Source organism: Panthera tigris, chromosome D1 (assembly GCF_018350195.1).
Source record: "Panthera tigris isolate Pti1 chromosome D1, P.tigris_Pti1_mat1.1, whole genome shotgun sequence".
Lineage (NCBI taxonomy): Eukaryota > Metazoa > Chordata > Mammalia > Carnivora > Felidae > Panthera > Panthera tigris.
Window position 1 is genome coordinate 20,768,973 of NC_056669.1, and position 62,793 is coordinate 20,831,765.

Consider the following 62,793-nt stretch of genomic DNA (forward strand, 5'->3'; position numbering starts at 1 on the left):
CCTCTATTAATTTTATTGGTTCCTCGTTTTTGCTATTTCTTTCCTTTTGAATTAATTTGTTCTTCTTTTGCCAGATTATTAAGGTGCAAGCTTAGATCATTTATATGAGACTTCACTTCTTTTTGAATCTAAGCTTTATATAAAAAATTAATTGATTAATTATTTTAATTTACATCCAAGTTCGTTAGCATATAGTGCAATAATGATTTCAGGAGTAGATTCTAGTGATTCATCCCCTATGTATGACACCCAGTGCTCATTCATCCCAACAAGTGTCTTCCTTAATGCCCCTGACCCATTTAGACCATCCCACCATCACAATCCCTCCAGCAACCCTCTGTTCTCTGTATTTAAGAGTCTCTCATGTTTTGTCCCCCTCCCTGTTTCTATATTATTTTTGCTTCCCTTCCCTTGTGTTCATCTGTTTTGTATCTTAAATTCCTCATATGAATGAAGTTATATGATATTTTTCTTTCTCTGACTGACTAATTTCATTTAGCATAATACCCTCTAGTTCCATCCGCATTGTTCAAATGGCAAGATTTCATTCTTTTTGATTGCAGGCTAGTACTCCATTGTGTGTGTGTGTGTGTGTGTGTGTGTGTGTGTATACCACACGTCTTCTTATATATATATATACCACATCTTCTTTATTCATTCATCCATTGATGGAAATTTGTGCTCTTTCCATACTTTGGCTATTGTTGATACAATGTGCTGCTATAAACATTGTGGTGCATGTGTCCCTTTGAAACAGCACACCTGTATCCCTTGGATAAATACCTAGTAATGTGATTGCTGAGTTGTAGGGTAGTTCTATTTTTAATTTTTTGAGGAATGTCCATACTGTTTTCCAGAGTGGCTGCACCAGTTTGCATTCCCACCAGCAGTGCAAAAATGATCGTACCAATCTAGGCTTTTAATGCTATATTTTTCTCTTTAAACTTTCCCTTCGTTGTGTGCTACTAATTTTGTTATATTGTGTTTTTATTTTCTTTGTCTTTTCCTTTGTCTTTTTTAAGATTTTGTTTTTAAAGTAATCTCTACACCCAACGTGGGTATTGAAATCACAACCCCGAGATCAAGAGTCACAGGCTCCCCTGACTGAGCCAGCCAGGTGCCCCTGTGTTTTTATTTTCATTCAATTCCAAATATTTTAAAATTTCCCACCTGACCCCCTCTTTGGACCATAGATCATTTAATGTCTTTGTTTTATAATTTCCAAATATTTTGGGATTTCATACATACCCCTTTTACTAGTTTAACTCTGTTTTGGTCGGAGAATATATTTTGCACCATTTTGAATATATGATCTTTCTCCTTTTTAGTATGACTATTGCTATTTTAAGTTGAGTGTATTGCTGCCTGAAAAAAAGAGACTATTTCCTTAATCTTTAATTTTTTTCACATAGGTGAAACTATGTGACTAATTCTAGCCTAACAGATGCAAATAGAATTTTTGAGTGGGTCTACTACTAAGGTTTCTTAAAAGAGAGGGAATAATCCTTTTCTCCTTTATTCCTTCTTGCATGTTTGGAGGTTAACATATAATAGCTAGAGTGCCAACAATCATTCAGGACCACAAGTTGACCTTGAGGATGGAAGTGGTTTGTAAGGGTGACAGAGCAAAAAGATAAGAGTTTTCCATTCATGTTACGCTTGAATCTTGCAAAACAGCCTTACTTTTTCTTCATTCCTTATACCTTTTAATTTTTCTTTTTTCTTACTCCATAGGCTAGGCTTTAATGGGTGATATTTAATATTTAATAGAAATGGTGATATGTTTTCTCATTTGTTATTTTGTTTGTTTGTTTATTTATTTATATTTATTTTATTTTATTAAGTAGGCTCCATGCCCAACAAGGAGCCCAATTCAGGACTTGAACTCACAACCCTGATATCAAGACCTGAGCTGAGATCAAGAGTTGGATGCTTAACCAACTGAGCCACTCAGGCACCCTTCATTTGTTATTTTAAGGGGGAATATGTATCATTATTAAAAACGATAATTTTTAAAATTTTTTTATTTTTACATTTATTTATTTTTGAGACAGAGAGAGACAGAGCATGAACGGGGGAGGGTCAGAGAGAGAGGGAGACACAGAATCCGAAACAGGCTCCAGGCTCTGAGCTGTCAGCACAGAGCCCGATGTGGGGCTCGAACTCACAGACCATGAGATCATGACCTGAGCGGAAGTTGGACGCCCAACAGACTGAGCCACCCGGCGCCCCCAAAACGATAATTTTTGAATGTGTTAGATATAGATACTGTTTATCAGATTAAGACAATTTTCCTGTAGACTTAGTTTGCAAAGAAGTTTTATAATTAATGGAGGTTGAATATTATCAGCTATATTTTGCATCTCTTACAAAGAAAAATAGTTTGTGTTGGCATGGTAAATTGTGGCTTTTGATTTTTTGATGTCAAACTATTTTTGCATTCCTGGCATACACCCAACTCTTGCACATATCTGAATCCTGTTTGCTAGTATTTTCTTGAAGATTTTTTCATCTGGATTCATGGGTGAAATTAGCCCATACTTTTTCTTTCTTATATAATCTGATGTTGGGATCTAAGTTAAAGTAGCCTTTAAAACTTTACATACTGCTTTGTTAGTCAAGTTAACAATAAATTATATTAAAAATTAGTAAGAGTTTTTACATTAAAAAGTTCTCTTGGTGAGTTATATATTTGATAAATTCACTTGTAAATTTATCTGAGCCTGGAATTTTCCTTATGTGGGGATATGAGAAAATTACATAAAAGGCACCATAATTTAAAATTTAGTTTGAGGGGCACCTGGGTGGTTCAGTCGGTTAAGCAGCCAACTTTGGCTCAGGTCATGATCTCACAGTTCATGAGTTTGAGCCCTGCATAGGGCTCTATGCTGATAGCTCGGAGCCTGGAGCCTGCTTCGAATTCTGTGTCTTCTTCTCTCTCTGGTCTTCCCCTACTCATGCTCTGTCTTTCTCTCCTTCAAAAATAAATAAATTAAAAAAAATTTAAAAAAATTTAGTTTGAAAGCTTTGATGATGGTATATGACCATAAACCACCTACCTGTTCAAATAAGATATAGAACATTTTATTTGTCCTAGAAAGTTCCTTCACATCCTTCCCAGTCATTGTATACCTCTCATTGCCTGCAATAATTTTCTGATTTCTATTAGCATAGGTCAGAATTGCCTGTTTGTGGACTTCACAAAATGTAATCATATGGTTCTTTTGCATTTGGGTGATTTTGTTCAACATAATATTTTTCAAAATTCATGCAGGTTATTGTATGTCTCAGTAGCTTCCTCCATATTAATGTTGAATAATATTCCATTGCCAAAACATACCACATCTGTCTACTCAGTATCCTGTGGATAGACATTTGGGTTATGTTTAGTGTTTAGCTATTATGAATAAATATGTTTTGCACACTTAAGTATTTTTTTTATAGACCTATGTTTTCATTTCTCTTGGTTAAATTGGATACAGTACTACATATAGTATTGTCAGCTCATAGGGTAGAGAGATATGTTTAACTTTACCAAAAAAAATGCTGAATTTCCAAAAGTGATTGTACTATTTTATACTCATGCCAGAATTTTATATTTCAGATTCTCGTTGCCAGCACTTAATGTTGCCTGCTTCAAAAAAAAAAAGTTTTAGCTAATTTAGTAGATGTAAAATGTCTCCATATGATGTGAATATGCATTTTCCTGATGCCCAATAATGCGGAGATTCTTTTCATGTTACTAGTGGTCAAAAATAAGTCTTCTCTACAGTTCCTGTTCAAGTTTATTGTACATTTAAAAAACTTTTTTATTGTTGATTTGTAGGAGTTCTTTGTATTGAAAACGAGATTGGTTTTAAAAATTGTGTTTTTATTGTTGATTTGTAGGAGTTTTCCATATAATCAAGATACATATTCTTTGTTAAATGTGTGTATTGCAAATATTTTTCTAAGTCTCTATCTTACTGATTCATTTACTTAACTTTGTATTTGGACTAGAAGGACATTTTAATGTTGATGGAATCTATTTTATAAATTGTTTTTTGAGGGTTAGCATTGATTTTTTTTTCTTTTTTTGCTTTTCTAAGAAGTTTGTTACTCCAAGGTCACAGGGTTTTTTTCCTGTGTCTTCTCCTATGAACTTTGTGGTTTTAGCTTAGTTTATGTATGGACGGATGCAACTGTGATTTTTTTATATGAATATTTGGTTGTTATAGCACCATTTCTCGGAAAAGCTTGGATTTTTGATTAAGCTTGTCATCTTTGCAAGAATATCTGTGGGTTTATCTCTCAATTTTCTGTTTTGTTCCACTGATTTTAACCTATCCTTATGCTGATCCCATGTACTCCGTATTTATAAAAAATCTGGAAATCTTGAAATCAGTTGTAAATGCCCTCAACTTTATTCTTTCTTTTTGATGATTTTGTCGGTTTTATTTAATTAATTTATTTTTTAATGGTTTTATTTATTTTTGAGAGAGAGAGAGAGAGAGAGAGAGAGAGAGAGAGAGAGAGAACATGAGCAGGGGAGGGGCAGAGAGAGAGAGAGGGAGACAGAATCTGAAGCAGGCTCCAGGCTCTGAGCTGTCAGTACAGAGCCTGATGCAGGCTCAAACTCGTAAACCAGGAGATCATGAGCTGAACTGAAATCAGAAGCTTAACTGACTGAGCCTCCCAGGTGCCCTGATTTTGTCAATAGACGTTTTAAAATTCTATTATCTGGAATATTTTCTATAAGATAGGAATTATTTGCTTACCCAAATTTGTCAAAAGTCATCTATACGGTTTTCTGCTCCTCATTTGCTGGCAGTTTTAAATGATTATTTTAATATACATAAACGCTAATTTGCCTGTTTATGTTTTCTATTTCTCTCTGTACACCTTTTGACATTTGGTATTCTTTTGGGAATTCATGTATTGAATCTCAGGTTTTAATATCTTTATTTAAAACTCATCTGGATTTTAAAATTTATTCCATGCTTATATCTGTATTTTCTACTTTTTATTCTATATTTCATTTATTTTTTTATCTTTTCTCTCTTTACTTTCTCTCTCCCACTGATAAATCTTGACAGGGGTGTACTTATGTTAGAAAGCTTTTCTCAGAACTGGGTTTTGGTTTGTGGGTTTTTGTTGTTGTTGTTGTCATTTATATATAGTCCTATTTCATTTATATCTGAAATTATCTTTATAATTTCCACTTTTTTGTTGTTGTTTATTTGTTCTATCCCTCTTTTCCTATTCTGTTGAGTTTAATGTTCAGTTGTTTTATTTTAAAGTTTATAAAAAATTGTTGATAAATGAATTTAAATGTGGAAATTATTCCACAGGCAGTAATTAGCTGTGTTATATTTTCATTGTTACTCAATTTAAAATATTTCATACTTCCCTTTGAAATATCAGTAAAAAAATTTCTTTTAAAGTTTATCTTTGAGAGACAAATTTAGACAGAACATGAGCAGGGGAGGGGCAGAGAGAGAGAGGAAGACACGGAATCCGAAGCAGGCTCCAGGCTCTGAGCTGTCAGCATAGAGCCCGACGCAGGGCTTGAACCCACAAGCCATGAGACCGTGACCTGAGCTGAAGTCAGACGCTCAACCTACTGATCCACCCAGGTGCCCTGAAATACCATTTTAAATAAAAAGATGATTTAACATTATTTACTTCAAGCCTAGGAGATTTTGTTTAGTCACCTTTTATCATTGATTTGCAGTTTGCCCCTGCATGACAAGAGAATACAGGGACAAGTTGCTATAGCTTGTATTACCTACTCAAGAAAAGGGGGCAGTGAGGGTATACTGTATGCCAGGGTCTAGCAATCCCAGACAACTTTTTCCACCAAGCTGTTTCTTGTTTTTTATCATTTCATTTCCACCTCTTAATTCATTGCTATAACCATAGCAGAATAACCTCTTTCTTGGATTTAATGGGATGAACGTTGTAAGTGTAAGTGCTAATGAGGGGAAACTAATTTCCAGGATTCATGCAGAATATGGCCTTGCCCAAATCAGTCGTATTCTCTGTGGCCTACATGGGATGAGACGTGTTTGCCTACACAAGTGAAATGATACACTGCACTTTTTATATACTCTCCTAAAGTTAGGTGATGACTCAGAATTCAGTTCTACATCAGGAGGGCATATGCATGCATTTCAGCACATGAAGAGACTATATAATTATTAATAGCAATAGAATAACTTGGTATTTTATCTACTGGTCATATATAGTGTTCTCTTATTTACCGTGTTATTTCAAGTTCCTCTTTTTTACAATAATTGATGGTTGGGGAGCCTGGGTGGCTCAGTTGGTTAAGCGTCCGACTTAAGCTCAGGTCATGATCTCATGGTCCGTGGGTTTGGGCCCCGCGTCGGGCTCTGTGCTGACAGCTCGGAGCCTGGAGCCTGCTTCAGATTCTGTGTCTCCCTCTCTCTCCGCATCTCCTCTGCTTTTGGTCTCTCTCTCTCTCTCTCTCTCTCTCAAAACTAAATAAATGAACATTAAAGAAAATAAACCAAAAAACCCAATAATTACATGGTTATATGATGGTCGTTTCTTTTCAAGGTCTGTGCTCAGAATGGCTAAAAAACCTAAAAGAAGGTAAGATTTAAAAAACTATTCATTACTATAAATTTTGTAGCCAGAAAGAACTTACACATTATTATTTTTGACATTATCATATTTTAAAAAGAGGAGCCTTATTTAGTGCCAAATGCTGAAAATCAGAAAGCATCTTGGGGCCCGAGGGTGGCTCAGTAGGTTAAGAGTCTGACTTTGGCTCAGGTCATGATCTCACGGTTCATGAGTTTGAGTCCTGTGTGGGGCTCTGTGCTGACAGCTCGGAGCCTGGAGCCTGCTTCAGATTCTGTGTCTCCCTCTCTCTGCCCCTCTCCCACTTACGCTCACTCTCTCTGTCTCTCTGATTTTCTCAAAAATAAATAAATAAATAATAAATAAATAAAACATTAAAAAAAGAAAGTGTGTTACTGAATGAATCCCTTGTTAATGTTAAAGAACATCCTTGGGATAAGCCAGCAATTCTAGATGATAAATAATTGTTTTTTATAAACAATAAACAATTGTTTTTTTATAAATAATAAAGAGTTTTTAAAGATATCAGACAAAATACACAACTCTGAAATGTACCACATGTACACACACACACACACACACACATTTTAGTATATTTCAAGAATGAAGCAAACACTCATCTGTGGTTGTACCCCCTGTTATTAATTTGTCAAGTTAACATTTCTTAAGTGGAGAAGAGGGTGCCTGCCGAGGGTGAGCTGCAGTCGAACAGACCACAAGAGGAGTTATGATAGAGTTTATTACTCACAGGTCTTGGAGGAGGCACCTGGCATACCTTGGGGGGGCTTCTCTTGGAGGCAGAATGCAGACAGAGAGGAATCACCCGGGGCATATGCCTTCATTAGAACCTGGAGGGCTTTGGGGTTCCCCGGCTAAAGCCACATTGGTCAATTGTAACCAAAAGAGTGAGTTTTGGTAAGTTACACTGGGGCCTTATTGAAGGGGCGCATAAAGGGAAGGTGCTGGTGGATGGGGAAGATGGTTGAGCACAAGGACCGTGGGGGAGGTCGTGTCAGAAAGTGACCTATGTCTGTGACTCTGCAGACTGCTATCTGGGGTGTGTGCTTACATGAGGGGACTAGTGTCAGTTTAAAGTCACAGCAGGCTGCTTGGCCAAATGGGTGCCAAGGCAGCAACACCATGGAGTAGGTTAGCTAAACTCTTGACTACCGATGACAAATAATTTGGTATGTTTTACCGCATTTTTGTGGTGTTATTGAGGTGTATGTTCATAGTTGTTGTTACTGAATACTATATTACAACTGAGTCAGGAGGAAGGAGCACGTGAGAATTACCTGGCAAGTGGAAGGATCAGTGAATTCATTAAACTCATTACATTTGACAGTGTTTCCCTGGTTGGGATGCCCTTCATCCTTAGTTGGAGGAAGTTATCTAGCTTATCCAGCAAGTGGATGTGCTTTGAATTTTCTACTGGCTCTTTTGGTCTATTCCTCCTCCTTCTCTCATGTTGAAAAAGGTAAAATGCCTTGTCATGGTTGAATATGGGAAAAGTAAGGGGCTTTACAGGTGTCCCAAAATTTGGGACAGATCTTGAGCCAAAACTAACCCAAACAACCATAAATTCAACTAATATTAGACAGTAAAAGGAAACATTCAGTTACCCGATAAGAAACAATTATCTCAAACTGACATTGACTGTCAATCCAAACTCTTAAACTATCACTAAGTTTTAAACTAGACTACTTCTCAGTCATCTTTGTACTAACTTAACTTATTAGAATCAATGTAGAAACTGCTATTATTATCCTCTCTTATAACAATATTGATCATGGGGTGCTTGGGTGGCTCAGTTGGTTAAGTGTCCAGCTCTGGTTTTGACTCAGGTCATGATCTCACCGTTTGTGGGATTGGACCCTGAATCAGTCTCTGTGCTGACAGTGGTGAGTCTGCTTGGGATTCTCTCTCTCCCTCTTTCTCTGTCCCCCCCCCCGCCTCCCCATGGATGCTCTCTCTCTCTCTCAAAATAAATAAACATTAAAGAAGTGTTGATCATGAGAATAATAATCAACATCAAAGTAAAACTGTATATTTGTGTTATTTTTCAGAGTTTATGAAGTCTTTTTATATTTGCAGCTGCAAGCCTGGCCAACCTGGGGCCAGCCCCAGGTGGGGACCAAAATTATGCTTCATTTCCCTTATGCACTCCAGTTTTTCTTTTCTGTATTAATGATACTAGAATAGGGGTATTGAGTAACATGGGAACTCATGAAAAACAGGAAAACAGCACAAAGGGACACTATATCATCTCTGCCTAACAATAATTTAAAGAAAAACAAACATGGTTAATTTAAAATATGCATTGCCCAGATATTTTGCTGATTTTTTTCTAGTCTGTCATTATCTGGGGTTTATAAATACTTCTGGTTTTAAGTGATGACAATGAGAGAGTTTAGGATTTAATATTGGCTTTAAAAAATCCTACTGTGCTCTGTTCTTTATTTTTCCTTTCTTGGATCATGACCACTAGCAACATAATGCTGGCAAGCAGAATAAAGACACCTAAAGATATTCATGTCCTAATTCCCAGAATCTGTGAATATGTTACTTTACTTGGCAGAAAGGATTTTGTAAATGTAATGCAGGAAAAGGACCTTGAGTTGGTGATATTATTCTGGATATCAGGGTGGGCCCACTCCTATCCAATGAGTCCTTAAAAGTGGAGAGCTTTGTCAGCCAAGTCATAGGGGAGATGGAAGAAGGAGAGATTTGAGACTTGAGAGATACATGTCCTGCTATTGTTGGCTTTGAAGGTAGAGGAAGGGGGGCCATGAGTCAAGGACTGAAGCATCTTCTAGAAACTGGGAACGGCCCTTGGGTGATAGCCAGCAAGCAAGAAAACAGGACCTTGGTCCCACAGCTTCAAGGAAGGGAATTCTGTCAACAAGTCAGATGGATAGGGAATGGATTTTCCCCTAGAGCCCCTGGAAAGGAATGCAGCCTGCTGAATTTGGGCTGGGGAGGCTTGTATTGAACTTGTGACCCACAGAACAGTCAGATGATAAATCTGTGTTATTTTAAGCTGCTAACTTTGTTATGGCAGCATTAGGAAGCTAATATACTAACGTCCCAAATCTTATTTTCTTTAGTGTCTGAAAATGAGGGCAGAGAAGATCCTATATGAGTGCTTCATTCCTGGTGATATTGTTCTAGTTTCTTCTGATCTTTAGACATTCGTTTGCCGCAATATCTTAGGATGGATGGTGTTCCTTTATGATATTCTGAATCCATCCTTAAGACAGCACTTTCTCTGCCTGTTTTCCCAAGATAGAGTCACGTCAATTCTTAAGGTGTCAGTCATTGTTCATGCAGCTAGAAGGTTAATGACCACTCCAGTCATAACCTATTTTGATCTTACAGATGCTTATTGTCTTATTCCTATATTTACACTGTCTTTCAGAGTACTTGTCCCATAACACCTATTCAGTGATGGTAAGAACAGAAGGCAATGTAACTCGTTGCCAATCTTTCCTCTTATAAAGAACCGAATCAGGGGAGGACATCTCACTTCGATTGGGCCAATTGCATCCTGTTTCCAAGAATTTGGATTTTGAACTGAGAGGAGTTATAATATATATTCTTATAAATTCCATGTATATCGATACATAAGTTCCTATTTAGGCACGCTATAGAAACCCTGGGATATGTTACAGCTCTTCCTTATTTTTGTATTACTATTCCTACTATATTTTTCTATAGTATTTAGCTGTCAAGATGAAGCCAATCATCTTTCATCATCTTAAATACTGAGAGGGAGCATTATTTTATATTTACCTGTGTTTGATTTCCTTAGGCTATCTTGGTTAAGCCTATAGTAAAAAGTAAAAAAAAAAGAGAAAGGAAAAGCATAAACTATTTCCTACTTTACCGATGAGTAAACTAAGGTTCAGATAGGCTAAGTTTCACGGGATAAAAAAATAATAGAGCCAGGCTTAAATTTCAGATTTTTGACATAAGTATTTGTCATTAATTTATGTTATCCTGTGCATGAATTGCCCAAAAAGGGCTCAAACATATTATTTTCTCTATGCTCGAATTGTCTGCTCTGCACCTTGACTACAATACTTTGTATCTGATGTGACATGAAACCTTTTTATATCTTCCCACAAATCTGTGATTTTATGGTCTTCAAGCATGCTTTTCTCCACATAGAGTCCAAGAGTTGAAAAAAAAGCCATTCTTAGCAAACGAACGTTCAGGTTCTCTTGTGTAATAAAGATATAATTTTGTTGATTGCTTCTCTCAAAACTTCTTTTACCTTTTCATTTCTCAGACTGTAAATGAAAGGGTTCAGAAGAGGGGTCACCATTACGGTCATGACAGCAGTCACTTTGTCAAAATCCAGCGAACGGCTCTGGCTGGGCCTCACATACATGAAGATGTTGCTCCCATAGGCAATGGAGACGACCGTGATGTGAGAAGCACAGGTGGAAAATGCCTTCTGACGTCCTTGGGCTGAGGGGATGCGCAAAATGGTGGAAATGATGTAGGTGTAAGACACAATGGTGAGTACCAACGAGGTCAGGAGGACGAGGGAAGATAAGAGGAAGTTTATCATCTCAATGAAATGAGTGTCTATGCAGGCCACCTGTAGCAGAGGGGCAATGTCACAGAAAAAATGACTGATTTCTTTATAACAGTAGGGCAGTCTGGACACCACAATAATTGGGCATAGCACTGAGAAGAAGGCTCCTACCCAGCATCCCAGAACCAGTAGGAGACAGACGTTGCTGTTCATGATGATGGTATAGCGCAGGGGGTTACAGATGGCCACGTAGCGGTCAAAGGACATCACCGCTAGGAGGATAAACTCCACTGTCCCCAAGAAAAAGAAGAAGTATATTTGAATCATGCAGCCAGCAAAAGATATGGTCTTCCTGTCCTCTAGAAGACAAGCTAATAGCTTTGGGGTAACTGAGGTAGTGTATAAAATGTCCAGAAATGACAAATTACTGAGGAAGAAGTACATTGGGGTTTGGAGGCGATTATCAGCCCATATTAGGGAAATGATGACAATATTTCCTGTGAGAGTTAACAGGTAAATAAACAAGAGGACCACAAAGAGGGAGATCTGAAGCTTCCGGATAACAGGGAAGGCAGTCAGGGTGAATTCAGTCACTGTGGTCTGATTTTGCATATCCATGGCATGCAATACTTAGTGGGCAGCACATCTCTGGAAAAAAAAAATTATAGAGATGAAAATCAGCTTAAATGAGTTTCAATTCTCAGTATCAGTGATAAATGTAAAGTAGTAAAAGCTTTGAACCAAGAGTCAAGAGTGATTTCATCCTGCCACTCACTCTAATAAATATAGAACCTTGGATAAGTTACATGACATCTTCTAACCTTGGTATTCTCATATTTGGCATTTTTGGTTGAATGGCATTTTCTCCATGGTCTCATTAAGCTCTAGCCTTTACGATGGTCATCTCTTGGACCCCGTGCTCCTTCCCTTCTCTCTTTCATTTTTCCTGATCTACCGTTTCCCTGGCTAAGTTCTGTGCTTGAGAAGAGAGAATCCTTAACTGAGAATCCCGTCAGTCCATTTGCAAAATGGTAAAAGGGAATGTTAAGGAAAGTTGAGTTACTTTTCTCCAAGTCATTTCAACCCTTCAGGTATCATCTACATAAAGGAGCAGAAACTACGAAACTGACCAAGAACATCAAATGAAAGAGAACCTGTTTTGGTCTCTCCTCACATTTGTGATTGGTATCGCATGAGTCTTAAGGTGATCTCTGGTTGTCCCTGAGTTGTTCTGATGTGATAATAATTGATCTCCATAAGGCTGCCTTGCTTTCTTTGTTTTTATTCTTATACTGATATGAAGGTTTTGATGTCTACACTGTTAAAGAACAAGTAAGTGCATATATATGGTTCATCATTTGCATAACCTATTTCAGACATTTGAAAAACCTCTACTGGGAAAATGATCAGTGTGTTTCTTTTTTGTTCCCTGCAATGCCATGGGTATGGCAGGATCCAAAAAAATACCAAAGCTTTTCCCTTCCATTCCTTGACTGGGAATTCTTACAGGTTGTCTTAAATAGGTCTCTTATACCTCACATTCTTTTCGGCAATTTGGACAATCAGCTTGTTAACAGTAGTGAAAGAGAGACGATGGAGTTTGCAACGCTCATCTTGGAATACGGCTCAGGTTTGCTGAACATGTACTGCATGTCTGTATCCTTCAGTGAAGCTCTGCCTTTTGGTGTTTTATTTTGTAGCTAATCCTTTAGTTTTATGTTAAAATGACCAATTTATTAACTGAGCTAGGTTGTCTCTAGGTTTGGAACCCACTGAGTTCCTCTTGAAAGAAGGTCTTTTTCCTCAGGCGCTCTCTCTCTGAAAAGTAATTCCTAGGAGTCTTCCTTTGCCTTAAAGACTTTTTTGGGGGAGTGGATTTCCATTTGAAAAGTTTGCTGTGACTTTTCTGGTCCTTGTAGTTGCTCATTATTTGTATTCACCATTCATTTATTTCAAGACCAAACTGCTTTTAAGTAATCACAGGACCTTAAAGGGTCTGATCTATTGAAATAGGGTCTTGGTACCAGCCGGTGTGCTTCCACCACTAATACGATAATATTGATCCCTCCCCCCACTGCTGCTGCATCCAGGTAACAAACTTCCAGACTGATTTCTACAGCACAAGGAGGCATAACCATATCTGGGTGGACATGTGTTAATGTTACTAAGATCTAATACAAAGACAGAATAGAGCATGGTATGTGTATAAGTAGAAATGCTTTGAATTTCCCTCTCATTTCCCCCTTCCCGCCCTCCTTACTGACAACACCAGAGATGAGTGGGTGTTAAGACACACTGATGTGCATTCTCACGAACTGCCTGTCATCTACTCCATTGTTCCTTCCATTCATCTAGCCAATTGTTTCACAACAACTGTACTGTCATCGTTTCCCTTCTTGCCTCTGTAGTCTTTGATGAGCCTGATGGGAGCTTGATTCCTGTCTGGTATTGTAAGAGTCAGACAGTTTGGGATCTTCAAAAACACCGTGCCAGGTTTTAATAACAAGAATCTGGGATGGTTGAACACAAATAGAATTGCTCTTTGCCGTGGTTGTCATTGGGCCATATAGGAATGGAAAAAAGGGGCATGGAGAGCTTTCTGTTCTGCTGAATAAGGGTCAAATAAACTTCTCTGAGACGAACTAAAGCTGTAGCATTGCTCTCCTTTGGGGAGTCTCTTCAGTTCATGATAGTGGAAAAGAACTTGGCTTTGTGTTGGTCTCTAGATGACCTCTGTGCTCTCCAGAGCCCATCATGTCCAAGGGGAAATGGTTGTGGATTAGACCATCTGTGTCTGACAATTTAATTATAAGTTTGCCAACTTAAGGCTTTCATTGGTGGAGGGGAGATTTTTTTCTTCATTACCATTTGTGGATCCTTAAAAAATGGCATTGAATCGCATATTTGCATGTTTCAAGATGCCGGATTTAGTGAGATAAATGTGGACTAATGGAAAAATCATAGCAGATTTTCAGTCAGAGAACCTGTGTTGTTTACTTTTTTCTCTCGTGGCCACTTGAGTGAGTGGCCTTTAATGAGACTCGTAAGTACCCTGTGTTGACTGTTTTCTCTCTAACGTGAGGATGATGACACTCCAGGTTCCGGTCCTCAGCTAGGGCCCAGCCCAGTAATGTTTATATACTTGGCGTTCGGTACATGTTTGTTAAGAACATGGGGATGGGGAAGCAGAAACAGAAAAGAACTAAGATGTAGTGGGGAATGGGGGTGAGAGATAATTTGGGATCTTTGCTGCTGTCAGTAACATGTGACAAAGTTTAATTGTAACTGAAGTACATTAAAAACTTTCATCTTCAGACTTAGGGTAGAGCTCTAATACTTGACGTCTGCTGACAGTAGAAGTTTTTGGGAAAGCAGTAATTACACTTTAATTCGTCAAATATACATGTAAACAAGTGTAGTGAGACCCAAACTGCTTATCATATAAATACGGATAATTGCATATTATAGGATACTTACATCACGCCGATTGTCGCACAGTCGGTATTTTCTCCATTCAAGTATGTTAACAAACTAGAAATCTGGGTATGTTTTTCCTCCTGCATCCCATCCGTTTTTCTTTAAATTCTGTTATTGCTTCAGTGTTGGATTCCGTGTAAATCTCAGTCTTAGCCTGAGTCTGTTTTCCCACGTGGTACTTAACCGCCCTTTCAGAACCACACCAAATGGTTATTCGCTGTTTGCTGAAGTGTTCCATCCGTCTTCCTCTGAATGGAAAAGAGTCCTTTTTAGTAATTTCTCTCAGTTTTTTTCAGTTCTTTTTTGTATTTCCACAGAAAAATTTAAATCTTGACTTACACCAGGATGAATCCAAGTGGTATATTATCATTTAATCTTTCATGTTACACGTCCAGTGAGTCTCCATCTCAGGTATTCCTCTGAGTTTCAAGCAATGTGGATTCTGAAGCACATTTTTGCCAAGAAGAGCAGAAGAGTGAGGTTTGGCGATGAATGGGGGAGTCCCACACAACCGAATCACGAGCAGGTCCTCTGACTCCTATTTTGGATCTCTGGCAAAAGTGACCAAAAGCTTCTCAAATTTCAGTTGGGTTTTTGTTTCTTTGTTTGTTTTTCGTGGCAGGAATGTAATTTCTTCTCTATTTCGTGAATTTCTCTTTCTTCTGTGGATGCACCCAGAAACGTGGAATTATTCAAACACAGGACGTTAGAGCAGAAGAGAACTCCACAGGCGGATGAGTCAGCCGGCCCCCAAATATCCTGCAATGTCTCCACCAAGGTACTGCCCAGTGATGCTAAACTCACTGTTTCTTGAGGCAACTCATTCTACCCTCATGGGCCTGATTGTCAGGAGAATTCATATTTGCTTTCACTGAAACATCTCTCTGAACCGTCACCCTTTGTTAGGTCACCCCTGTTCATTCATTGGGGATTTTGTGACTTGATTGTAAATGTAACCGTCTTTATTTACTCTCTCCAGAAAATAACATTACTCTGCCTCTATTGAATATGAACTTTGATAGTTAATGAGATTCTGTGTTCACCTTCAGAGATTTGGTTTACAATGGCACCTGGGATTATGGCATAAAAAAGGTTAATTATGACTACTGCAATCACAGAACATGAGAATTGAAGTAACGAATCAGTTATAAAGTTAAGGTCTCCTGGGAGAATCTCTTGGTTGTTTATTTTATTTATTTAAAGAGAAACTTCTACAGCTGCTTTAAAACCTCAGGGAACTAGAAACTTGGAAAACTTAGAACACATTTTTTTTTTCTGAAATGATCGTAGTGTATTAAAATAAGCTGTAAGAGCGATGAACCATTGGAATCTACCCTAACAGCCAAGAGTACATTTTACTCACTGTGTGTTAGCCAATATGAGAATAAATTATATTTAAAAAATAAAGATTATGCAACAAAAATAAAATGAAATTGACAAAAAAGCTTGCGGTTGCTTTCCAAACATAGATTATTTACGTAAATTTTATGTCTATGTACATATTTCAATTGATGCGTGATGTACAAATAATAACCAGTTTAAGGTTACAGTGGTTGAGGTTTGGCACATCTTGACCAGCAGACAGCCACCAGTGCCATTCTGATGGTTTACAATATTTCCATTATCTTAGAAACTCCTGCACCCTTTTGCAGCAAAAATGTTCCCCTCCTCACCTCTGCCCCTGATAACTACCAACGCATTTCCTGTCAATGTAATTTTGAATTTTCTAGAATCTTATCTAAATGCAGTCTTACTGTGTATAGTCTTTTGTGTTTCTTTCCTTCACTTAATCAGATGCTTTGAGATTCATCCATGTGTTTCTGGTATCAAGAGTTTCTTTTTTTGTATTCCTGGAGGATTATCTATTATATAGATTGTGTAGATATATCACAGTTTGTTTACCTAGTCACCAGATGATGGACACTTGGGTGGTTTTCAGTATTTGTCCATTTTGAATCAAGCCCCTCTGAGCAGTGGGTCCATGTTTTTATGTGAATATTTATTTTCATTTTTCTTGGAAACATTCCTGGGAGTAGAATTGCTATGTTTTATGGTAAGTATATGTTTAACCATATAAGAAACTGCCATGGTGTTTTCCAATTTTATTGTCATTTCTTTTTCATCTTATTAGTTTCGGCTTTCTAAAAAACATTTTTTAACATTTATTTATTTTTCTGAGAGACAGACTGCAAGCGGGGAGGGACAGAGAGAGAGGAGACACAGAATCTGAAGCAGGCTCTAGGCTCTGAGCTGTTAGCACAGAGCCCCACACGGGACTCAAACTCACAAACCATGAGATCATGACCTGAGCTGAAGTAGGATGCTCATCTGACCGAGCCACCCAGGCTTCTCTGTTTTTGGCTTTTTATGGTTCCCTTATGCCTTTCTTCCTCCCTTGGTGTCTTACTTTGTGAACTGATGGTTTTCCATAGCGGTATGCTTTGATTTCCTTCTCTTTGTGTTTTGGATAATCCACTGTTGGTTTTTGCTTGGTGGTTACAATGAAGTGTATGTAAAATGTCTCATAGTTAGATCCAACTATTTTATGCTGATAACAACTTCACTTTGATCACATACAGAAACTCTCCCCTTTTATTCCCTACCTCCTCCCTGATATTTTATGGTTTTGATGTCACAATGGACAGTTGACCCTTGAACAATGTGGCAGTTGGGGGTGCTGACCTCCCGCACAGTTGAAAATTTATGTAAAACTTTTGACTTCCCCAAAACTTAACTACTAATAGCCCACAGTTGACCAGAAGCCTTACCATTAGCATAAAGCCATTTAATGCACATTTTGCTTATGTATTATATATTGTGTTTGTATAGACTTGAAACTAAGGTAACATTGTATGTCAACTGTATTTCAATTAAAATAAAAGTCATTTAAAATACCAGTCAGTTAATCAGCATTAACTATTTGGGACATTTCCTTATAGCCTTTTAAGAGATTCTGAAGTGTAAAATAACTATGTATAAATTCAGAATTTTTGAAAATCCCTTTTCTAAACACTTACATATTTACCTTATATAGACTTTCCTTTGTATACCAGTGAAAGCGTTTCACTTCTCATGTGAACATAATTTTGCCTCCTCCAGACCTCCACTGTGTAAGCTGAATAGAATGTAGGTCTTCTTAAAGCAAATAAAACCATCCTGGAAATTTAAATACTTGGCTGAAATCAGTTACCGCTACTTAAATCCAATCTTTACCAGGATGTCAAAAATGTGTGCATAAATAGAAAAAACATTATTAACATATAAATAATTTCAACTTAGCCTTTTAGTTTATAGGCTATAAGCTTGTGTTTAAAGAACAGTTCTCCAAGGGATTTGGGGGTGGTTGTCAGTCTGCTTCCTCTTAGACCAATGATAATGGGGAAAAGAAAACAGAATGAAAAAGACATTCAAAAAGTAGTAACTGATTTTATAACTGGCAAGTTTAGGTAACGGTACCTTACAATTGTCGCAAAATTGTATGAGAAGATCTAGTGAATGAAAGCAATTTAGTAAGTTGGATTCATAAATGAATTCAAACAGATCTCTTTCGGTGTAGGGTCTGGACCCATGAGCAAAAGACAATAGGGTTTAAAAAGTGGGCTGTTCCAAAGTAAAAAAATCAAAATCAAAATAGGGTTTGGGGAAGATATAATGAAAAGATGGCTCTTCTGATTACAAAGTGTGACTCAGACAGATCTGTCTGCAGTTGTATATGGGGCCATTTGTTTTGCAAATTGTCTGGGTTGCAAGTGTTCCTGTACCTGACGCCTTCATAGGCATCTGGCACAAAAACCATAAATGAATCCTGGTTGTGCTCACTTATATTTGGATGTTTCGCATGAACAACACCTGAATGGAGTTCTTTAACCCAGGGATTTAATAACAAAGGTATTATTGATAACTGATAGCACAAAACCAATTTTATGGGTAAACAAAACCCAGCTTTGTATACCCTTTATTTAGGCATGCAAAGACATAACAAAATCTAACTCTGGTCTCATTTAATCATCTATCTCTTCTCGTCAGGGACTGTTAGACTCATTGGGTGATGAAGTGCCTGAGGTACATTCTTGGTCCTTTTCCTGGTCCCTTTTTGCATCTTACTGTTTTTGCCCACTGTTTCTTATTTTTGGGTTTCTCAGATATCCTGGAAACTGGATCGTTCTGCTTTTCATCAGGGCCTTATGACCCACTCTGCGTCATTGCCCTTACCCCAAAGTCTACCAGGAGTATAACTATAGTTGAAGAAATTGGGTTTATCATTCATTGCAGTGAGGGAAAACCCAAACTGTGGAGAGAGTGAAATGTCTCACTAAGTGTACTTATTACAGGATTTAGGCTTTCTTTGGGAACTTTTGGGGAGGGTTTATGGAAGCAGCAGCCTGTTCTGGATTGAGTGCTCTCAGAAGGATGGGGACAGAGTAAGGTAAAGCTGTAATTAGTAAAGAGGTAACAGCCATTCAATTTGGTAAGGCAGGGGATTGTTTGGTATTTTGTGTTGCACAGTGATCCTGTATGAAATGGATGTTCAGTGAAACTGTTTACGTCCAATGGGAGAAAAACATGACTTATCTGTAAGTATCACATCAGTTTGTAATAATACCAAGAAATATCTGTGAACACCATATCCATTCTGGATGTTAGGGGCTCCCTTCTTTGGGCTGAATCCTGCTTTATTTCTTAAGATTATAGTTCATTGTTGAACACCTCATCCCCCTTTGATGTAAATCAGGCTTTCTTATTCTCTCAGGCAACAAGATCTGAATTTCCATGGTTACTTCCCTCTTTGTAATCTTGCTTCCTAATAACCCTCTCCTTCCTACCTCTTCCTGGATATGCTGGGCATAGAGTTCGGTTGTCCTTTGTCACCTGGGAAGACCCAGCAGAATATAAAAGTTTGAAGAACTGTGCTATGCATATAGTTATAGAAATGATAATAACACTAAGAGATTCTAGGGCCCCTGGATGGATGGTGTCCAACTCCTGATTTCATCTCAGGTCATGATCCCAGGGTGGTAGGATCGAGCCTTGAATTGGGCTCTGCATTGAGCGTGGAGCCTGCCTAAGGTTCTCTCTTTCTTTCTCTCTCTCTCACTCCCCCACCTCCTCCTCCTGTGCTCATGCTGTCTCTCTAAAATAAACAAACAAACAAATAAATAAGTAAATAAGAATAAAAGGTGATTCTGCCTTCTAGATATATACCTTGTAGGGTCATATTATGTTGATAAATTTAGCACATTTCTATTTATCATCACAATGAATCTGAGATGAGATTCACATTAATCAAAAAGATAATAGTAATTAATTTACAAGAACAAAGACAGTATTTCATGGCTAGACAACCTTTGCCATGAGTATTTTCTCCAACTAGGCAAGCTATATGGGAAGGCAAAAAGATACAAAGGTGCTTGGTGAACTTAGAGTCAGAACAAGGAAAAGTTAGTAATTCAAATAAAATGCTTAATGGGATCAGATAAAGATAAAGGTAACCTGACTCTGCCAGTGCCACAGCAGGCACAATACTAATTTCTGTGCAGGATAGACCTTCTTCCTAGAGCAACATTTGATAGTCTTTGCATTTGCCAGTCTTTTAAACTTTTTTCATCCATATTGACTAACAGAATTAAAACTCTTGCCTCTTAATCTAGTCAAGATCATCAAAGGAGAAGCATCTCGGTGGGGGCGGGCTGGTGAAAATGTCTCACTTTCTACTTGCCAATATCTATGTGTGATGACAATATTACTTTCATACAGATGATCTCATTTTATTTATTTATTTTAAGTTTTTTCTTTTTTATGTTTATTTATTTTTGAGAGAAAGAGAGAGACAAAGTGCGAGTGGGGGGAGGCGCAGAGAGAGAGGGAGACACAGAATCCGAAGCAGGCTCCAGGCTCCAAGCAGTCAGCACAGAGCCCAACGTGGGGCTTGAACTCTCAAAACGTGAGATCATGACCTGAGCCAAAGTCGGACGCTTAACCGACTGAGCCACCCAGGCGCCCCTTAATGATCTCATTTTATAGCCACAAGTGCCCTGGAAAATAATCAGAGCAGACATTCCTGCTACCATTTTGCAGATGGGCAGGTGGAATCTTGGAGAAATCATGTAACCTAAGTAACTAAGTTCCCAAGTCCATTGAAGTTAGTGCCTAAACAAATATTAGACATTAGCTCTTGTGACTCAGGGCCTGGAGTGTTTCCATGATCCTATGTTACTATTTGAAAAATATCTCAAAGACTGAACAGACATAGAATTCTTTTTTTTTCCTTCTGGTTTTCCATACTTCACTGTTGATGATGTGTGATGGTTAATCATCCTGTTGACAGATTCTGAGACTTCATTTGTACTTTGGTGTCAGTCTTCATACAGCACAAGGTGCTATAGAGAGAAAGCATAGCTTACATGTTCTGAAATTGCTTAGTGTTATGTTCCCTTGGAATGTGGTGGAACTATCCTGCTAACTGACTCTTTCAAGACTTCCTTTACCTTTTCATTCCTCAAGCTATAAATGAAAGGATTCAGAAGAGGGGTCACCATTGTAGTGAGGACAGCTGTCGCTTTATCAAAATCCAGTGAATGGCTCTGGTTGGGTCTCACGTACGTGAAGATGGAGCTTCCATAGGCAATGGAGACGACTGTGATGTGAGAAGCACAGGTGGAAAAGGCCTTCTGACGTCCTTGGGCTGAGGGGATGCGCATGATGGTAGAAATGATGTAGGTGTAGGATGTGGTGGTGAGCACCAGTGAACTCAGGACCACAAGGGATGATAAGAGGAAGTTTATCATCTCAATGAAGTGGGTATCAATGCAGGCCACCTGCAGTAAAGGGGCAATGTCACAGAAGAAATGACTAATTTCTCTATGACAGTAGGGCAATCTGGACACCACAATAGTTGGGCATAGCACTGAGAGAAAGGCTCCCGCCCAGCAGCCCAGAACCAGCAGGAGACAGAGCCTACTGCTCATGATGATGGTATAGCGCAGGGGGTTACAGATGGCCACATAGCGGTCAAAGAACATCACCGCTAGGAGGATAAACTCCACAGTCCCCAGAAAGAAGTAGAAATAAACTTGAGTGATGCAGCCAGCAAAGGATATGGTTTTCTTCTTTTCTAAGAGACAAGCTAGCAACTTTGGGGCAATAGTAGTTGTGAACAAAATGTCCAAAAATGACAAATTACTAAGGAAGAAATACATTGGTGTCTGGAGACGATTATCAGTCCATATTAAGGAAATGATGACAATGTTTCCTGTTATGATGAGCATATAAACCAGCAGGAGAATGACAAACAGCAGGACTTGAAGCTCCTGGATGACGGGAAAGGAGACCAATGTGAATTCACTCAATGTACTCTGGTTTCTCATAGCCATTTCAACTGGAAGGGGGAAGAAACAAAGAAAAGCAGAATAGTTGAAGACATCTTTCACGTTTTTCTATGATCTTATTAAATATAGATTTAATATAAATATTAAATATAGAGGGTGTGGTCCTAGTGTTTTCTCTGACCATATCATGTGGCCTCAGGCAAATCAAATGAGCCTCTTGGCCTCAGTTCTCCTCTTCATAGTTGATGGGTTGGAAAAAAAATGTCTATGGTTCCTTTAAACTTTAACTTTTCAACTTCTATGACATGCATATATTTCTTCTCTTTCCTTCCTTAAATCCAAATCTGTTCAAGTTAACTGAAGTGTATAATTAACTGAAATTCACTCAAGTCATTTTGATCATGTTATACTTTAATCTTTAATAATTTGGGTATCTTGGCTGATAACGTCATATCATACTTTATTGGGGAAAGAGAAGTCATCAGACAAAAATTCTATTATCCTGTATCAAGGCTGACCAACATATTATGATCTGAAATGAAGAATCCTCTTAAGCCACAACGAGAATTGGATAAGACACACTCTCTGAGACATTGCTGGTTGCATCAAAAGTTAGGAGAGGTATCTGGATCCATTTGATAAATAACAAATAAAGAAACAGTAGGAGGGGCCGAGGCCAGGCAGTCAGGTGTCAAAGCTTCAGGGGCTGGAGTTGGAGCGCAAAGAGCCGGTAGCCAAGATCAGGGTGGCTGGCATCAGAATCAGCCAAAACAGAGAATTGGTAAGGGAAACACAGAGAACTGAAGGGGCAGGGAACCAAAGCAGAAGATTTGTACCAACGAGCGTCAGTGAGAAGGGTTGCCCTGTGATCATACCTTTATGGAGACATTTCTACGGGACATCCAGGACTGGAATATCAATGAAGCTGGAAAAGCAAATCCTGAGACTTTCTCTCTGAACCAAATCTTTGACAAGGTGAAGTGGTCCTGGGTGAGGCATGCTGAATAAGAGAAACAAATCCCTTCCAGAAGAAAAATTCCCCAACTTAGGCACCAAGAACTCCCAGGTATTAAGAAGAAACAAAGAACTTTTGGACAAAGATTTCCAAACATGATAACAATTGTGCTGCTATAAACGGGAGTGGAAGAAAAGAAATGATGCAATAAGAGATTTAGCACAAGGACAACAGAATTTGGAATGGTTAGAGGTGTTATATAGTACACTTATATATGGAATATTTCAAGAAGTAAAGGATGCAATTTTAAAAGTGAGAATGCCACAAAAATCAGGTCTTTTAAAAACTACCAAATTGACTTTTAAAAAGACCCAGTGTTGGGAGCCTGGGTGGCTCAGTCCACTGAGCATCTGACTCTCGATTTCAGCTCCCACGGTTGTGGGATCGAGCCTGGGCATCAACCTGCTTCAGATTCTGTGTCTTTCTCTCTCTCTCTCTGCCCCTCCTCCATTCACTCTCTGTCTCTGTCTCTCTCTCTCTCTCAAAAATAAACATTAAATGAATGAATAAATAAATAAATAATAAAAATAAAAAAGCCCAGTGGAACTTAGAGAACTAAAAAAAAAGATTATTGTTGAAGTAACAACTCAGTTGTTTCAAGTGAGGTGAGAGGGGATAAACAAGGGATTAGAAAGAATTTAAAACACCATGTTATACACCTGAAACTAACATAACATTGTGTGCCAACTGCACTCAAAATAGAACAAAACAAAACAAAAACCCTTCTTACTAGGTTATCTCCTGCACCCTAAAATTAAAAAAAACCGGATTAGTAAATAGGAAGATATATCTAAAGAATTCCTCTTTAATGAAACAGAGATAAGCTTGCAAAGTATGGAAGAGTGTTCAAAGGAATGGAATTTTGTTAAAAAAATAGAAACGATGGAACGGGAACATTTATATGTGTATTCTGTGTCCTGCAGGAGAGAACACAGGAAGTGATGCTGGATGGTATTTACAGAGAAACAGAGCACCAAAGGGAGGATATGAAAAACAGCAAGAAAGCATAGATCACTTTTACGGGAACAGCAGTGAGAATGACCCATTGGCTTCTCCACAGCAGCAATGAAAGCCAAGAATTAGTTAAATAATATCTCTAAAGTGTGGCAAGAAAGTAACTGCCAACGCAGAATTAGATATCCAGTAAAATTCTCTTCCATCGTAAAATAAATATAGTTCAGATAAAAACTTCAGGAATTTACTATCAAGGGACAGATGATAAAGTAATTTCTAAATATAATTCAAGAATAAAGAAAATAATGGAGATCATTTAAGACATGAAGAGGAATAATAAAGAAATGAAATGGTAAACATGTACATAAATCTAAGTAGAAATTCTCTGTAAAAGATACTAACAGTGTTGGGGTGCCTGGGTGGTTCAGTGGGTTAAGCGTCCGACTTCTGCTCTGCTTGTGGTTCGCAGGTTTGAGTCCCGCATTGGGCTCTGCGCTGACAGCTCAGGGTTTGGAGCCTGCTTCAGATTCTGTGTCTCTGTCTCTGTCTGCTCCCCCCCCCTGCTTGTTCTCATTTTCTCTCTCTCTCTCTCTCAAAAATAAATAAACATGTAAAAAAATTTTAAAAATGTAATAACTGTTGAATTTCTGGAGTTAATCTAGAATTGGCACATGGATGATGACAGGAAAAAAATGTGGAGAAGGAAATTGGAGCCAAAGACTTCTTGTATCATTTGTGAGGGGAGGAAACATTGTTTTCTTTAGTTTTTGTTTGTTTGTTTGTTTTGTTTTAGTAGGCTCCATGCCCAGTGCTGATCCCAAAGAAGGGCTCGAATTCACCACTCTCAGCTCAGGGTCTGAGCTGAGATCAAGAGTTGGACGCTTAACCACTGAGCCACTCAGGCACCTGTCTTTTAGGTTTGAAGTTAAAAAACCCCAATAAATTTTCTAGGATACTCACTGAAAGGATAGTAATAGAATAGATAATTTTCAAATTTATAGAAGGGAAAATGTGATATAAGGGAAGCAAAACTCAACTATAACAAAGATATAAATAAATACCAACAGTCAAAGCAGTCCATCAATTCCAAAAAAAAAAAAAAAAAAGAAAGAAAGGAAGGAAGAAAGAAAGAAAGAAAGAATAAGAAATTGTGGAAAAAGAAACAGAAAAATAGGAAATTGGGACAAATAAAAATAAAAAGCTGTATAAATCAGTTCTAATATATCAATTTTCATAATAAAGAAAAACTAAATTCTTTAAAGACATACATTTGTAATATTGTACTAAAAAACAATTCCTGGTGTATTCTATTTATAAGAGATATAAAAGGCAAGAACATGGAAAAATTGAAAATAAAAGGATTTTTAAAAAAGTATATGCCAAACATATACTAATCCCCAAGAAAGTTAATGTGGCTGTGCAAGTAACCCCTGCTGTTTGAAAGTTCCCATTTTGCCACTTCATTTTCACGGACAATGTATTGTTACCTGTTTTTGCTGTCTTAGAGGAGCCAAGAAATCCCGTGAGAATTTCCGTGTGTGTTTTGCAGGGAGCCAAGCCATTGCAGAGGCTGCACCCAGCCCTAGCAGAGCGTTTTTTCCCAAGGAACTATGCTCAGTATGTTCGCATTGAGCTCAGCTTTGAAATAGGTCTGCCAGTATCTGTTTTTTATCTTGATTTATTTTGTGCATCTATCAGCAAGATGTGTCCTGAAGGCATCAAAGAACCCTAAGAGAGGTTATTTTTGGCGTCCTGGAATGCTCAAAAAGTTTTCCGTATAAATTAATGGCAATCGCGTCTTCATTTTCTGCCATTTTGGCTTACGAAACGTTTCATAGGAATGTTCTATTTCTGCATAGTAAAGAAATCTGTATTAATAACTGGTAAAGCAGACAGTAAGACAAAATCATTAGGGATTGACAGGGCCGCTGTTGGATTTTAAAAATTTCAATTCATCATTATCGTCTAAATATGTATATACCTAATAACCAGCTTCAACACATATAAAGAAAAAAAATCACAGAACTGTAAGATCAAAGTATCATCATAGTGGAAGAATTCAGTACATAAACGTATTTTATCATACTTTTAAAGGTTTATTTATTTTGAGAGAGAGAGCGTGAGTGAGCGGGGGAGGGGCAGAGACAGAGAATCCCAAACAGGCTTCATGCTGTCAGCACAGAGCTCCATGTGGGTCTCGAACTTATGAACTGTGATATCATGACTTGAGCTGAAATCAAGTCAGATGCTTAACCAATTGAGCCACCCATGCGCCCCTATTTTGTAACATTTTAAATTCTAAAATATTTGTGTGTGTGTGTGTGTGTGTGTGTGTGTGTAACAAGCTCAACAAATCACTGTTTACGTGAACAATTCATCAAAGACACAAAGAATTTTATATGACCTCTTTTGCTACTTACTAAGGCATACCTCTTTCAAAGGTTAGCCAAGGTTCCTGTGCATGTGTCAGTATTCCTTCTAGCCAAATAAATTTGTTCCCTGCTGACTGGACTATAAACAAAACAGGTCACTGAACTTGAACTAAAATCCAAAAATAATTACGTATTTTATCGTTTAACCATCTCTTTTAAATTCCGGGTCTCAGTCTCCTTCCTAATGTTTATATTTCCCTTCATTTATGTGGGTCACTTCATATAAATACAAATTACTCTGAAATCCTTTCACAAACCCTAAACATCCGAGATTGTGGATGAGTCTTTAAAAAGGCAAATAATTTCTCACTTCAAGTTTTATGTATAAGCTGAGCGATACGTGGCAGCGGTAAGTGTGTTTGCGGTTTGAGACTGTAGTATGAGCTCTGGTGCCATGATTTCTAGGTGTGGCTTTAGTATTCTCACTTGTAAATGGAAATGCCTTAAATATCTTCTGTTTAGGATGATAGTAAGGGCTGGAACGACATAAGGTTCTTATCAGCAAGCAACTAACAGTACTTGATACAAATGTTCAATAAATGTCTTGCTAACAAGCAAACAAAACAGAGGACTGGGAGTAGTGGATGGAAGTGAAGGAGGCACCTCTAAGGATAAAACACGAAGAGAAAAATATTGACAATTCCATCTCCATGAGTAATAAAAATGTAAAAAATTTTTTTTTAGGTGTATTTATTTTTGACAGAGACAGAGTGCAAGCATGAGCTGGGGAGGTGCAGAGTGAGAGAGGGAGACACAGAATCTGAAGCATGTTCCAGGCTCCGAGCTGTCAGCACAGAGCCCGATGCGGGGCTCGAACTCACGAACCGTGAGATCATGACCTGGGCCGAAGTCGGACGCTTACCCGGCTGAGCCACCCAGGTGCCCCAAAATATTTTTAAGTTTATTTATTTTGAGAGAGAGACAGAGAGAGCAAGTGGGGGAGGGGTAGAGAGACAGGGAGACAGAGAATCCCAAGCAGACTCCATGCTGTCGGCACAGAGGCCGATGTGGGACTCGAACTCACAAACCGCGAGCTCGTGACCTGAGCTGAAACCAAGAGTCGGACGCTTAACAGACTGAGCTACTCAGGTGCCCCAACATGTAAAAATATTAATATGCAGTGGATATGTGATAACACAGATCTCTACTAAACCTGCTTGACTTCTGTCCACAATAAAATTTGTGTGAAGATCCTAAAACTACTTGACCTTGTAAACCACACTTCTTCCTGCATATGCATGTGTTTTTAGCATATGCTTCCATCATAACAATAAAATGGAAGATATTCTTATACCCTGAAGACAACTAAAAACTGACCCCACAATTCTCAGCATCTGTTTTTTACATTTAAACATAAAAAGATGGGGCCCACGGGTGACTCAGTCCATTAAGCGCTGACTCTTGATTTCGGCTGGGGTCATGATCTCACGGTTGGTGAGTTTGAGCTCCACATTGGGCTCTGCGCTGACAGCGTGCAGCCTGCTTGGGATTCTCTCTCTCTCTCTCTCTCTCTGTCTCTCTCTTCTTCTTCTTCTTCTTCTTCTTCTTCTTCTTCTCTCTGTACCTTCCCCTCTCATGCTGTCTTTCGAAATAAATAAACAAAAAACTATAAAAAGAACCTTAATTTTTCAGAATTGCATTTGTTTGATTCCCTCTAAATGTTGTATGATGAAAAAAATTTTCCCTCCTCTGACTTGGATTTCTTGGAAAATTTCACAGTATTGGTTGCCCAGGGGTCATTGTACAAACTTACTGCTTCTTCTACAGCAAAAGTCAAACCATCTATGCTTAGAATCTGTAGTTGTGGGAAACTCACTGCTAATTCATGTATCTTATTTCATATTTTATTGTTTCTGACCCTTTGAAAATCCTTTATTAACTTGGGGTAGTACCTTTTTTCCCATTTACTGCCACCTGTTGTTCCTAGTACTGGACTGAGGCTTATTCAGGCAAAGTTACTTTTCTCATCATCTCCTCAAGACGCCTTGATTTCTAGTTTTAGGGTTCAAGTCATACTGTGATACTGGCTAACATACACTGAGTTCTTGACATTTTGTTCCAAGAACTCTGTTAGCCACTTAAAAACTTTAAGTGGCATCAGAAAAAATGTGTATCATCTATTCCTTAAATGCAGTATTTTGTTGCTAATTTTTAGATTTGCAGCTTTTGGTTCCATACAACCTTTTTGGTTTGAGCTGTTTCTGATAGATGAATATTAAATCATCTCAATGATTGATTTTGAGTTTGTCATATTCTCCTGGTAGTTGTTTTAATTTATTCAAGGCTCTGCTCTTTCATATGTATAAATTCAAAAACCTTCTGAAGTAGGAAGTAGGTGTGGCTGTGATCTACATTTTGCACATGAAAAAACTGAAATTTACAGAGGTTGAATAACTTACCCAAAGTCCCATAGCTAATGTGTTCACAGAGCCAGATTCAAATATAGTTCTGCCTGACTCCAAAGCCTGTGTTCTTCAGAGATAAGCATAATATAGACTCTTACCCAACTTTTGTAGAGAGAAAAAACAAGGTCAGAGTGGTTTAAATGAGTGGTAAGACACATAAAGCTGAATTAAGGCTCAGCTCTCTAGTTCAGCCAGAACAGAAATGTTACTGTCACCTCACATTACAAGTCTGGAAATGCTAGCCTTGCTATGTTGAGTAATTGAATAGTCAGAATGTTTTAGATTCAGAAAAATCTCAGGATTGGAAGAGATTTTTAGGATCGTGCAGTACTATCAAAGTCTAAATGTCAATATCCTTCCCAAATAGTTCTGTCCCCTGAGAGACTTACTATATATAGATGGCCTGTTGTAACTTTGTACAGTTCTGCACAAAATCCATCATCACATTGGCGTGGAAGCTGATTACCTCTTGTTTTCTGCGTTAATTCTGAAAACTCGGAATCCTTTATAAGTTAAATGGAACTTTGAATCTCTACCTCTTTTTTTCTGTATCTGGGTTGTGGTGAGTCCTTTCCTCTGTGAAAATAGGCCACGAATCAACAGTAATGTTTGAAGCTCTTGCTTGCTCTCAAGGATTTAATTGAGAGTAGCTCTTGGGAATATGAGGTGAAAGAGGTTAATTACTATTTTGTAATTAAAGAATCTTAATCATGAAAAACCAATCACAATCACAAAGTTTAGTTGGAGATGCCAAATAGACATATTCAGGACTCCAGGGCAATTATCCCAGGGGTGTTGTTTCATTCTGTTAATCAAAGCTTGGTGGCCTGCTTTCAAGCTTTAGGGTAGCAAAACAGAAAACTTTTGATGTTCCCCAATAACTGACAAAATGATGTTGGTTTTCCTTTCCCAGGAATGCTGGCAGTAACAATCCTTCCAATGCTCTGAAAATGATAAATTTTCCTATTTTTCCTCTGTCAAAATGAAGAAAAATTCTCCTATTGCCAAAACCTATAAAAGGTGACTTTCTCTTCATTTATTACACTAGGCTATACCTAATCCTTATAGTAGCCTAAAAATCCTTAGGCTGGTGAATTGGGGTAATGGTTAAGCTCCAGGAAGTGAATACAGACATTTTCTAAATTGACTGAAGGCAATCTCCAAAAATATGGGGTAGACACCTTCCCAAGCAGCCAGACGTATAATGGAGAAGGGTCCAATTGACACTACTCTCTGGCAGGGACCTCCTGTGCATATTGCTTCCATGGTGGCTCTTGTCTATTTAATTCTACAACACAACATCCCTTAGTTTCTGGGGCCCATCAATTCCTTCTATCAAAGCCTTGAAACTTTGACATATCCATTAAAAGCCAGAAATTTGGATTAGATTAAAAAATCCAACTATATTCTGGTTACTGGAGACACATCTAAAACAGAAGCAGAAATAACGGTGGATAAAGAAAAAGATACAAAAGGGATATACAGGGCAAACATTAACCAACTTTGGTAGATTGTATTATTGTTTCCAACTCTTATGTACTTTTCTTCTTCAAAAAAAATTTTTTGACTGAAATATAGTTAACACACAATATTACCTTAGTTTCAGGTGTACAATACAGCGATTCAACAAATCTATGTGTTATTGCTATGCTGACTGCAAGTGTAGCTACTATCTGTCACCATACGACACTATTGCAATACCATTGCCTGTATTCCCTGTGTTGTGCCTTCTGCTCCCTTGACTTATTCATTCGATCCCTGGAAGTCTTTTTTTTTTTTTTATATATTTTTTACATTTATTTATTTTTGAGAGACAGAGAGAGACAAAGCGTGAGCAGGGGAGGGGCAGAGAGAGAGGAAGACACAGAATCCAAAGCAGGTTCCAGGCTCTGAGCTGTCAGCACAGAGCCTGACGTGGGGCTCGAACCCACGAACTGTGAGATCGTGACCTGAGCTGAAGTCAGGCGCCCAGCTGACTGAGCCACCCAGGCGCCCCTCGATCCCTGGAAGTCTTTATCACCCTCTCCCCTTCACACATTTTGCCCATCTCCCCTACTCCCTTCCCCCCTTTCTCTATAAGATGATTACGTATTTCCACTTACACATCCCATTGTTTCACTGACTATGTGACATGCCTAACGTGAACAATGTTTGAGCTAAAATTTGCGGCATTGTTTTATTCCCTCTGTCACAAGAATGGGATGTTGCTGGTAGGGGGTGTCTTTAGTTTGAATTTAAAATGAAAATATACGTGGAACAGAGACTGAGCAGTTTGGGATCTACCAACATGCAATGTGAGGGGAAAAAAATCCTCCAAAATTTTTGTTAGCTATTGAAATTTGGGAGATTGCTTGTTAATGCAGATAACGTAACCAAGACATAATATAACATAACCTAGACTCTAAGTCCAGAAAAAAAAATCCATCAAAAATAAACACCGTGAGAAGGGAATCTGGCAAGAGCAAATAAAGGAGGCCAGCCAGATGTCCGAGGCTAGATACTCCCCTTACATGCTTTGGGCTTCTGTAATCTTGCTTGCCTCTTGCATCAGGCAACTGCCCGTGAAGCACAAATGATAGTGTCCTCCCCCTTGTGGAGCCAACGGAATGTTTCCAAGTACGTGGAAGTTAGCCAAGCATAAAAGAAGGCCAGCACCAGGGCTCTGGGTTCAGCCTTTGGAGGTGACTTTGCTGGGCCAGCATTGGTGTGAAATAAACAATCTTTTCTGATTCCCTGAGTGTGTGTCTCTTGTCTCTTCCTGGGCACTGAGTATTTGCTGTAACATTTTGGGGGCGTTGGCCAGGAAGCTGTCTGGTAAAGTGGAACATATGAACCGGGCCCTTAAATCAGCCATGGCAAACTCCCTGGTAACCCTATAAGACCAGGTGGACACTTTAGCAGCATACTGTTATGAAATAGAAGAGGGTTAGACCTGTTAACTGCTGAGAAGAGGGGGGAATATGTCTCTTCCTAAATGAGGAATGCCGCTTCTATGTTAACCAATCAGGGATAGTTAGAGATATGGCCCAACAACTAAAGGAACGGATCATCAAACGGAGGCAAGAATTAGCAGACTCATGGAACTCTTGGAGCAACATATGGAATTGGGCATCCTGGCTCCTCCCTTTAGCTGGTCCTCTCCTAATGCTTTTCAAAACCCTACTGTTTGGTCTTTGTATTCTTAATATGCTAGACAGCCTTGTTTCCTCTTGCCTAGAAGCTATAAAACTCCAGGTGATGCTCCAGCTGGCCCATTCTAGCTATCACTACTCTCCTTTGGATGGTGAAAAACCCTAGATGTCATGCCCCTCCCTTTGACATCCTTGTCCAGCAGGAAAAAGCCAGAATGGTCTTTGCTCCTCCTCTTGTGATAGCAAGGGGTTCTCCAGCCCCTACAAACTGATTTTCTCTAAGGCTGCTATAGCAGCTTGAGAATCAAGAGTGGGGAATGAGAAGGTAAGCCAGTAAGAGCAGATGAAGGAGGCCAGCCAGATATCTGAGGCTGGATACTCCCCTTGCATGCTTTTGGCTTCTGTAATCTTGCTTGCCTCTTGCATTAGCCAATTGCCCACATAGCACAACTGATAGTGCCCCTCCACCCCCACCCTGTGCAGCCAATAGACTATTTCCAATTACCTGGAAGCTAACCAGGCATAAAAGAAGGCCAACACCAGGGTTCTGGGCTCAGCCTTTGGAGGTGACTCCATTGGGCTGGCACCAGTGCTAAATAAACAGTTTTCTGATTCCTCAAGTGCGTGTTGCTTGTCTCTTCCTGGGCGCAGACTATTTGCTGTAAAAACAGGGGTGCCTGGGTGGCTCAATGGGTCAAGCCTCCGACTTTGGCGTAGGTCACGATCTCACCGTTCCTGAGTTTGAGCCCTGCGTCAGGCTCTATGCTGACAGTTCAGAGCCTGGAGCCTGTTTCATATTCTGTGTCTCCTCTCTCTCTGCCCCTTCCCCACCCATGCTCTGTCTGTCTCTCTCAAGAATAAATAAACATTTAAAAAAATTAAAAACACACAAAATAAAGTAACTTTTAGGTAAAAAAAATGGACACCCAAGAGTGACCATTATCAACACATTTGCACACACACAAAATACTAAAGGTAGTTATTAAAGTGGAAAAAAAATAATCCCAAGGAGAAATTATAAAGAAAGAAACTAAGAATAACATAGAAGGTAAATACATGGATAATAAGAATTAATCTTGACTTTACAAAAAAATACAATGATTTTATGAAGTTTAAAATATATTTATAATAAAAATTCATGATAATAAAGTACAATGGAGTTCAGGATCCTAAATTTCTAACACAATTGGGGAACTAATAAAAGAGTCATTTGTACACAATTTTAATAATTTGAAGATGTATTTTTAATTTCTGGTGTAACCGCTAAAAATCCCATGTATGACTAAAAATTAACAGAAAAATAGAATAATTAAAAAACTTTCTCAATCCAAAAGAAAGCAGTCAATGAAAGAAAAACAAATAAAACTGGTTGATTAAGTAGAAAAAACAATGAGATGGAAAATATGTACACAAATATGTCAGTGTATACTACACGTAAATGTGTTAAAATTTCAAATTAAAAGAGCTACATCACCAGACTAGGTGCAAATCCCAACCATATAAAGACCTTAAATGTAAGAGCACAGACATGTTAAAGGTGAAAGAATTGAAAAAGACACACTATGTAAACTCTAACAAAACAGTTTTTAAAAGTATTTTGTTTTTCTAGTTGTTTATGGCAGGAAATTTACTCTGATCTCAATGATTTTATCACAGAGTGTAGAAGCTTCTCATTTATTAGAGTTTTGTTTTCTTTTGACTCAGGAATTATTCCAAGGAGTTTGGTTGTTTTTAAATGTCCAAATATAAGACTTGTTGTGCTCAAACAGCACCTACTAATTTCAGCTTTATTGTGTTGTGGTTAATGTCTTCTCTGCTACTTGAATTTATTGACTCTTCCTCCATAAAATTATATCTGCTTTATACATCATGGATTGAAATGAAGAGATATTCTCAGGAGAGTACAAATTTTAATAAACAGATATTAGTTTAAATGTTTATTTATTTACTTTTGAGAGAGAGAGAGAGAGCCCAGTTGAGGGTCAGAAAGAAAGAGATAGAGTCCCAAGCAAGTTCCACACTATTAGCACAGGGCACAATGTGGGGATCAAACTCACCAACCATGAGATAATGACCTGAGCCAAAATCAAGAGTCAGACGCTGAACTGACTAAGCCACCCAGGCGCCCCTATATTAATTACATTTTAAATATTATCAACATACTAAATATATATATATATATATATATATATATATGTATATACTAATTTATAATATTAGGTATATATTTTCACTTCACTTCATATTACTTTTTTTTTTTTAATTTTTTTTTAACGTTTTTATTTATTTTTGAGCCAGAGAGAGACACAGCATGAACGGGGGAGGGGCAGAGAGAGAGGGAGACACAGAATCGGAAGCAGGCTCCAGGCTCTGAGCCATCCGCCCAGAGCCCAACGCGGGGCTCGAACTCGCGGACCGCGAGATCGTGACCTGAGCTGAAGTCGGATGCTCAACCGACTGAGCCACCCAGGCGGCCCCACTTCATATTACTTTTAAAGAGTCAGGGTATACATGCAAACACACGCATACTATGATTATAAATACATAAATAAGCCTTACTAAAGAGCACATTCTTTATAAAGGTATTTTTCTTTTTAAGAGTTTTATCAGTGCATCTTTCACTTCCTTGTTCCTCAGACTATATATCAGGGGATTCAACATGGGAATCACGGTGGTGTAAAATACTGAGGATACTTTCTCCTGGATGAGTGAGCTGCGGGAAGCAGGTTTGAGATACATGGACATGAGAGTCCCATAAAATGTAAGAACAGCTGTCAAGTGGGAACTGCAGGTGCTGAAGGCTTTGGACCTGCCCTCTGTCGAGCGCATGCGGAGGATGCTGGAGAGAATAAAGACATAAGAAATGATGATTGTCAGGCTGGTGGCTATCATGTTAAATCCACCGATGACAAAAATCAAAAGCTCATCAATGTAAGTGCTTGAACAAGAGAGTTTAATAAGTGGGATGATGTCACAGAAATAATGTTTAATGATGTTCGAGCCACAGAAATTCAGCCTTAGTATACAACCGCCATGAATCATAGCATCGGTAGATCCTACTGAGAAGCCAGAAGCCACCAGCAGAGAACAGACTCGAGGGGACATGATGACATTGTAGAGCAGGGGGCTGCAGATGGCGACATAGCGGTCATAGGCCATTGCAGCTAACATGTAGCACTCAGAAATGACAAACATACAGAAAAAAAATAGCTGAGTCATGCATCCAGAATAGGAGATAGCTGTATCCCTGCATAAAAGCTCTGCCAGCAACTTGGGAGTAATAACAGAAGAATAGCACAAATCTACCAAAGACAGACTACTGAGGAAATGGTACATAGGGGTATGAAGTTGGGAACTCAATCTAATTATTGAGATCATGCCGAGATTTCCTACCACTGTGACTGTATAAATCCCTAAAAAGAGGCAGAAAAGAGGCAGCTGAAGCTCTGGTTGGTCAGTTAGTCCCAAAAGAAGAAACTCAGTCACTGTGGAATGATTTCTTGTGCCCATTCTCTCCTGAGAAATCTGTGGAAATGAGAGGAAGACAAGAAATCCCAGCTTGCCTCTGATTCCCTGTAGCCCAGGTGTTTCTAGTATGGAAACATGCAACAAAGGTTATCTTATCCCCTTGACACCGAGCTTGTACCTTCATTGATGTTCAGGGACTTTGACACCCCCACCCCACCCACCTGCCCAAAGCCAGCACTCCGATAACATAGTAAGTAAGCATCTATTTAACTATGCTATAAATAAACTTTAGCAATCTCTCCAGTGTCTCAAATTCTTTTAGCCAAGTATAAAGCCTTTAACTCTAGAGTCAGAGAGAAGACAAAAGACATAGGAGAGGCTTTCTAAAGCAAATCAGCCAAAGGTGTTCGTAAAAAAAGGGCCGTGGACTGAGAAAATACTTTTGTGAATGACACATTTGCCTAGGACTGGCCTGCCCCTAGGATTTCCCACAGAGAAGATGTCCATTGTTCGGTCAACTATAGTTTCCATGTCAAGGTTTCCAAGGATGTTCAACAGAATTCTCAGGAGCTATTCATAGGTCTTACATGAAATAAGCAGCCCATGATTTCAGACACACAGAGCTACAGAAAGTTGAAGAGGTTTCTTAACTGAGGGATTTTCAGAATCTCCTAGTGAGCTCTGTAACATACAGTACTTTCCAAACTTATCTGATGATAGAGTCCCCCACCCACTGTTTAACAAAACCTATTTTAGACTCCGAAAACCTATTTTGGCTCAGAACCTTTTAAGAAACTGGTTTCATTTGCATGTGTGTTCCATTTTTAATCTGGTCCCAAGCTAATTTTCAGGTAGGAAGTTCATTCTTCATATACTTCAGTAAAGCGGAATGATGGCAGAACAGCAGACTTCCCAAACGGTTTTTGCCTTGACTCTCTGGCCATCCTGTGGGCTAAGCCCACCTTTCTCATCAAGGCCCCCTGAGCATGATTTAATGCCCTACGGCTGGTGCTGATGCTTCTGGCAATGCCAACAACCAGATAGTGGTCCTTCCACTGGAAGTTCCCAGGTAGTGCATGCTATCTTCCACTCACACTTTTTCCATGAGGGGACGGGATGGCACATGGTCTGACGCTGCCTGCTCTGGGGCCAGCCAAGGCCTCATCTCTGAAAAACTGACCATTTTTCTTTAGTGTTGGGCTGTCATAAAGCCCTATCTAGACTCTCTCATGTTTACAGTTTATACATAACTCTGCTCAGACATCTGGTTTAGCATTTTCTGAACCTGCTTGGCCCAGCACCTACCTTTCTGCTTGGCTCTTCAAGAAGTTCTTCACGCCGTCTTACTTTCAATCCGAGGACACATGAGGACAAGGCACAGCTCCCGTGGCCACTGGCCTTCCCGGGGATGCAGGTGCCTCCTTCTGATTTCCCAAACTAACTAAAAACAAAGAAGCTTCATAACACTGGATAGCTGTTTTCTGAGGTTTCCAAATTCTGCAGAACACATGACTTTTGCAGCTGTCCTTCTCCCATCTTTCTAAATTAATTTAATTATTTTTTTAAAGGTTTTTACTTAAGCTTGAAGGACAGCGAGAGTGAGCAGAGGAGGGGGCAGAGATAGAGGCAGACAGAGGATCCGAAGCAGGCTCTGTGCTGACAGCAGAGAGCCCGGTGCGGGGCTCGAACTGTGAGATCATGACCTGAGCGAAGTCAAACACTTAACCAACGGAGACACCCAGGCGCCCCTCTTCTTCTCCCATCATGAGGGATGCAAATAGGAGAACCATGGGCAAAAGAGATTGTCCAATTGCTCTTAGTCTGATGTTGAAATACCCCGGAGTCTTCCTTCCCCTTTAGCTCTTACCAATCAGCAGGCACAGGTGTAGTCTAGTCTCAGAGACAACACAGAGAGAAATGTCAAAGAATGCTCAAGAAGACACATTTGCTCAGTTTTGGCTTTTAATCTCTTCCCATGTGTGCCTTCAGACCTTCCTGAGCATCGCAAACACACCAACCGGTCTGGCCACATGTCTAATTCTCCCACACTTCCCCTACCTCCTACTGGCCTCTATCGAAGTAACTTGTCCTCCATCCTGTTCCTGTTCGTTGCTCTGTTCGGGGGCCCTGAACCCATCTGCCCTTTATTCAGGTGAGGATTCTCTCTCCCGTGTCTTTCCTACCCTTCACCCATTTCAGTGATTTAGGTCCTAGCTACTCGTTGCAGAGTCAACAAACCCAGCACCAGCATCATTTGGAAATTTGTAAGAAAGGCACCATCTCAAAACCTCAACCATACCGACTGCATCAGGATCTAGATTTTAGCAAGGTTCCCCACAGGATCGGTGTGCACATTAACGTGTGAGAAGCACTGTTGGAGGTTATTCTCTCCCGGAGCTGAAATCACCTTTCTTTGTTGTTTCTTCCTCTGTATCTCTTTTTTCTGCTTTTTTGCTGTGCCAGAAAGCATCACGCCATCATGAAAAGCCCAGCTTTGAAGAACAGTTTTTTGTTTTTTTAATGAAGAGGTTTCTTTAGTCTTTTTTGCTTGCTTATTTATTCATTTGGTGGGGGAGGGGCAGGGGAGGAGGGGAGGGTATCTGAGGTGGGCTCTGGGCTGATAGCAGAGAGCCCAACGCAGGGCCTGAACCCAAAAACCATGAGAGTCATGACCTGAGCTGAAGCCAGATGCTCAACTGACTGAGCCACCCAGGCGCCCCTGAGAACAGCTTCTTAAGAACAGCTTTCTTGGATGAAGGATAAAAAACTGTATTTTACATTTCAGTATTTTGCCATCTGTATGCAGACTCAGAGACTTCATGGCAGTGAAATGTGCATGTCCAATAGCTTATTATGACAAATTGTATTACGCTTTTGTGTTTGCAGGGAAGACATGTTATAAAATGATACCTTAATCCACACAGAACAATGCTAGCAATGTTACACGTTAGCATTGTTAACAATGTTAGCAATGTGAGCTAGCACATTGCAGAAAAATACTTTATTTAACCATCTACTAAACAGTAAGTTCCACCATTCCGGGGTTAAAACTTTTTGTGTTGTTTTGGAACACTTTCCAAAGTGATCTGTTTACACTGACCCAGACCTGATTCAGATTCTCACATAATTTCAGGAACTCGAAAGTAATCTGCTCATGTAAAAGGTGTTTTTAAACATTTTAAAGCACCACACAGTACTGTTAAAACTATGACAATTGAAACTATTTTACAAAGGTGGAGTCCAGATTAGCATTGCCGAGTAGAAAAATATGCAGGCATATGGGTAATTTAAAATTTTAGAAGTCCATTTTTTTCCAAAAGTAAAAACAAGCAGCTGAAGTCAATTGTAATACTTCAGTTTACTTAACTTGATACATCCAAAATTTTCTCATTTCAACATGTTAAGATATAAAAATCCTAATGAACTATTTCATGGTTTTGTGTTTTTGGTGCAGATCTTTAAAGTTGTTAATGGATTTTATACCTACAGCACTTCTCAAATCAAATTAGCCACATTTTAAACGCTTAGTGGCTGCATATGGCCGGTGGCTACGATATTGGACAGCACAGGTCCAGAATATATATATTTTTAAATCTGACCTAATTGTCAAATCCCCGTGACCCCCACCTTTTTAAAAAAAATTGTTTTGAAAGACAGAGAGCATGAGTGGGGAAGAGGTAGAGATAGAGGGAGAAAGAGAAGACCAAGCGGGCTCTGCACCATCAGTGTGGAGCGCGACGTGGGGCTCGAACTCACCAACAGTGAGATCACGACCTGAGCCGAAATCAAGAGTTGGATGCTTAACTGACTGAGCCACCCCAGGCTCAAGAAGGAAACCATCAGCACAGAGGTGCAAAAAGAGCACTGAACTATGAGTCATAAGATTTAGCTCAACCACGGCTCTAAGACTTACTATATAATATTGGACTCCTCGTAAATTCTCTCAGAGGTTCATGTTTTAACCTGTAAAAGACAATAAATACTTTAATCTTTTCGTGCCAATTAAACAAGACAATAAGTATAAACACATTCTGTGCATTGCAAGGTCTATATAAATGTATTTGTAAAATTCCTACTTTAGGTGTTGTGATCTCACAGCTTTATTCACAGATTCGACTCTATTTGCCCCTTTTTGGATGAGGGGGTAACACACAGCTGTGTCCAAGATGAGTGTCCACGGCCTCTGACAGCTACTGCTGTGGTTCAGTGGACTGCAAATGTTGGAACCTCCAGAGCTCCGGTGGATAATCAGGAGTTGATGTTCGAATCTGTTGCAATACTTCTCCAATATGAGCATTGTGAGTGTGAAACTCCCTTTCCTCCTCGGGACATGCTTGCTGAGTGCCTCTTCCTCTTCCTATCCTTTTTACGTTAGGAATAAAGTCGGGTTAATTATACCTTTTCATCCTTAGGTGTCTACAAGACCACAGCGAAAATGAAGAGCAGATTTAAATGAATCTGTGACTTCTAGTCTCAGTTTACGTATTGTATGTCTGGAAAAATAAAGATCAGTAATTCTCAAGAGTTTCTTATCTCCTGGGGTTTACCGTATTTGTATATTTGTAAGAACTGTCCCTATCATCCTCTTTTTACATAAGTAAACTTAGCCGATTTAATGTGGTCATGTTTCTAGAGTCATGCAATTAATATAACCCAACATTAGGAATTATTTAGGACACAATGCTAAAGAAACGGAATGGATTTAAAAAAAGTGTATAATTTTCTCATAGAAATTCTTTTAAACTATAGAAGTAGATTTCTAGTTTTATGTATATATTTTAAAGTTTATTTATTTTGAGGGAAAAAGTGAGAGAGAGAGAGAGAGAGAGAGAGAGAGAGAGAGAATGAGTTGGGGAGGGGCAAAGAGAGAGGGAGAGAGAGAGAATCCCAAGCAGGTTCCACACTATCAGTGCAGAGCTTGATGTGGGGCTTGAACTCATGAACTGTGGGATCATGACCTGAGCTGAAATCAAGTTGGCTGCTTAACCAACTGAGCCACCTAGGCGCCCCTAGTTGTACATTTTTAAATGACAAATGATGAAGCCTTTTTATTTTTTTTAATTAAAAATTTTAGGGGCACCTGGGTGGCTCAGTCGGTTAAGTGTCTGACTTTGGCTCAGGTCATGATCTAGCAGTTAATGAGTTTGAGCCCCGCGTGGGGCTCTGTGCTGACAGCTCAGAGACTGGAGCCTGCTTCGAATTCTGTGTCTCCCTCTCTCTCTGCCCCTCCTCCACTCATGCTCTGTCTTTGTCCCTGTCTCTCTCTCTGTCTCTTGAAAATAAACAAAAACATTAAAAAATTTTTCTAAGTTAAAATAAATTTAAATTTTTATTTAAATTCCCATTAATTCACATACAGTGTAATATTTGTTTCAGCTGTACATTATTCAACATTTCCATACAACACCTGGTGTTCATCACATGATGAAATCTTTTTGATTTGTTTATTAAGCATACTTAAACCCTCTATCATAGATTAGGCATACTGAAAGAGGATTTAACATGAATCCCTTCAGAACTTTGCAATCTAGTGAGGCAGAGTATATTGTTCAACACACGACTAGCCTGACAAATGATTGTATGCAGGAAGGATCGTATACAGTCCTCCGTGTACTAAGCAGTGGGTAGTGTTTGAGCTCAGAGAGTAGCAGAGCACTACTGTCTATAGTGATAAAGATAATCTTTATGGAAGGGTAGATTAAACTTTTAAAAAATGTTTATTCATTTTTGAGAGACAGAAAGAGAGAACATGAGTGGAGAAGGGGCAGAAAGAGAGGGAGACACAGAATCTGAAGCAGGCTCCAGGCTCTGAGCTGTCAGCACAGAGCTTGATGTGGGGCTCGAGCCCATGAACCATGAGATCGTGACCTGAACTGAAGTCAGACACTCAACTGACTGAGCCACCCAGGCATGGCTGGGAGGGTAGATTTTACACTGAGCCTTCAGAAGTGGGGACAATTTGCTCAAACTGAGTGAATACAAAAGGATATTCAAGGAGTAGAAAGGTCCTGAGCAGAAAAAGTCTAAGAAGCAGAAAGTGGAAGGAGTATGGAAAGAACCTGGGGATAAAGGCAGCAGAGTCAATGCTTCCTCTTTTTGATTATGGGCAACTCATGTCAGGGATGGCTCTGGGGCCAGCCAGGCAGTCCCTAGCAGTGGCTTTCCGGGACGGTGAGCACCATGTGCTTGGTGACCTCCGGACGAGCCCCTAGTGGCGCCCTTAACTGACAAATGCACTTGAGAACTCCAAACTTTCAGAACAAACTACTGGACTCAGGTCCAACTGTGGCAGAAATTATGACATTATTTGTTTTCAATGACTTCACAGTTAATTAGTATCTGCTACAGTAAGACATATGCTAAATTTTTGGAAGTGGCAAAAAGGTGGATCAAACCTAGTACTTGCTGTGAAACAATTTCTGTTCTTAGGTAAAAGCGCTTTTGGTACCAGTCATATTTCCCCAGCTATTTTTCTTGTTTTTACTTTATTTTATTTATTTTATTTTATTTTTTTTAATGTTTATTTATTTTTGAGACAGAGAGAGACAGAGCATGAACGGGGGAGGGGCAGAGAGAGAGAGGGAGACACAGAATCGGAAACAGGCTCCAGGCTCTGAGCTGTCAGCACAGAGCCCGACGCGGGGCTCGAACTCACGACCGCGAGATCATGACCTGAGCCGAAGTCGGCCGCTTAACCGACTGAGCCACCCAGGCACCCCTATTTTTCTTGTTTTTAAATTTTTTTTGAAGTGTGTTTGTTTTGTTTATTTATTTATTTATTTATTTGAGAAAGAGAGAGAGAGAGAGAGAGAGCAGGGGAGGAGCAGAGAGAGAGGGAGAGAGAGAATCCCAGGCAGGCTCTGCGCTGTCAGCACGGAGCCTGATGCGGGGCTTGAACCCACAAACCATGAGATCATGACCCAAGCCAAAACCAAAAGCCACACATTTAACTCACTGTGCCACCCAAGCACCCCCACTCCCCCCAACTATCTTTCTTCTGTGCTGACCACCACTTTGGCACCTTCTTCCATCACACGTATGCACATGTACGCAGGCCTCCTTACCGTTTGGGAACTTGTTGAAAGAGGGATAATTTCTCATTCATCACTGTGTTCCTAGAACCTAACACAATGCCTGGAATATAGTTGAATTTGCTCTTTTCACCATCTTATCCCCACCAGGCATCTAATTCAATCAATATACTTTGTTTTTGGGTGCCTGGGTAGCTCAGTAGGTTAAGCATCTGACTCTTGGTTCGGCTCTCGCTGCTAGCTCTCTGTCTCTCTTCGAATCTCACACGCTTATTCTCTCTCTCTCTCTGTGTCAAAACAAATGAATAAAGTTAAAAAAAACTTTGTTTTCTCCTATCTAGAAAATCATGATCTGAGAAACCTGAAAATAGGCCAACTTAGAGGGGAGGATTTCCATTTACCAGAAAAATTGCCAAATGAGATCAACTTTTTCATCCAGCTTTATTGAGATATAGTTGGCAAATAAAAATGGCATATATTTAAGTTGTATAATGTTATGATTTGATATACACCCATGCACACACACATTGTGAATGGTTTCCACAATCAAGCTAATTAATGCATCCAAAACCTCACATACTCACAATTTTAAAAAGCTTTCATTTTTAAGATGAGTAAGTTTTGGGGATCTAATACACAGGTTGGTGCCTCTAGTTCAGAATATCATATCGTATACTCAAAATTTGGTATGAGATCAACTCTTAACCAAAAGAAATCAGTCATGAATGATAAATTTTATGGTATTAGAAAAGCAGATACTTATTACACAATATTCTTCCTTATTCTTAAAATCAAATATTATCTATTTTATTTATACTTGTTCTAGCAATATTATTTCATAGGGGTCTACTGGAAGTGTATTTTAAACACAACACTTTAAGTGTAGTAAAGATACCCACTGACAGCCCATGAATCATACATATTGTGAATAATGTTTAGTAAAATAAATCTCAGATCGCCCTATTATGGTGTGTGTGTGTGTGTGTGTGTGTGTGTGTGTGTGTGTGTGTGTGTGACTGCCTTGCCATGAAAGTAGTTTATTTCGGAACAAAAAGCTATTTGTGGGGTGCTTGGCTGGCTCAGTCACTAGAGCCTGTGACTCCTGATCTCAGGGTTGTAACTTCCAGCCCCGCATTGGGTGTAGAGATTACTTAAATAAGAAATCATATTTTGAAAAAGCAATTTGTAATTTGTTATGTAAATATGTGGGGTTGTCTGATTGTAAAATGCAATATGATCCAAAGGCTAAGAGAAATGTTCAGATTATCTGGTATGCTTCATTGTAATATGGATAAGTCAAAGTTGAGTCAACAAAAGCAATGTCTTAATAGTTATAGCCAGAGTTCCTTCCAATGTGCAATGTTATTCTGTGTTCTACTTTGTTACTATTGAATCGAAGGTGAGCGGAGACCCTATATATAACTGTTAATGTGTTGTTTGACTTAGAGTAATCATTCTTGATAGATCAAACCCTTTCTCTGATGACCCCCGTAAGTCATTGATCTTCATTCCCACGCACATAATTACGTGATTTATTTTCCACCACTGGCATGGTAGAATCAACTGAAAAAATGCTAGGGTATATGTTGCCTAAGAGGGCATTCTCTTTAATTCTTAGGCAAAGGGTATAGGATTTGAGATGTTGGATCAAGTGAAATAACTAATATGAAAACCAACTTAGATACTACTTTGGAGATAAAATTATAGAACATTGATCTGACTTTACACCCAGTTACTCTCCCATGCCTCATCTGGGGAAGTTTCTATAATGAAATTGAACATGGAGATCAAGAAGTCACGCAGAGATAGAAATAGAAAGATAGAGAATGGTTTGGATGAAGTTCTCTTCTTCCTTGTCTTACTCGTCTACACTCAAACACAAAGATTCAGGATGCTGTCACTAGGCAGAGAAACGAGAAAATTATAAAGTCAGGTGAACTGGTATAAGGCCAGGATGCTAGAGGTGGTTTTGTGTTTTTGTTTTTGTCTTTGCTTTTGTTGTTGTATGGTTTTGTTTGTTTGTTGTTCTGCTTTTTAACCCCTTTAAGACCCAGAGCCTTCCGAGGCTTTTAGTTAGCGCACTTAGGTTTGGGCCAAACCGTAGGATCCACACACAGCGTCATTGTCACTGCCATCAGTACTAGAAACACCCCCTTCGGGAGAGTCTACCCAAGAGTGTGGGGCAGCCTCCACCAGACGTTGCTAGCCATTCTAGCTCTAACAGAGTAGAGGTCCACCACTGAGGGTCGTAAGTGGAGACACGTTTTTACATTTGGCCTACGTGTTGTATTTTGCTAGGTGTTGATCCAAGAAATGCTAATGGTGCAGCCACAGCTTACAGAGACTTCCACTAAAGTTAGATTTTTGTTTTTTGTTCCCTCCAATACCACGAAAAGGCAAAGAGAGAAGGTGCATAGTCAAATCTCAGTGACAGCTCCGTACTGTTCTCAGATTCTATACCTCTCTGAGGGTGGATATTGTTTATTTTACTAGTTCAAACTCATCAGATCAAGTTCCTGCTTTGTCTTCATTTAAATTCTTCAAGAATTCTTGGCCTTGATGTAAATGGAAACTTGAAGGTGGCCCCCATTATATCATCTGATATGTCCAGATGTGTCTGTACTGCCCACTGCCCACAGACACACCATGTACACACACACACACACACACACACACACACACACACACGGAAGATAAGGGGAAAGGACTTGATATTTGTTGAGTACTGATCCAGACATTTGGAAAACATTATCCCAGTTGCTAGCAATAACTACTCAATGAGCTAAACATGGGACTCCATTTTACCCTTGAGATTACCCAAGCTCGGAGTGATTGCAAAATCTACTCAAGGCCACACAGCGGGCAAGTGGCAGATCCTCAAAGAAGCGAATCCACAAAGCCTCAGACCAGAGCCCATGCCCTGCCGCCCCAAGAGGAGAGTGAGCAAGAAGATGGCTGCTTATATTTGGAGAGAGAAAGAGGACGTTTAGTGTCTCCTAGGGGATTTAGCCCACATCACCAAATCTGAAAAGCAAACCGATTTGGAGCAAATATTTTCCCCAATAATAGAGCCGGTGAACTTGGCTAGAGAAGTATCTGCTAATCTTTTTCTCACTGACCTCTCCAAAAAATGCACCAGACTCATAATCCGCATAGGTATTCAGGTGATTCATGAAAAGAAGCCCCGGAAGTAAGGCCCCTCTTGTTTCAGGATTCTTGGACTCCATCTCAAAGACCCTGGGCACTGTGGAAAGGGGCCTAGAGAATAAGGAACACATCCAAAGACCAAGCACCACAACATTCCCAGGTGGTCAGTGCTATGACTGCAAGAGATTCTTAAATGTTAGTGTGCTGAAAAATCTTTCAGCACATCTGGAAAAAGTTGGTCCCCCCCACCCACCCGCAAAGTTCTGATTCCATAAATCTGGGGTTGGAAAAAACAATCTTCAACTTCCGTAAGCATTCCAGAGAGGTACTGAATCAAGAAATCCTGGGTGTAGCAAAATGTCGTCACTCAGTTTTGTCCTTCAGGGAATCCTTTCTGCAAGCCCAGGCCCAACCTCAGGAAGGCATCCCGATGAAGAAGAGAACAGGGCAGCCAAGTGACAGGAGAAATCATCTGGATGGAGGTTTAGACACAGACCACAAACACATGCTGTGTTAGACACTATCTGCCCATAAACACCACAGTTAACCACCGTCACTGAGGCCAACAGGTGGAAGGGGAAATGCCGGTTTTATGTACGTGCCCCAGGTTTCATGTTGATTCTTTATGTCTTTCTCTTCAGGAAATGTCAGGAATAGCTGTTTCAGCACAGGGAATATGATACAGTCTTGCCTTGAATACATGTTCCTATGATACAGTCTTGCCTCGAATACATGTTCCTCGGGCAGGAATCAGACAAGCCAGGTCTCAGATTGTGAGGTCTGTTAGCGGATGGTCTCTTAATCCCAAACTGGAGTATTTCTGGGGGAGCACAGGGAGGTAGCCACCTTTCCCTTTATTTTTTTATTTTTTTATTTATTTTTAAGTTTTTTTAATGCTTATTTATTTTTGAGACAGAGAGAGACAAAGCATGAACGGGGGAGGGGCAGAGAGAGAGGGAGACACAGAATCCGAAACAGGTTCCAGGCTCTGAGCAGTCAGCACAGAGCCCGACACGGGGCTTGAACTCACGGACCGCGAGATCATGACCTGAGCCGAAGTCGGACGCTCAACCGACTGAGCCACCCAGGTGCCCCTCCACCTTTCCCTTTAAAGTGAAGGAAAACACTTTATCCAGGCGAGAGTCCCAGAACAGTACAGTTAATGAATTGCCTGTTAATTCCCAGCCCTTGGAGACAGAGCCTCACAACGCCCTCATTCTTGAAATAATTGTTGAGATCATGGAGGTACCTAATCAAGCGAATAAGTGATGGAGACACTGATTTAGGTGAATAGTTATTCCATTTTCCTTTATGGTCTCTGTAGTTTGTTTCATTTAGGAAAAGTTTTAATTGCCCCAGATGGGACTATATTCAATTGTGTACAAGGGAATCTTGTAATTGGGGATGCTACAGTATTACAGTTTCTACTTTCCACGATACTTTCAGGCGAGAGAACATTCGTACGTATGTACACAGTCCTCAGTGGATTCCAATGTTTATAACTGGACTTTCCATGGTTATCTGTCTTAGGAGTGACATGATTCATGATTTGTGGTCTACAGTTCTTTTTCAGATCCTAGTAAATGGCTAAATGTGTGCATGGAGTGGATATTCAGAGAGAGAGAAAGAGAGAACACACATGGGTTTCTCATTTTGAAGATATTTTGAGATCCTTTCCTGCTATTTACTAGCTATTGTGTGGCCTTTGGGCGAATTATCTCCTCTTTCTAAGTAAAGTTTCTCATTGATAAGATAGATATAATTCCAACGTGTTCTAACTGAACGTTAATGTTTTTTGAAGGTCAAATAAGAAATACACGCAGAAGTGTTTTATAAGATATAAAGAGATTTGGGGTGCCTGAGTGGCTCAGTCGGTTAAGTGGCCAACTTCATTTCAGGTCATAATCTTGCAGTCTGTGAGTTTGAGCCCCGCGTCGGGCTCTGTGCTGGCAGCTCAGAGCCTGGAGCCGGCTTTCGATTCTGTGTCTCCCTCCCTCTCTGCCCCTCCCCTGCTTGCTCTCTGTCTCTCTCTGTCTCAAAAATAATAAACATTAAAAAAAATTAAAAAATATAAAGAGATTATACTAATGTATCTATGGAGTACTTGGGGAGGAAGAAGGGGAGCAGGGAAGACACAGTGAGGGAGTCACTGATGTGACCACCTGACTCCTCTGATTCCACCCATTTTTCTGGACAGGTGCCTGTACAATTCATGAAAACCAACTTTTACAAAAAAAAAAAAAAAAAAAAAAAGCAAACTATTTCAGGAGAATGTTATACTTTTGTATATCAACCCAATGGACTTTTGTGTGCTCATTGAAGTTATTTTAGAGTTTCTAACTGCCCATGCTATTAGCTGCATATAGTACCTTTGGTTGCAACCATGTAGAACCATGAACATGTGTCACATAACCAGATACTGGAGGGTAACAAGCAAAAGGAAATTAGCTGTTGGTGTAGGATAGTAGGATTTATGACTTTTTTCCTAAATATTCTGTCACGTGTTGTTCTCCTTTCTTCTTTTTTGATTTTGATTTTTTTCTTTTCTTAAAAAAAAATTTTTTTTTTAACATTTATTTATTTTTGAGAGACAGAGCATGAGCGAAAGAGGAGCAGAGAGAGAGGGAGACACAGAATCCGAAGCAGGCTCCAGGCTCCGGGGCTGTCAGCCCAGACACTGATGGGGGCTTGAACTCACAAACTGTGAGATCATGATCTGAGCTGAAGTCGGATGCTTATCTGACAGAGCCACCCAGGCGTCACTTTTCTTTTCTTTTCTTTTTTTCTAAAAAAAAATTTTTTTTTAATGTTTATTTATTTTTGAGACAGAGAGAGACAGAGCATGAACAGGGGAGGGGCAGAGAGAGAGGGAGACACAGAATCGGAAGCAGTCTCCAGGCTCTGAGCCATCAGCCCAGAGCCTGACGTGGGGCTCGAACTCACCCACCGCGAGATCGTGACCTGAGCCGAAGTCGGACGCTCAACCGACTGAGCCACCCAGGCGCCCCTCTTTTCTTTTTAATAATGATGCAAAAATGCTTTGTTTCTCATCAGTTAGATCTCTCTTTGCCTTTTTTTAAACAGATATTTTCTAACTTTGTCAGTTTCTAAGTCATCAGAGACTAAAAGCTTCTGCCTTTTCAAGATCTCTCTCTTTCGCTCTTGCTGTTAGAGAGGTAGAAGGGAATGAAACTTCATTGCAATACAAGTCCGTGGTGAGAGAAAATTATATCACCCTTGCGGCCTCTTCTACATTTCCTCTGCAGCAACAACCTGGGAAAGAAAGCCCGGAGTTCTTTAACCCTCAAGAGAACCAAATGATGGGGCAAAAAAAATCACAGTACAGGGATTGGAATGGAGGACAGAAGACAAAATGGATGAAATAAAGAAAGCATGTGTACTAATAACTGAGGGAGAAAACATCTCACAGGTAAAACATGAAATACTCTGGTGACTATATACATAGAAATCCTATACCTGGGGGTAGAGATGAGGAACATAAATCGCTAAGCCCTCCTTTTCCAACACTTTTCTAACACCATAGGTCAGATCCTTGAGGTACTGCTTCCCTTATTCACATGTCCCCTCCTACTGCATTTTGGGGTGGGGAAAGGTGGATGCTAGGGTGTGTGGTCAATGTCAGGGCGGTGGAAATTCATCTCCCCAACAAATGTTGTATAAGGGGTGACAGGCACTATTTCAGACACTGAGGATACAATTATAAACCAAAAAATATGCCTTCTAAGAGCATATGGTCTATGAAAATACACATGCCTACAAAATATTTTAACATTTTGTAACAAATAATTCCAGAAGTATGCATAGGGTGAAGCAGAAGTACAGAAAGGAGACATTTATTGTTATGTATGTGTTGAAAGGTTTGTTCCTATCAAAAAATGAGACTTGGGGTGCCTGGGTGGCTCAGTCGGTTGAGCATCCAACTCTGATTTCGGTTCAGGTCATGATCAGGCCATGATTTTGGCTCAGGTTGTGGGATGGAGCCCTGTAGGAGGCTCTGTGCTGAGCGTGGAGATTGCTTAAGATTCTCCCTCTCTTCCTTAATCCCTCTCTCCCACTTGCAGGCTCTTTCTCTAAAATTAAAAATTAAAAAAAAAATGCAACCTGAAAGTGAATGATTGAATGAATAATTAGATTCCTTTTCCAATACCAAAACCACAAAGACATTGTCCAGTCATAGCGAGAAAAAAGGTACTTGACCTACTCTTCAGTCGGATTTCAGCTACGCAAATTCCAAACACTGAATGAAAACAAAGACATCTCATTTCCCTTTTCTACAGAGATTTAATACCCACACAGAGGTTTAATACCCCACATATTAAAGTTATTGCTTGAGACAGTGAGCAAGGTTAAATAAAATCACCTCATTTAAACTTAAAGTTCAAAAGAAGGAAATCACTTGCCCACTAACCAAAAGGCCAGTTAGTGGCAGAATGGGGACTAGAGTGCAGGGTTGTTTTTTTTTTTTTTTTTCCTGCTTGATAGCACCCTTTACATCGATTCACACAGATTGTTAAAGAGATTCCTCTTGGATATGCATGGAAATGTTTTACATTCTTCATAACTATTCATAGCTATATCTTAGAGGATATTCTATTCTCAAAGGCCCTAAAACTGCTCTGAGCATTTGGAAATTGCTTAAGTATTATAGGTAGTAATAAATCATCTTTGTTCCATAATTCTTCATTTTGAGACTGTTTCCTATGACACTGCTCAACATTTCTGTACTTTCTTCAATTTCTTGATGACAAATGAGGCAGAGAACCTTTACAATATGTTTTTATTTACCATTTGGATATTCTCTTGTGATGTGTCTGGTTCATGTGTTTTGCACATTTTTCTACTAGAAAATTTTTCTCTCTTATTTATTTATAGCAGTTCCTATATATTCTGGATACCAGCCCTATGTCAGAGATGTGTATTTCAAATGTATTCTTTTACCCAACTATAGGCTTTCCCTTTGACATAAATACAACTAAGGCTCTCTGGTGAAACTAAAGCTCTTTACTGGAACAATCTAGTGAATACTTCTGGAGGTCATGAAGGGCACCTCCTTACCACATAGTCCACAAATGCAGGAGCAGAATCCTACTGTGGTCTTGTCAGAAGGAAATAACAATATAGCAGTCTAATAGAAAGTGAAATTTATTACAAAGATGGTGAAAAAAAAGCCTTAACACTCAGGTTTGAGTACTTAGATCCCGCGAAGCAGAAACTGAAAGGGCTCTACATAGGCCAAAGGAAAGACCATATCAAATGAGGCAAAATTCTGAAACTAGGTCTCTGTCACATGAAGTGGATTATATACTCAATTTTGCAAATCTTTGCTTCCTCTTTTCTCCTCACCAATTCTGAGAAGCCTGGTTTCAGGTCTAGAGTACGTTCCATAGATTCCAGTGGACCTGGGGTCGATCAATGGATACACTTTTATATGAGTGCTTTAAGTTTGGTAATACTTACCAATATTACAGGATGTAATATGCCCCTATTGCAACTTATTACACCAATGGTGAAGCATATTGCCTTGTGATGCTGGGTTTCTTCATTAGCAATCAATCCTCTTCGAGGAACATGGATGATAGATGTTAGCGCTCCCCATTAGAAGGGAAGAATCTCCTTCTGAGCAAGCAATCCTGAGAAGAGGTCTGATGGAGAAAAAGTCATATGAAAATGTCAAACATAACCATCAGTGAACCCTAATGTAAACTATAGACTGGGGGTTAAAACGTTGTATCAATGAGGGTTTATTAATTGTTAACAAATGTACCACTCTGGTGGGGGATATTGATAATGGATGAGGCTGTGCATGTGTGGGGGCAGAGAATTGTCTGTGCTCAATTTTGATGTGACTCTAAAATACTCTTAAAACGTCTATTTTAAAAAATGTAGAAAAAATTCCTAAGACATAGACAGCAGTGCAGAGAGAAAAAAAATAACCTTAAATCCTGGCATATTAAAAAAGAATTTTAAGCTATCTTAAGAAATTCAAGGGGATAAAAGCAAAAAAAAAGGGGAGGGGGAATAAGGTAACAGCCTAAAGTAGTGAATATATTAAAAATAATGTTTTCGGGATACCTGGGTGGCTCAGTCAGTTACGTGTCTGGGTCTTATTTTTGGCTTAGGTCATGCATGATCTCACATTTTGTGGGTTTGAGCCCTGAATTGGGCTCTGCTCTGGCATCGTGGAGCCTACTTGGGATTCTTTCTCTCCCTCTCTCTTGGTCTGTACCCTGTTTGCACGCTCTCTCTCAAAATAAATAAATAAACTCTAAAAAATGAAAATAAAAGACAAATATCCTACGATTTCACTTATATGTGGAATTTAAGAAACACAACAGATGAACACAGGGGAAGGGAAGGAAAAACAAGATGAAAATGGAGATAGAGGCAAACCATAAGAGTCTCAAATACAGAGAACAAACTGAGGGTTGCTGGAGGGGTTTTGGGAGGGGATGGGCTTTGTGGGTGATGGGCATTAAGTAGGGCACTTGTTGGGTTGAACAGTGGGTGTTCTATGCAAGTGATGAATCACTGGGCTCTACTCCTGAAACCAATCCTACACTTTATGTGAACTAACTTGACTTTAAATAAATTAAAAATAAATAAATAAAAAGCTACAACCTGTAAAATAAATAAAATAAAAAAGTGAAATTACCTTTTAAAAAATAAAAATAATGTTTTCAAATGGATAAATACACAAGGACCTGTTGAAATGATGAACAAAAGTGATAACCTCCTAATAAACCAGATTAAGGTGGGGAGGGAGAGGGAGGAAGTATATCTACAGGAAAAAAATCAATCCTTATCTTTTTGTGACACAAACAAATATTTCAAGATGAAATTGTCTGCGATTGTTTCAGAATAATTCAGGGGAGGGCCATTGAAATTGGATGAAGGGTACCTGGGAATCATTATGTTATTCTCTATTTTTTCCAATATTGCACATTTCCCTCTTGAAACTACAATTCTACTTTTCTTTTCCCCTTTTTTGTTATTTATTTCATCTAGTTGCCTGTTAAAAACAAAACAACAACAAAAACTGCCTGTCTCTCTTCTGCCTCCACTCCCGCCCTCATTTTACTGAAGATGCTGTGACCCAAACCACCAATGGCATTCTGATTGTCCATAAAGTGATTTTTGTTCAGCTCCTACAAAATGTGATTTCCTTACAGCATTAGCTATCATTGCCCAATCTCTCCTCAAAACTCCAGCCTCTTTTTACTTCCTCAGCAACACTTGTATTTCTCTACCTTCTCTCTAACTGGTCCTCCTTTGCTCTTTATCATAAATATTGACGTTCTCCAGAATTTCCTTCTCTGTCTCTTGTTACATCCCTACATAAGGATATGCACACATGTTTCAACTGCCGTCCCTAGACTGATTGATGACCCTTAATCTGTTGTCAAGTTCCAGAACAAAATTCTGTCTATCGTGTGCCCTGTAGACACCTTAAACTGAACCCAAACCAGTATTTACTAGCTTCTTCAACAGGCTTGTGTTTCCAGCCATATGTTACATCTTACTTAATGGCATCGTTGACTACTGTTCTCCCTAGCTGAAAACATGATTTCCTCCTTGACCCGTCTCTCGCAAATCCCTCACATCCTACCAGTTTCTCTACTCTGGCTACATCTTTATATCCTTAGTGCCATCATGTATAAGTTTAAAGGAGGCTTAAGTCTTTCAGCCCAGGAATCCTACTCTTAAGCATCTATTGCATAGAAATAAAAGCATCAATACGTAAGAGCATAATAATATAAGTTGCCATAGTGTGCTCTTATGCTATGACCCTCTTGGTTCTTCCACTACACTAGTCCCCAAGGGTCAAGGGTCAAACAAATAGGTGATTCTATGGCAGTTGGCAGCCCTAACAGCAAACTGGCCCTGATAAAGAAAGGAAAGGGGAAGGGGGGAGCTCATTTTCAAGACTACCCGAGGTGCTGGCTGCTGAGACTTGAAGTTCCTGAGAGATAAAGGAATTGCCCTAGACGCAGAAGAAGGGAGTTACCAGCCCAGGAACAGCCTGCATTCCAGGGCAAACTGAGCTCTCTTGCTGCACTCAGGATAACTCCAAAAGCCACACCAGGTCCAAATCTCCTGGTGGTGTTGGCTAACATTTCTTTTCTTGCAACTACATCTCAGCTCAACCTCTCCTCAAATCTGCTTCCTTAAACACTGGCAGATGTGACTCTTGGCTAAGTAGTCCCCAATAAACTCTCCACACACAATTCTCTGCCTCAGAGGTGCTTTTCCAAGGAGTCCAAATTAATACTATGGTAATTGCCTACATGTTATTTGTTATGTGCCAAGAACGCTTTTTAAGTGCTTTACATTCCTAAACTCATGCAATCTTTTTACAAAATTCTTGTGTAGTAGGAAGCATTATTATCTCTAAGATCACAAAACTGCTCAGCGGTAGAGCCAGGATGTAAAGCCAGGATCGTGAGTCCTTTTTCTTAACCACGGAGTCTCCCTTGTGAGATTAAATATATTGAGCATTGTTTTTTAAAAAAAAATTTAGAATAAAATATATCAAGATATGTACAGAGGTCTGGAAGAAAGAAAGCACAGCATGTTTGAAGCAATGAAAGAAATCCAGTTGGCCCATGGAAAGGTCAAAGAAATAGGCAGAGAGAGGCCATTAGATATGACTTTTATCTTAGTTCAGTACAAGGCTTTTTTTCGGGGCAGGGGGAGGATTTTAATACAAGTCCTCTGACTCTGAGCTTACTGAATACCATAGTGGCCTACTCAAGGATCCATAAATGTTTTCTCTGCCAAGTTACAAAGACAATTGTCAAGAAATAATGGTCTGGCCTTATAAATGATATTGGAGTGCAATGCTTTGGTGTATCAAGCCAGCTTTTGTGGTTTCAAGGTGCTGGTCTACTTCCCAGATGCCTACCTAACTAAACTTCTTTAGGCGTTCCAAATGAGGACACAAGTTTCTCTAAAACATCCTATATTCTGAATGGTCATTCCCTTTTGTGGTACTAGCTGGCTGACTATTCCTGTCAACGATCTTGAATGCCTTTTTCTCTTCACTGATCCCTACCTAATGTCAAGTAATCCTGGAACATATAATCCTAGCTCTAAAATTGGACCTCTTTAGTCAGGCATGCCTAACCTCTTTCAAGGCCTCTAGTTATCACTAAAGCTGGCAGCTCTCTCTACTATGTGATATTTTATCTCCCTCTATATTGGGTAGCTCTCTCATGACCTGTAGTCAGCCATGGTCCTCCTACTGCACCAGCCATCAGGGTCAAGGGTCAAGTCAATAGATGATTCCATGGCAGTTAGCAGCCCTGACAGCAAGGCAGGCCCACATATAGGAGTAGTGAGGGGTGGGATTTATCTTCTTTGGTCCACAGGCTTTATGAGCTCTGCCCCTGCCAATACCTCAGCAATCACTAAAAGTTTAGATTTTACTCTTCCTCTTGTGAAGAAATAATCAAATCAGAGAAGAGCCATCTGAGATATTGGTGGTGGTCTCGGCTTGAAATCCCCACTCACAATGGGGAACATATCACCCAGAGGTATCCAGGCCACCAACATGGTCTTCTCTTCCTGGGCCTTAGTCTTCTTGGCCATAGGAATCATCATGGAAGAATGGGTTGAACTGACATTGGAAACAAAGAAAAATACAGTAAGCCACAGTCCCTGGATATGTTGCACTACTCTTTGGCCAGAAGGTCAGAACTGCACTATGGAAAGAGACGGGTGGAGAGGGAGGGTTCATCTTTCCTTGACTTCCATTTATCTCACCGGCTTACTCATTATTATTCTCTGGGGCAACTTCTGCTGGCTGCATTGCACCCAGCTCCATAATCAAGAGTCAAGACTGACTCTAAAATCTCGCCATTTTGAATATTTTGGAGAAAAGTTTAGAAGCTCACAGACTTCACTGCTGGACATTTAAGAGACATTGGCAGTAGCAGCAGGGTGGTCAGCACATCTAGAACATGAGGGAACAAAAGAAAGGTAACTGGCAACAAGGAAAATAGCTTGTTTTGCCACTGGAGGAGGGCAGGATGAATTATATTTAACAAGAAATCTGTTCTGTGAAAAGAATAGAAGAGAAAGAAACTTACAGAAACACTAAGAGAACAGTTTCTTCTGGTTCTCTTTCCCACTCAGCTTAAGGCCCCCTACCTCTTTATTCTTTCCCCTTGTTCCTCTTTATTATTTAAAGAAATATTTTTACCTCATTCTGATTTTTACCTAGAGAATTGTGGAAATTTCCAGGTGGAAATGAGCCTAGAAAAAATATCTGTCCCTCTTTCAGCATAGCTTCTGCTTTCCAACAGATGGCCTGGAAGTGGTCAGGACCATGATGATTTTGGTTCTCATCCTTTCCTTCATCCATAACTTGTTCCTGGGTTTGGAATCCACCTACCTGATTCCTCAAACTAAACATACCCTCTTCATCGCTGTCTTCCTCAGTTTCTTCACAGGTAACCTCTTGGCTCCCCTAACACAGGCTTGGAGATAAATTTGGTTTAAGGATCTAGGCTGCAACCATCCTAGTTCTTTGGCTCAGACACGCAGCTTCTGAATTGAATGTACCACTTAGCAAGGTTGGGTTTTTTTTTTTTTTTAATGTTTATTTATTTTTGAGAGAGAGAGAGAGAGCACAAATTGGGGAGGGGCAAAGAGAGAGGGAGACACAGAATCCAAAGCAGGCTCCAGGCTCTGAACTGTCAGCAGAGTGCAAGGTGAGGCTTGAACTCACAAACCATGAGATCATGACCTGAGCTGAAGTCAGACGCTTAACCAACCAAGCTACCCAGGGCCCCGATTTTTGAACATAGTGCAGTTGTATGTAGGAGGTTTGGAAGTCAGGCATATCTTGGGTTAAGACTTGAGTAGAAGAGCCAAATTTCCTTAGAAGGGATTCCGCCCCCTCCCCCCCCCCCCCCCCCCCCCCGCCTTCTTTTGTCTGGACATTAGGTCTCCTTCTGCTCTGTGCACTCCTAATGTATCACCAAAAGCTAAGTCAAGGTAAAACCGTGTACTACTCCAGTTACAAGATCACCTGGATCATTTTCACTGCCTACTTAAATGTCTCCCTCTTTGTGGCCTCTGGTGAGTGTTTTCAGGGCCCCTGATAGGTGATCAGAACCAGTCTATCCCCGTTAGAGGAGAGTAAAAGGATGGGAAAGCGAGATGGGGAAAAGTGCCAATCCTTACATTTTAAAGGGCGAAAGTTCAGGTGACTCACTCTCTGAGGGCAGTTCCTTCAAGGGCAGAGTTGGAGATGAGGGCTGTGTGAAATATTCAATAAGCTTGCCTCAAGGGCAGCTCTCATTTCTGCCCTTTCTACTGTCTTTCACACCATCCCCACTTCAGGACAGAGATAACCATCCAAGTCATGACTAAGGAGAGTTGCTGATAGGGAATGTTTATTGATGTGGCAAGGGACAGTATACCCTGGGTGTCCAGTGTAGTGTTGAGGCACTTGGAGGTCAGAGATAAGCAATATCTGATGTTACGTGGTCACCTGACAACCCTGGAGACCCTCATTTTCTTAAAAAGTCTTGAAAATTTCATTTGGAATTGCACTCACAACCCAGAAGCATGTCTTCTTTCAAAATGACATGAACAGCATTTAAGCTATTGTGTATACACTTCTGGTCTCGTCCACTAAAGCATCCTCCTCTCCAGTGGCCTGGGGCAGTTCAAAGGGACCCACAGGGCTTTGGGTTGGAGTATCTCTGCTGACATAGAGGGAAGTATTTCTGTAACTCTCCATTGACCCCTCATCACCCTTCCCTGGCTTCTCTTTTCCCCAGGAGTCCTCTCTCTCCTACAGTACAAACAATCCATCAAGAGCTTTGCCTGCCTGACCATCCTCCGTACATCCAGCAGAGAAATTAAGGACAGACAGGAGTCTGAGAGTTCTATCAAAGTTATTTCCTTACCAGAACAGCCCACAATGCTTCGTAGTATTGTTCACACAAAGGAAGATTTTCCAAACAGAGCACACATCCAAACACGTCGTGTAACCTGGGCTGTATGATTTGACAATGTATCTTTCAGTGTGTGCTTGTCTTAATAGAAACAACGTTGTGTGTATGTGCATTGTGTCTCTACAGCCGTGGTGTCTTTGTTTGGCATTATTTAATGCATGTGACTGGGTTAGGGTCTGTAAGAAGATCCGGAAGGTGGTTTTTTTATTTTTATTTATTTTTTTTCGATCCTGACCTGCTGAACGGTTTCTTTTATTTGTTCTCACCATTTAATAACATTTGTTATTCATTTAATAAATATTATCATTAACTAATACTTGCTGTATTGTTAACTCTGTACATCACACTTATTTTATTGTGAAATATTTCAGACATTCAGAAAGAATACAAAACATGATAAACACCTGTGCACACATCACTCAGCCTTATGAAATTTTACAATTATGCCCTATTTGCTTTAGATGTTTTCAAATTAAATTTATAGACAAAACGGATGTTCCTCTAAAAAGTTCCCTAATCTCATTTCCCTCCCTTGCTGCTTGTCACAAAACACTTTTAATGATGCATCGCTGATCATTTTACATTCACATTGTCATTTTTTAGAACTTAATGCATCTTTAAAAATTATATAGATTAGCTTTCCAAATGTTCAAAGATCATTAAAAGTCAGACTGTACAGATCATTTTTGCAGCTTGTTTTTTTCACTCAACTGCGTGTATGGTTTTGGGATTCATTACGTTTTGTTTGACTTCATTCATTGAAACTACTGCTAAGTTTTCCATTGTAGACATATAATGTAAAATATTCATTCTCCAGTTGATGAAAATCTAGTTGTTTTCTTTTATTCTGTTATAAATAGTGCTGTTATGAACTTTCTTATACACAACTCCCTCTGTCCATGAGCTAGAGTTTCTCTTAGGGTGTTTATCTAGGACTAGAATAGCAGAAACTATCTTTATTGGGGTGCCTGGGTGGCTCAATCAGTTGGGTGTTGGACTTCGACTCGGGATTTGTGAGTTTGAGCACCGCATTGGGCTCTCTGCTGTCAGCACAGAGCCCACTTTGGATCCTCTGTCCCTCCCCCCTTCTGCCCCTCCCCCCTCTGCCCCTCCCCCATTTGCATGCGCACACACTCGCTCTCTCTCAAAAATAAACATTAAAAAAAAGAAAGTATCTTCATTTTCAAGTTAACTAAATATTGACAAAGTGATGAAAAAAATGGCTGTTCTAATTTATACTTCTGCCAGCAATGTATGAAAATTCTAGTTTCTTTGTACCTTGCCAGTCCTTCAGTGATCAGTCTTTTTAATCTCTGAACTATCACTGAGTTTGCTCACTTTTTAAGAAAATGAGGGTCTCCAGGGTTGTCAGGTGACCACGTAACATCAGATATTGCTTGTCTCTGACCTCCAAGTGCCTCAACACTACACTGGACACTCAGGGTATACTGTCCCTTGCCACATCAATAAACGTTCCCTATCAGCAACTCTCCTTTTCATTTCATTATTGAGCTTTTGGATTTCCTCTTCTCTGAATTACTGTGTTTGACCATTTTTAAAATGAATGATTTGTCTATTTCTTATTGATTTGTAGTTCTTATATATTGGAAACTAATACTAACTGGTTGTGCCTTGGCTTTTAACCTTGTTTATGAGGTTTTTTTGTTTTACAGAGGTATTCAAATGAAATGTAATACAATAGATCAACCTTTCCCTTTTAGTTGGTGCTTTATTGTGTCTTATTTAACAATTCCTTCCTTGCTGTCTTATTGGGAATAATCTCTGCGTATCATATAAGGTAAAGATCCAATTTTACCTACTTTCCATGTGGATAACTATCTATTCAGAATATTTTTATGGCTTAATTCCTTATCATACTGAGTTGTAACATAATCTCCTATATATACCAAATATACATAAAAGTCAGTCTGTTTCTGATCTCCATAGCGTATTCCATTGGTCTATTTTTATATCCCTGCATGGCACAACGATCTTAATTACTATGTAGAGAAAGAAAGTGTTGATGTTCAATATGCCCAAGTCCTTATTCTTGTTCAAAATTATCTTGACTTGTTCTTGGTCTTTGGTCTTCATATAAATAGCAAGATTAGCTTGTATAGTTCCAGAAAAATCCTACTTATGATTCGATTCAGAATCATATTAATTTATTAACTAATTTGGGGATATTTAACAATGCTAATAATATTTTTTCATCCAATGCCAAAATGTGACACTATTTATTTAGGTCTTCTTTCACGTCCTTCAATAATGTTTTGTGATTTATTTTTTCCAGACAGATCTTTTTGTTAAGGTTGATTCATAGGTAACCTGCAGTTTTATGCTTTTCTGAATTGAAATATTTTATAACATTTTCTAGTTGCCTATTACTGGTGTAAATTTGTTGATTTTTTGTCTCTAGAAACTTTACTGAATTCTTATTTTAGTACTTATAATTTTACCTGTATGCTCTCTTAGGTTATCCTTGGAGGAAAACATATTGTCCAAAGAAAAGATGTTCACTTCATTCCAATACTTATATCACTTACCTCTTTTGTGTTGTCTTATTCATTGGCTCAGATCTCCAAGATAAGGTTGAATGGGAAAAAAGATAGTAAGCATCCTTTCTATGTTCTTTATTTTAATAAGAATGCCTCCATAATCCTAATAGTCGATATTATATGCACTGTAGAATTTGTCATATTTGCCTCATCAAATTAAAGGACTTCTTGGGGCACCTGGGTGGCTCAGTGGGTTAAGCATCTGACTTCGGCTCAGGTCATGATCTCATGGTTCGTGGGTTCAAGCCCTGTGCCAGGCTCTGTGCTGACAGCTCAGAGCCTGGAGCCTGCTTCAGATTCTGTGTCTTCCTCTCTCTCTGTCCCTCCCCCTCTCATGCTCTGTCTCTCTCTGTCTCTCAAAAATGAATAAGCATTTAAAAAATTAAAAAAAAAATAAAGGACTTCTTCTATATCTAATTTGCAGAGTGAGTTTACCAAAAGTAAATAATTAATTTTATTGAAAATTTCTATGTGTCTATTGAGATCAGTTGATTTTTTTCCTATTCCAATAATAGGATGTATCTTTTATATAAATTATAATTTGTGAAAATTTTCTCTGTATTTTATTGTGAAATATTTTAAACATACAGAACAAAGTAGAAAGCAATGTGATAACCACTTATGTACCTATTGCCTAACTTTTTAAAACTTTAACTCTGTGCCCCATTTGTTTTAGATTGTTTTAAATTAAATTTGCAGACTCATCTGATGTGCCTGTACAAATTTTACCACACCAACTTTCCTCTCTTGTTTCTCATTGTTAAACAGTTTGCATACCTGGGAAAATTCCCGTTTAGTCATATTTCTCTTAATAAATTGCTGAAATAAATTTTCTAATTATTTTAGAATTCTTGAATCTACGTAAGTCAAATTTGGCTATGATTTCTCTTCTTGTACTCTCTTTGCCCCCTTTATTTTATTTTCATGTGTTATTTTGTTTTGGTTTTGGAAGAAAGTTTGAGTAACCTTTTTTGACATATGACATGCATATATACAAGTTTGCAAATGGTAAGTGTATAGCTCTTTAAATGTTCACAAAGAGAACACACCTGTGTTCTCAAATAAAGAAACAGAATCTGAACAGCACTCTAGAAGTCTCCCTCATGCCATTTGAATATAATATTTCATATTATTGTTGTAAATTTTTATTATAAATATATGTATTTAGGTTTATTTATTTATTTTGAGAGAGACAGAGCATGCTAGAGCATGAGCAGAGAAGTGGCAGAGAGAGAAGAGAAAGAATCCCAAGCAGGTTCCACGATGTCAGCACAGAGCCCAATGTGGGGCCCAGACTCATGAACCATGAGATCATGACCTGAGCTGAAATCAACAGTCAGATGCTTAACCAACTGAGCCACCCAGGTGCCCCTCGTGGTAGTGTTTTTCCTTTTTAATGCTTATTCATTTTTGAGAGACAGAGAGACAGAGCACGAGTGGGGGGAGGGGCAGAGAGAGAGGGAGACTCAGAATCTGGAGCAGGATCCAGGCTCTGAGCTGTCAGCACAGAGCCTGATGCAGGGCTCAAACTCATGAGATAATGACCTGAGCCGAAGTCAGATGCTTAGCTGACTCAGCCACCCAGGCACCCCTGCCCCTCATTGTAGTTTTGATTTGTATATCGCTAATGATAAGTGATGATGAACATCTGTCCATGTGTCTGCTGGCTGTCGGTATGTCTTCTTTGGAGAAATGTCTGTTCATGTCTTCTGCCCATTTTCTAATAGGATTATTTGTTTTTGGGGTGTTGAGTTTTATAAGTTCTTTATAGTTTTTGGATAGTAACCCTGTATCAGATATGTCATTTGCAAATATCTTCCTCCCATTCTATAGGTTGCCTTTAGTTTTGTTGATTATTTCCTTTGCTGTGCAGCAGTTTATTTATTTTGTCCCAATAGTTTATTTTTGCTTTTGTTTCCCTTGCCTCAGGAGACATATCTAGAGAGAAGTGGCTGAAGCCCATGTCAAAGAAGTTATTGCCTGTGTTCTCTTCTAGGATTTTTGTGGTCTCACGTCTCACAGTTAGGTCTTTAACCCATTTTGAGTTTATTTTTGTGTGTGGTGTGGATAGATAGATAAAGATAGAAAGTGGTATAGTTTCATTCTTTTGCATCTTCCTGTCCAGTTTTCCCAGCACCATTTGCTGAAGAAACTTCTTCCTGTTAAATATTCTTTCCTGCTTTATCGAAGATTAATTTGATCATATAATTGTGGGTTTATTTCTGCATTTTTTATTCTGTTCTATTGATTGATGCTCCGTTTTGTGCCAGCACCACATTATTTTGATAACTACAGCTTTGTAACGTAACTTGAAGTCCCTAATTGTCATGCCTCCAGCTTTGCTTTTCTTTTTCAAGATTGCTTTGGCTGGTTGGGGTCTTTTGTGGTTCCATACAAATTTTAGGATTCTTTGTTCTAGTTCTGTGAAAAATTCTGTTAGTATTATGATAGGGATTGCATTAAATGTGTAGATCGCTTTGGGTAGTATAACATTTCAACAATATCTGTTCTTCCTATCCATAAGCATGTAATGTCTTTCCATCCTGGGTATCTTATTATTTTGGGTGCAAGTGTAAACAGGATTATTTTTTAAATTTCTCTTTCTGCTGCTTCATTATTGGTGTATAGAAATGAGGCAGATTTCTGCACAGTTGATTTTGTATCTTGAGACTTTACTGAATTCATTTGTTACAATAGTCAAGATATGGAAGCAGCCCAAGTGTCCACTGATT

At 39.3% G+C, this 62,793-nt stretch overlaps 4 protein-coding genes across 7 annotated transcripts; 1 reads left to right on the forward strand and 3 right to left on the reverse strand.

Annotated features, from left to right (window-relative positions):
* Positions 1 to 10,598: 10,598 nt before the first annotated feature.
* LOC102961244 (olfactory receptor 6M1-like) lies at positions 10,599 to 14,679 on the reverse strand. Its single transcript, XM_007074031.2, has 2 exons — positions 14,609 to 14,679; positions 10,599 to 11,779 (listed from the first exon to the last, which is right to left on the reverse strand). Exon 2 carries the CDS (start codon positions 11,747 to 11,749, stop codon positions 10,802 to 10,804), a length of 948 nt encoding a protein of 315 aa, XP_007074093.2. The 5' UTR covers positions 11,750 to 11,779; positions 14,609 to 14,679; the 3' UTR covers positions 10,599 to 10,801.
* Positions 14,680 to 20,962: 6,283 nt separating this feature from the next.
* On the reverse strand, positions 20,963 to 51,067 carry LOC102950224 (olfactory receptor 6M1-like). 2 transcript variants are annotated; one of them, XM_042959184.1, is made up of 5 exons: positions 50,995 to 51,067; positions 39,737 to 39,831; positions 39,252 to 39,301; positions 25,390 to 25,753; positions 20,963 to 21,983 (listed from the first exon to the last, which is right to left on the reverse strand). In XM_042959184.1, exon 5 carries the CDS (start codon positions 21,976 to 21,978, stop codon positions 21,031 to 21,033), a length of 948 nt encoding a protein of 315 aa, XP_042815118.1. In that variant the 5' UTR covers positions 21,979 to 21,983; positions 25,390 to 25,753; positions 39,252 to 39,301; positions 39,737 to 39,831; positions 50,995 to 51,067; the 3' UTR covers positions 20,963 to 21,030. The 2 variants fall into 2 exon arrangements, with proteins under 2 accessions (XP_042815118.1, XP_042815119.1); XM_042959185.1 differs by lacking the exons at positions 39,252 to 39,301; positions 39,737 to 39,831; positions 50,995 to 51,067 and adding an exon at positions 35,264 to 35,326.
* LOC102950520 (olfactory receptor 8D4) lies at positions 34,445 to 51,033 on the reverse strand. Of its 2 annotated transcripts, XM_042959186.1 has the most exons (3): positions 50,995 to 51,033; positions 39,252 to 39,301; positions 34,445 to 35,395 (listed from the first exon to the last, which is right to left on the reverse strand). In XM_042959186.1, the coding sequence occupies exon 3, from the start codon at positions 35,378 to 35,380 to the stop codon at positions 34,445 to 34,447; it is 936 nt and encodes a 311-aa protein (XP_042815120.1). In that variant the 5' UTR covers positions 35,381 to 35,395; positions 39,252 to 39,301; positions 50,995 to 51,033. The 2 variants fall into 2 exon arrangements, with proteins under 2 accessions (XP_042815120.1, XP_007074136.2); XM_007074074.2 differs by lacking the exons at positions 39,252 to 39,301; positions 50,995 to 51,033 and adding an exon at positions 36,644 to 36,716.
* Positions 51,068 to 54,750: 3,683 nt separating the features above from the next.
* TMEM225 (transmembrane protein 225) lies at positions 54,751 to 57,819 on the forward strand. Of its 2 annotated transcripts, none has more exons than XM_007074032.2 (4): positions 54,751 to 55,226; positions 55,842 to 55,988; positions 56,485 to 56,619; positions 57,327 to 57,819. In XM_007074032.2, exons 1-4 carry the CDS (start codon positions 55,049 to 55,051, stop codon positions 57,551 to 57,553), a joined length of 687 nt encoding a protein of 228 aa, XP_007074094.1. In that variant the 5' UTR covers positions 54,751 to 55,048; the 3' UTR covers positions 57,554 to 57,819. The 2 variants fall into 2 exon arrangements, with proteins under 2 accessions (XP_007074094.1, XP_042815121.1); XM_042959187.1 differs by having other exon boundaries at positions 54,751 to 55,180; positions 55,820 to 55,988.
* Positions 57,820 to 62,793: the final 4,974 nt, after the last annotated feature.

Bases quoted from the DNA above. Each gene is read 5' to 3' on its own strand.
- LOC102961244 (XM_007074031.2), bottom strand. From the start codon at position 11,749: ATGGATATGCAAAATCAGACCACAGTGACTGAATTCACCCTGACTGCC.
- LOC102950224 (XM_042959184.1), bottom strand. From the start codon at position 21,978: ATGGCTATGAGAAACCAGAGTACATTGAGTGAATTCACATTGGTCTCC.
- LOC102950520 (XM_042959186.1), bottom strand. From the start codon at position 35,380: ATGGGCACAAGAAATCATTCCACAGTGACTGAGTTTCTTCTTTTGGGA.
- TMEM225 (XM_007074032.2), top strand. From the start codon at position 55,049: ATGGGGAACATATCACCCAGAGGTATCCAGGCCACCAACATGGTCTTC. The intron at 55,227-55,841 runs GTCAGAACTGCA...GCTTTCCAACAG, and splicing joins CACTACTCTTTGGCCAGAAG to ATGGCCTGGAAGTGGTCAGG. The intron at 56,620-57,326 runs GTGAGTGTTTTC...TCTTTTCCCCAG, and splicing joins CTCCCTCTTTGTGGCCTCTG to GAGTCCTCTCTCTCCTACAG.